This window comes from Bos grunniens, chromosome X, assembly GCF_055505025.1.
Source record: "Bos grunniens cultivar Pamir isolate PY7600 chromosome X, Bosgru_T2T1.0, whole genome shotgun sequence".
Taxonomy (NCBI): Eukaryota; Metazoa; Chordata; class Mammalia; order Artiodactyla; family Bovidae; genus Bos; species Bos grunniens.
Window position 1 is genome coordinate 133,568,723 of NC_141194.1, and position 72,089 is coordinate 133,640,811.

At 39.1% G+C, this 72,089-nt stretch overlaps 1 long non-coding RNA gene across 1 annotated transcript; it reads left to right on the forward strand.

Moving 5' to 3' along the window:
- The first annotated feature begins 11,246 nt into the window (after positions 1–11,246).
- LOC147341449 (uncharacterized) lies at positions 11,247–16,539 on the forward strand. Its single transcript, XR_015158768.1, has 2 exons — positions 11,247–13,120; positions 13,826–16,539. It is a non-coding gene; the product is annotated as an uncharacterized LOC147341449 (long non-coding RNA).
- The last annotated feature ends 55,550 nt before the right edge of the window (positions 16,540–72,089 follow it).

Consider the following 72,089-nt stretch of genomic DNA (forward strand, 5'->3'; position numbering starts at 1 on the left):
CTGTCCTTCACCATCTCCCGGAGTTGGCTTAAACTCATGTCTATTGAGTCGGTGATGCCATCCAACCATCTCATCCTCTGTTGTCCCCTTCTCCTCCTGGCCTGAGTCTTTCCCAGCATCAGGATCTTTCCCAGTGAATCAGCTCTTCGCATCAGGTGGCCAAAGTATTGCAGCTTCAGCTTCAGTATCATTCCTTCCACTGAATATTCGGGGCTGATTTCCTTTAAGATTTACTGGTTGCATCTCCTTGCAGTCCAAGGGACTCTCAAGAGTCTTCTCCAACACCACAGTTCAAAAGCACCAATTCTTGGTATATGTTCAATAATGATTATTTAAGAAACAATAAAATAGGTGGAAGAATAGTCAATCAAGTGAGTGAGCCAGCCTCAGGGCTGGGGTTGGCTTGCTAGATAAATGAAGAGGGAGATTGGCCACGTGGAAATAATATAAATTGTAATGGAAATAGGAGAAGCTAAGATGTCTTTTGTGGGTGAGACTTAGTTGTGTTTCTATAAGAGCCTTCTTTTTATGTGGACTGCAGTGAGCTTTATCACTTTAGTGTGCTGTCTTAAGAGATGCAACAGGCTGGATATATGTATATATTATCAGGAGAGAGAGAAATCCAGGAGCTTTGTAATCATTCAGCATTTCTACAGTTATAGTTCAGGGGAAAACTCCTGAGCATATGGTACTTCCAAGAACTTTCAAGATGCTAGAAGAAGACTAGCATGATCATAATTGGATTCTCTGCTACATGCATTTCAAAGTGTCAAATATTTGTTATATAGTCTGTAGGGTATAAACTTTCTATTTACTGAGATATAAAGTTTACTGGGCTAGTTGAGTCATTTTCTCTGCCTCTTGACCTTTTTCTCTTGTGAATATTCCAGAGATGTCCATTGCCAACAGATGTTCTCAGTGGCTTCATGTTTTCCAAATCAAATTACTTTTTTCTGTTTTCTGGCTTAGTCATTATGGAATCATCTTTTTCATCATTATCAGCATTAATGCTGTGCCATAATTATACACATAATTGGATCACTTACCCGCTCACACAGATAATTGCATCAATATGCCTTCAGCTTTGCCAATTACCAAGTAAGATACTTGACAGCCATATGAGCGTATGAGTGAATTACTGGCACTGCTTTAGTCTATATGATGAAGCAACTTCAGAGTTCATGGTCTGCATGTGATTATATGCTATGAGTTGTTCATTAAATAGATATTGCTCTCTTACTTAGAGGGGGCTGTGTCCAGAGCATCCTGAAACTCCTGGTTGTGTTTATGGCAGTATGGTCAATGACTTGTACCTGGAGGTTGTGCTTAGTATCTAGATAGTGAAAACAAGGTGCTAATTATACCAAGGGAATAGATTTTATTTCTACAGGTGAGTGAACTCCTTATTCCTAGTCATGAGGTGTACCCCTATTTCAGTAGACCCTGTCTTTGGCCCCAGATACAGCCCTAACTGTAACCATAACTTGAAGATGCTGACAGTCCATGCAGATTAATATAAACACATCTCTCAAGGATAGAATAGCCTGACAAACATGGAGACATGATGACAGAAATTTTGGAAGCAAGGGGTATGCTAAGACCCAGATGAGCATGGACATTGTCTGATCAGGGATTTCTGATAGATAGCATCTTCTGGGGTCACTTCTGAGATTCAAGAAAGGGACTTTAGTTTGACAACAAGATAAGGCCAAAATTTTCTGTTGATCAGGAGTAAGGTGCAGGGGAAAATAATAGGAACCATTACTTGATGTGGTTTTCAAAGTGGAGCCTTGGTTATGTAATGGTGAGGAGCTGGCTGGCAGTGGCTTACCAGAGCTGATTGTGTGAACTTTTCTTGTGGACTCCTTGTCCAGTGGTCTCCCACTGTTGCACGAAGGGGGACCCCTTCCAGGGCCCAAGAGTGGGCTCTTGTCTAATACTCAGAAATGAATTGTCTGAGGAGACACATGTGTTGACAAAGCAAGAGACTTTATTGGGAAGGGGCACCCAAGTGCAGGGCAGGAGGGTAAGGGAACTCAGGAGAACTGCTCTGCCACATGGCTTTCAGTCTTGGGTTTCATGTGATGGAATTAGTTTCTAGGTTGTCTCTGGCCAATCATTCTGACTCAGAGTCCTTCCTGATGTCACATACAATACTCAGCAAAGATGGATTCTAGCTAGGAGGATTCTGGGAGGTTGTTAGGATGTAAGGCTTCCCTGGTGGCTCAGATGATAAAGAATCTGTTTGCAATACAGGAGACCTTGGTTTGAACTCTGGGTTGGGAAGATTCCCTGGAGAAGGAAATGGCTACCCACTCCAGTATTCTTGCCTGGAGAATTCCATGGATGAAGGAGCCTGGCAGGCTACAGTTCATGGGGTCGTGAAGAATTGAACATGACTGGGTGACTAACGCTTTCACTTGGTAGAACATATGAACTGTTATCTCTTGTTGATCTTTCCCAAATTCTTCTGGTTGGTGATGGCTTGTTAGTTCCAAGTTCCTTACCAGAAACTCCTTTCATAAAATAACTCATGCAAATGGTAACTGTGGTGTCTGGCCAGGGTGGGCAGTTTCAGTCAGTGCTTTTCCCTAACAACATTAGTTGTTTGACATCAGCTATGATGAGAGTATTTGAATCATGAGGATGAGCAAACAATATAAATTAAGGCATAAAAAATGTTTTTTAGAGAGAAAGTTTATCACCACACTAGTAGTAACAGGAGTATGCTAGAAGCTGGTGTCTTTTATTGCATTCTTACTCTGTGCCAGGCATGTGCACTAAGTCTCCCACCATCGCATATTTTTGGGTGAGGAAACTGAGGCACAGAGGAATTTAGTAAGAGTTCAGTCCCTAGACTGGGGCTGTGTGATCAGAATATGACTAGTTCAGTTCACTCACTCAGTCATGACAGACTCTTTGTGACCCCATGGACTACAGCATACCAGGCCTCCCTGCCCATCACCAACTCCTGTAGTTTACTGAAACTCATGTCCATTGAGTCGGTGATGCCATCCAACTATCTCATCCTCTGTCATCCCCTTCTCCTGCCCTCAATCTTTCCCAGCATTAGGGTCTTTTCTTTTTTTTTTAATTTTATTTTATTTTTAAACTTTACAAATTGTATTAGTTTTGCCAAATATCAAAATGAATCCGCCACAGGTATACATGTGTTCCCCATCCTGAACCCTCCTCCCTCCTCCCTCCCCATACCATCCCTCTGGGTCATCCCAGTAGTCAGTTCTTTGCATCAGGTGGCCAAAATATTGGAGTTTCAGCTTCAGTGTCAGTCCTTCCAATGAATATTCAGGACTGATTTCCTTTAGGATGGACTGGTTGGATAGATTGCCTTGCAGTTGAAAGGACTCTCAAAAGTCTCCTCCAACACCACAGTTCAAAAGCGTCAATTCTTCAGTGCTCAGCTTTCTTCACAGTCCAAGTCTTAGATCTATACATGACTACTAGAAAAACCATAGCCTTTACTAGATGGACCTTTGTTGGCAAAGTAATGTCTCTGCTTTTTAATATGCTGTCTGGGTTGGTCATAACCTTTCTTCCAAGGAGCAAGCATCTTTTAATTTCATGGCTGCCATCACCATCTGCAGTGATTTTGGAGCCCCTCCAAATAAAGTCTCTTACTGTTTCCATTGTTTCCCCATCTATTTGCCATGAAGTGATGGGACTGGATGCCATGTTCTTAGTTTTCTGAATGTTGAGCTTCAAGCCAATTTTTTCACTCTCCTCTTTCACTTTCTTCAAGAAGCTCTTTAGTTCTTCATTGCTTTCTGTTATAAGGGTGGTGTCATCTGCATATCTGAGGTTATTGATATTTCTCTTGGCAATCTTGATTCCAGCTTGTGCTTCATCCAGTCCAGCGTTTCTCATGATGTACTCTGCATATAAATTAAATAAGCAGGGTGACAATATACAGCCTTGACATACTCCTTTTCCTATTTGGAACCAGTCTGTTGTTCCATGTCCAGTTCTAACTTTCTTCCTGACCTGAATACAGATTTCTCAAGAGGCAGGTAATGTGGTCTGGTATTCCCATCTCTTTCAGAATTTTCTAGTTTGTTGTGATCCACACAGTCAAAGGCTTTGGCATAGTCAGTAAAGCAGAAGTAGATGATTTTCTGCAACTCACTTGCTTTTTCCATGATCCAATGGATGTTGGCAATTTGATCCTGGTTCAACAGTATGTGAATCATGAACTTCCAGATGTTCAAGCTGGATTTAGAAAAGGCAGAGGAACCAGAGATCAAATATGACTAGTAAAGGTGTATTAATGATGGGATGCTTGAATATGAAACTAGGTTTCATAAAAATAATTTTTATGATAAAAATCCTTAGGAGGTTTGGGTCCCATAGGACTAGAGCAGGCTGGACCTCTTGGTTCTCCCAAAAGGAGCAGAGCAGAGCAGAGCATGTCTTAGGGAACCAGGCTAGTCATGGGTGTAATATTCTAAGTAAAAATATGTCATCTTGACTGCATCCTCTTGTCTGAAAATTTCCCAGGATTCACCATTCTGAGGTAGGAGAGCAGTGCAACGAGCATAGGTCTCCCCTTCCACACTCTACGTTTTTACTCTAAGTAATGATTTTTCTACTTGTAATCCCTTCTTAGCAGTCTGTCTCCACATCACACTCATGACTCTCTAATGGATCCTAGAGTTCTAGAGAATAAAATGTATGTACTTTTCACAAGCTGGGTTTGAGAACACATGTCCTTATTTCTTCTATGGCACATTCCCCATTTTTATAGCCAGAAAGAACCTTCAAGATGGAGCTATCTTGTTTTATTTTCTTATAGCATTTTTTAAAGTCCATTATTGCAGTCCAGACACATTACTGGCAACAAGATTGAATTTAATTTGTTTTACATTTATTTCCCAAGGAGACAAAATAACAAAAAGAAAAAAAAATGTATTAAACTGTGTAAATCCAGACATAAAAATATTTAATAAGTCCTGACCAACTATTGGGAATTGTAAATGAGTTTTGTGGTGTGAAATGTCTGCAGATTAATGTAAGCTTTATTTAAAACAACTTGTTTTTTTTTGAACCCTAATATTTTTCTTTTACTTTACTGTAGCAATTCACAGCAAATCAACTGCAGGAAGATTTAGCAGAGCAGTAATATCCTTTCTATTACGTTAGACACAATGGGTAACCAAGGTCTTCCAAGAAATCATTTTTCTTCTCTGCAATTGGTCCATAATTTCATATAAATCTGAGGATAAATAGAGAAAAATCACAATTTTAGAAAGTGTAGGCTTAGTGCATGTAAATTTGTTTTTAGTTTTGGTTGATTTAGCATTTTACATACCATACAAGTCCCCATCGGAGAAGGCAATGGCACCCCACTCCAGTACTCTGCCTGGAAAATCCCATGGATGGAGGATCCTGGTAGGCTGCAGTGCATGGGGTCGCTAAGAGTCGGACACGACTGAGCAACTTCATTTTCACTTTTCACTTTCATGCATTGGAGAAGGAAATGCCAACCCACTCCAGTGTTCTTGCCTGGAGAATCCCAGGGCCGGGGGAGCCTGGTGGCTGCCGTCTGTGGGGTCACACGGAGTCGGACACGACGGAAGTGACTTAGCAGCAGCAGCAGCAACAAGTCCCCATGCTATACAGAATGAGGATTCAGCTGAGTTCAAGAGAGGTAGTGATATTTAGATAGCTTAATGAATATGACCTGTATTACACAGACACAAAATCCCCTTATATCTGTGATGTTTCAGACCAAAAGTAGAAAACCTTCCAACCCCGATGTACCAAAGTTTGAACTCGTCTGTTGGAACATGTATGTATGTGCATACATGTGTTAGAGGAAGGGGATTTAAGATTGAACACCATAGAATAAAAACCCTTTGTATCAGGAAGTCGTTGCTGTGTAACAAAACACCTTACACATTGGTGGCTTTAAACAGGAGCTGTAGGCTTGTCAGTAAATGGTGGAGCAGTTAGTCTGGTCTCATTTATGCATCTGCAATTATCTGAGTTTTCTGGAGGTTGGATCATTTAGGATGGCTTCAGCTTAGATGACTGGACTCTTTTCCACTTTCCCTTGCATTGGTGTGTTCATAACATGATGAGGGTCTACTAGAGAAAATATAAATGAGTGAAGACTCCTCTTGTGTCACATTTGCTAATATTCTATTTGGAAATGAAGTTACAGCTCCAAACACAAAATGAAGGCATGGGGAAGAACACATGGCCTCAAGTAGGCACATACTACAACGTCCCATAGAGATGTATATGGATTTATTGATGGGTGAGGTATTTGAGCCATTTTTTTTTCAATCCATCTACCGTGTTCTTTAAGTATAAAGAACTAACATCTAGGGGACTAAGTATAAAGAATTAACATCTTTTAATTTTTAAAATTTTATTTGTGCTAATATTTAAAAGCTATATTCATATACTACAAATAGACATAACTGAATCAATAGTGGGCATCAAATGTAAATAATGAAAAAGATATGATGTCTGCAAAATTTCTAAGTAGATCCAAAAAGAATGATTAGAAATTTACTGTTGCTTTGAAACAGAACTTTAATTTGGAAGTATTCTCTTATATTCTTTTTAAAATTAATTTTTATTGGAGTATAGTTGCTTTACAATTTTCTGTTAGCTTCTACTGTACAGCCAAGTGTTATCAGCTATATGCATGCATATATTCCACCCCCTTTTTAAAATTTTCTTCCAAAAAAGGTCACCAGAGGGGATTGAGTAGAGTTTGAAATGGTAAAATCTTTTGAAGCAAAATTGGTGAGGATCCATGGACGTGGTTGATGGTTCATATACCAATGAAAATCAGCTTCCATCTTGTTTTCAATAAACATGAAACAGGTTGCTGATGCTTTGAGAAGTGAAGTGTGTTATGTTCATAATGAATACTACTTGGGTTAAAATAAGAGAACCATAATGTCCAGTACAAGGAAAGAAATTATCCTCTATACTTTGCATTGAGCATGGTGTTGTTTGTCTATAACTTTAAGTAACATTTATATCTCACCTATTATGTGTCACAATTTAGGAAGGACATTAGTGAACTGGAGCATTACCAGAGGGGGACAAAGGGAATAGTGAGGAATCTGAAAGCAATCTAGGAGGGAGTGGTTGAAGAATTTGATGACTTATGGTCTATAAAAGAGAAGACTTAGAGGGGATATAGACAACATATTAAAATATGTAAAGGGTTGTCACATGGAAAAGGTATAACATTGGTCTATATTATTCTGGAAGGCAGAGCAACCTATTGCCTTTGGAATAAATACCAAGCTCTTAACTGTGACCTACAAGGTCCGCCGTGATTTGCTTCTGCCTATTTCTTGCCTCATTGCCTGCATTTCCTTCTTGCTCACTGCTGTCCAGGTACACTGGCGCCTTGCTATTCTTTGTGCACAATAGTTGCACCTCTACCCCAGGGCCTTGTTACTTGCTGTCTCTTATTCCTCCATGTAAAACTCTTCCCCAGAATATTTGCATAGTTCTCTCCTACTAGTTATTAAGGTCTTAGCTCAAATGTCACCAGCTTGGAGAGATCTTCCCTGACCAAGAAATCCCTATGACTTCTACTTTTTGTTATTTATTACAGAACATTTTTGGTCTTATTACTGTACTTGCTTGCTTGGTTGCTATTTATGTCCTTACAAATTGAAAGGAAGCTCCCTGAGATTAAAGATTTTTTCTTTTGGTCTTGTTTCCTGCTCTATCTCCATCATACCTAAATTAGTACCTGGCACATGGTAGGTTCTCAATAATTGTCTATTGAATGAATTAATAAATTAATAATTTCACAGGTGTTTCCTGGGGTATCTTGTGAAGTAATGGGTTTCATCTCTGTAAGTGTTTAAGTAGAGGTCAGTAGAGGTTGGATGACCATCTATTCATAAAGTCCTACATTAGCTAGTAATGTTGCCTTGATGACCTCTAGGAATCCTTTGGATTCAGATATTTTATGATGTCTGATATCTTGTGAGAATGCTGTATTATAATATCTACAACCTAGTATTCATTCAGATTCATTATATTGAGGATTTTAAGATTAATTTATACCATATTTTAAAAGGTATACCATAATGTTTGTGACAAATTTTGTAAGATCAGTGTATCACCACATGAGACACACTGAGATTTATCCACAGTTATGATCTGTTTACTTTTTGCTAACTTTGAGCAGTCAGAGAGTTGAGTTAAAGCCAGTGCAATATGGGGCTATAGGATTCCAAATGAACTCTGTGTTGATGGTCTTCTGTTACACTCTTCTTACTTTCTCCTGAAGGAAAGCCTTCATGAGAACATTAGAATCAGCTTGACCTTGAAGGGCTGGGCAAACTTTGGATTATAGGAAACATTTTAGGCTGGGGGAGGAGCCCGAATTAAGGCATGGCCATGGCAATGAACATAGGATGTATGTCAAAGAAGTGAAACAGCCAGCTTCATATGAACAGGCAATATGTTTTCAAACAAGGTGGGGAGATGGAACAGGATAAGCAAAGTTAGCTTGACTCATAGAGAAGCTTGACTACCAGATTAGGTGTGAATTTTATCTGTAGAGAGTCTTGTGTAAGGGAAGGATGTACATCTTCAAGCCTAGCTAAGAATTCTGCATGACATGAAATCTAACTCCAACTTTTTTTTTTTTTTTGGAAGGGGATGGTGAGACCCAGAGAGAATAAATATCTTGCTCATGTTTACCCAGCCAGTTTACAGCATAGCTGGGAAGAGAACTGAAGCTTTCTGATTACTAGCCCAGTATATTTTTCCATTATATCATGAAAGAGATGAGGTCAGAATGGTACTTGAACTTTTAGGTATTACATACTTATTTAAATGGGCAAGTCATACATTAGACTGAATTCCTTACTAACAGATGTTCGGAAGTAACTCCTGAGGGCTGTGGGGGTAACAAACACCTGGTAATGACTGCTTTGATAAAGAGCTGTACCACAGGGCACTGTGTTCCTCTGCAAACACGAAGACCTTCTATACTGTATCAGCTGTGGGTGGCCCAGCTGGGGAGATGATTAAATTTAGACATTAGATGGGAATGATCAAGTACCAGTCACCACCTGCTCAGTGGTTTACTTTAATTTCCAAATGCTGCACTGGCTAGAATCCCTCTGTTTTAATTGATGGATATTCTATTACTTGGCGGCCCAGTGCACTCCATTTCCAAAGGCCATCACTATCCATCACTGCTTTGGGTTAGACTAGGGCAATTCATAGTTGTTAGAGCCGCCATTTTGATTGGGAAATCCAGACTGGGGACATGGGTGACATGGTAACTGTTCAGGCCGAAGTTTCAGCCTCACGATTGATGTTTTCTTAAGGAAAGGAAACTGGAACTACTGCTGATGCTCCCTGGGGGTTCTATAGAAGCTATTCCTTGTGACATACCCTACTACCCTTCCGTCAGTGAATTGCTCTGAATTTACAAACTTTATTGCTTTAGAAGCTTAGAGTCAGGCAGACTTGGTTGCAAATCCTTGTTCCACCATTTACTAGCTGAGTAACTTTAGACAATTCACCAAAACTCTTGTTTTCTCAGCTATATAATGAAAATAATAGTATTTATCTAATAGAGTTTTCTGGGGGTATCAGATGACATTTCTATGTATGTGGTATTCAAATTACCATTACAACTGTAGTCAGATCAAATTGAAACTAAACAACCTTGTCTTTGTAACTTACATTCTCATAATGGTAATCTTAAGTTTATCCTGTTGTATAAAATAGGACCTTGAGAGAAAGGGATGCTGTGTGGGTTAGTTTAGATACGATATAGTGAATAAATAATCCAAATCTGATTCAAAAGGTTCTGTCTGGGAAAGGGCAGGTGTGGATATAGTATTATATGGGGATCCTAGGTAGTCAAAAAGTAGCATGAGGTCACATGTCATGAAGATCTGTGCCGAAAGGGAGATTAGTGTAGAAAAGACCCAACAAATTCTACAATGAGAAAATGCTTTTAAAGTCTATGATAAGTCTTTTTTTTCAGGCAGGCAGAAAAGAATACTAGGTTGGGATTTATGAACCCTGACACTTAGTCCTGATTCTGTTATTCACTAGCTTTGTGATTTTATGTAAGTCACGTAACATCTGTAGACTTCAATCTCTTCATCTATAAAGTTAGTGTTAAACTAGACCAGGAGTTGGTAAATATGTCTCATAGCTAAATCTGGCCTTTTTGTACAACCTGCAAGATAAGGATTTTTTTTTAAAGATTTATTTTAAAAATAAAAAGCAGAAATATTTGAGAGAGAGCTGAGTGGTCCTTGAAGCCTAAAATATTTACTATCTTGTTCTTCACAAAGTTTGGCAATCTCAACTGGACTCAGTGACCAGTTGGGTCATTTTCAAGGTTGACAGTCTACAATTCTAGTACTTGGCTGATTTGTTGTAGTTTCAATGGACACACTTTTTTTCACTTTCAACTTTTACATTTACACAGCATGTACATAATCCATTGAATAATAGACTGTTAGAAAATAAATGGCATTTAGCAGTCACTTCATCCAGCCCTTCATTTTCAGATAAGAATGTTGAGGGCTACAAAATTTATTTTGTCATCATCTTGTATCTTACTAGTGGCAATGAAGTGAAAGTCGCTTAGTCGTGTCTGACTCTGCGACCTCATGGATCACATAGTCCATGGAATTCTCCAGACCAGCATTCCGGAGTGGGTAGCTGTTCCCTTCTCCAGGGGATCTTTACAACCCAGGGATTGAACCCAGGTCACCTGCATTGCAGGTGGATTCTTTACCATCTGAGCCACCAGGGCAGCCGGTATGAGTGGCAGAACCAAGACCAAAACCTGGATCTTTTCATTTTTATGTAGTCTTTTTTTTGTATTATACTCTCATACTTCAACAGCACTCATTTCAAAGCTCTTAACACTTTCCCATCTTCTGCCTTCTTTACCCACCAGATCGACTCCTTTACTTTGCTTCTTGCTGCTGCTACTAAATATTGGTACCATCTGTACACCATACAAAGACTGCTGCTGCTGCTGCTAAGTCGCTTCAGTTGTGTCTGACTCTGTGTGACCCCATAGACGGCAGCCCACCAAGCTCCTCTGTCCACAGGACTCTCTAGGCAAGAATACTGGAGTGGGTTGCCATTTCCTTCTCCAACAAGGACTGCTATAAGACTACAAAACATGAGAGTAACGTGTAGATAAGAGCAATTAATGAATATTTTAGTGTGTTTGATATTATATAAATTTTACTGTCAGCATTAAGATAATTTGGGGGTAAAGTTTTGAACAAAGTAAGGCTGAAGAAAGCTAATGGACTGTGATGGGTAAACATTGCTTTGATATATATTAATATGCTCAGCTGATATTTATACTGGAAGTAAATAACATGACAGAAAATATACATCACATTTAATTTTACATAGTGACAGGAGATTCAGCTCAACTAGGCTAGATACTTAACTTCTCTGTTATCTGCACACTTCTTCCTGTCCCAGAGAAAACAACTCTGTAAAGTCAGCTAGATGTGGCCCTGGAGGGAGCTACTGAGAATTCGGTTATCAATCTTATTTGAAGTCACTGTTTTGCTATGCAGCCAGTAAATTTCATTCCTCTTTTAGGTCTGTCTGTCTTCTGTATTAGATGTCAAGTAACTAGCTTTTGGGAAAACTACTGTGAGGCATGTGTTCAAATTGCTATGGAAATAAAAATATGGTCTTCACTGGATACTAAGGTCCTTGAAGGCAGAGACAGCATCTTCTTTCTTACTGTATCCCATAGATATACTTTCATTTAGGCTTGGTTTGATGTTGGTTGAGTTACAATCCTTGAAACTGCAGGAGCTTCCCCAAAGGGCCTGCCTCATTCCTTCTAGCTTTATCTGTACTTCTGTGTATTTTAGAAACTCCTGGGATCACTGAAACCCTCACTGATCCCTTCCCATCTCAATTTACTGTCCTTTGCTCACAATTTCATCTTTCTCCACAAGACTTTTTTAAAGTGGAGTCCACTTGGTGTTTTTTATTCTTCTCAATGTTAGGCAGAAAAATATTGAATTGATTTGAATTTAAATAGCTAAATACATAACTGTGTGACATTTGTTATTGAAAACTTTTGTGTAGGTCTTGCTTTCTAGCTTGATTGAAGGTCAGTTATCAGTTTTCAGTGGTCATAAATGCAAATAGAAGTTAATAGCATAGTTTGGATTTCTCCAGGCTGCACCTAAAATATAGTGCTCCATGAGCACTGGATGAGGAGTGAGAGGACCAGGGTCTTAATCTGGTGGCTAGTATGACCTTCGGCAAATGAGTTGATATCTTAGTGCCTCATCTATAAAAGGATGGAGTTAGAAGAGGTAATCACTCTGGTGACTTTCCAGTTAAGTCATTTGATGACTCACCAGTCCTCTTGTAAGAAGCAAGCTAGTGTAATCCAGCAGTCAATTTGAAGGCTAAATCTGACCCCCAAACCTGTTTTTGTACTGTAATCAAAGAGTTTTTTTTTTTCATTTTAAAGAGTTATAGAAACAAAAACAAGAATAGTATGCAACAGAGACTTATGTGGTACACAAAGCCTTATCCAAACCACTTACAGAAAACGTTCGCTGACCTCTTGTATAAGGGATGTGAGCATAGCCACTGTGCCACCTCTATCTTCTTACCATTTCAATCACCTAAGGTATATTTTGACATTTTCTGTGCCCTAATCTCTTCTTCTACAAGATGAACACAATAATTGTGCAAATATGGTTGTTGTGAAGATTAAATGAGTTTATTGAGGGCAGGAGGAGAAGCGGGTGACAGAGGATGAGACAGTTGGATGGCATCATTGATTCAATGGACATGAGTTGAACAAACTCTGGGAGATAGTGAAGGACAGGGAAGCCTGGCGTGCTGTAGTTCATGGGGTCGCAAAGAATTGGACATGACTGAACAACAGCAACAAATATTTTTAAAGAATTAGGAAGTCCTGCCATAGAATTCTTAACAAATGCCAACTTTTGTCATTATTTGTATATTCCCTCACAGCTGGTAATCAGCCAATTGAAAAGACGGAGATTATGGAGGGCAAATAAGAGAACTTTGAACCATGATATTTTAGAATTGAAATGGGACTCCCACACCATCTAATCAGGTCATTTTTTTTTTTCAAATTAGTTATATCTTTTATATATATATATATATTATTTTTGACTTTACAATATTGTATTGGTTTTGCCATATATCAACATGAATCCGCCACAGGTATACACGTGTTCCCCATCCTGAACCCTCCTCCCTCCCTGTCATTTTTATTAGAGGTGCTTTAACAGACTCAGGAAAATCAAGTGATTTATCCACAGTCAGAGAGTTTGTGGCTGGCCGATTCTGTAAAGTTTTCTTTGATAAAAGAGTCACATCATGATTCTTAACCTTAGACCGAGACTCAGGAGCTCATTTATTTTTAGCTTTTTGTTATGAAAGAAATTTAGGCTTATAGAAAAGTTAGACAAATAGTACAAAGAATTTCCATATACCCTGCACTCAGATTTGTATTCCCAAATGTTTGTATTACTCTCTGTTCCTGTAGATAGTTATAGATAAAAATGGTTTTCCCCTGAACTGCTTAAGAGCAAGTTACAAATATGATGTTTCTGTTTTTCCTAAAATCAAGGAACATTATTTATGTGACCATAGAACAGTATCAAAATTAAAAAAAAAAACAGTATTATTTCTTCTGTAATCTTTATTCAAATGTTGCCAAATGTCTGATCAATGTCCTTTTATAGCAAAAGCATTTCTTAATTGGATCTTTGAGAGTACAAATTTAGTTTTTAATAGGAGAACATTTCCCTTGTAGATGTTCGAAGATTCCCTAATAAAATGTATTTCTGAACTTCTCAACATGCCGATTCCATGCATTTTAAGGACAGAGGTGAGTTTCCTTTGAGGTATCTTCTTTTTCTTCTTTTTCTTTGCCCTCATCAGTCCAAAGTGGTCAGCAAGATGCAAGTAATATTTCCTCATAGACTAGCGGAAACCATTAGCGCAAGTGACATGTTACTGGGCTTTAAGTGGTTTTGTGCAGTGTGGTCCAACACTTAGATGAATGGTTATTTGTATTTAAACCTTAGAGTGAAAATGAAGTAAGATTTTGGCACATTTTACCTCCTGCTGAAAACAGACAAGTAAAATCCATAAAATTAAGACTTAGATCAAATCTATTCTATTTACTTAGCAAATGACAGATTGATAGGACCATCTCTTGGAACACTTTCAGAGGTTTATCTGAGGCTGATAGAGGTGAAGATGTGTAAGAGAAAAGATCCCTGTTTTGAATTCTTTCCTTTTATCTTGTTTGGCCAATATCCCAAGAGGAAAGATTTGTATACAACTGTTTATTCAGAAAGATGAGAAAACCATACCCATGTCTCATTATAGCATTGTCTTGGGGTTCCTGTCTGAAGGGCTAGATTGTACTACGACCAGGTTGCTTTGGTATATTTATTTGGTAAAAAACCTTGGCAGAAGGTGGAGGAGTTCTCAGTGCTCCAGTGTACTAACTACTGAGCAGCTGTGCAAGGTACATCTTTATGGTGGGATTCTTGTCTTACAAATGCTGTTCATTTTATAATTGCTTTTTAAGGCTAAAGTAGAGGTAAGATCATTGTTATTCATGCAGCCTTCTATTGTTTGGATTGAAGAGTTATTTCTGTAGCAATTCTTGGCTCCCTCTATATGTGACTACTGAGTACTTTTTTGCTCAGCCCCTGGTATTTTTTTTTTTCTTTAAACATTTTGTTGTAAAGTATAATGGACATGCTGGAGAAGGAAATGGCAACCCACTCCAGTGTTCTTTCATGGAGAATTCCAGGGAAGGAGGAGCCTGGCAGGCTGCAGTCCATGGGATTGCAAAGAGTTGGACACGACTGAGCGATTTTCACTTATAATAGACATGCAGAAGAGGGCACAAAAGATATAGCTTATGAATTTTCACAATGTAAATATTCACATGTAACTCTCAAAATGCTCAGATGAAAAGATAGAAGACTACCATATACTCGAGAAGCCACTCCTTACCCTTTCCAAAGTCCTCATTCCTCACTGGTCCTTATAGATAACCTCTGTCCTCACAGTTACAGGCGTTACTTCCTTAGTTTTCTCTAAATATTTACCACCCAAATGTATATTCCTGAATTCTATAGTGTTCCTTTTTTTGGACCTCTGTATAAATGGAATTATACAATATGTATTTTTTTGATCCTTTTTTTTGCTCAGTGTTATGTTTATGAGATTCATCAATATTCCTGTTTGTTGGTACATTTTGTTCTTTTTGTTGTTTTGCAGTAAAGATGCTACATTGTCCTTCAGTAAGTAGACACTAAGTTTTCAGCTATTATGAATAATGCTTTTTTGTGTGTAAGTACATGTATTTCTGTTGGATATATACTTAAGAGAGAGTTGTGGGGTCGTATAGGGAGACTATATCCTGGTTCGCTTAATTCAGTTCTGGTTAATACCTACTGTCCTGGTATAATTGTTTATAGTACCCCATTTCACTCTCAAAAATATCTTTCTTTGAATAATAGCATAGGATATCATAATCATGGGATTTATTTTAAAGCTTAGATTTAAGACAATTCCAAGTGGGTTTTCAATGCAGTTGTATCAATTTAAATACAATTTAAGGACATTACCTGCAATATGAGATTTTCTGTTGCTCCTCATCTTCATGAATACTTGTTATTTTCAGTCTTTTAAATTTTAGCTCTTCTGGTGGGTGTGTAGCAGTATATCATAATTTTAACTGTTATTTCCTCGATTATCATCAAAATTGAACACTTTTCAAGCATTTATTGGCCATTTGGATTTCTGCTTTCTGTTTGTGCATAAATTGCTCATTTGTGACAATTCCTTGAGTTCTTTCATGTTTCTTTTTATATTGAAAGCTGTATTATAAGGTGATACATTTAGACTTGTATCACTCATGGTTACTACCTGTAATGATCCTCTTTGTGTAAACATGTATTGTATCTGATGTTAATAAAGCTATGTCCACTTCCTATTTGTCATTGTTTCAATATCATATCTTATGAAGATGTGCAGTTTTCTCAACTCTGTTTGTTGAAGTGACTGTCCTTTCACTATTGTGTATTTTTCATACCTTTGTCAAAGATCGGGTGGCTTAAATATTCATTCATTTATTTCTGGTCTCCCAGTTCTGGTCCATTTATCTCTATGTCTTTTTTCATGTGAGGATCATATTGTTTTGATTACTATAGCTTTGTAATGTATTTTGAAATCTGGAACTCCTATGCCCCAAGCTTTCTTCTTCTTTTTCAAGATTGATTTGGCTATTTTGGATCTTTTGTGATTGTATATAAATTTTAGGGTGCTTTTTGTATTTCTGTAAAAAATGTCATTTGTATGTTGATAGTGAACATATTGAATCTGAGTAGAGTGGACATTGCAATCTGTGAATGTGGAATATCATTCTATTTGTGTCTTATCTAATGCTTTCATCAATGATTTGTGCAGTTCAAATATAAGTATTTCACCACTTTGTTAAGTTTATTCCTAGGCATTTTATTCTTTTTGGGATGTCCTTGACTTATTAAAGTCTAGAGTAATTGGCAATATTCCCTTCCTCTAAGAGAACTGAACAATCTCAGAATACGTAAATGCCACTTTCCCCTGTTCCTGACATAGGCTGTTCTTGACATGCCTAAGTGGCTCAGGTGGTAAAGAATCCACCTGTAATGTGGGAGACCTGGGCTTGATCTCTGGGTTGGGAAGATGTCCTGGAGGAGGGCATGACAACCCATTCTAGTACTCTTGCCTGGAAAATCCCATGGATGGAGGAGCCTGGTAGGCTACAGTCCATGGGGTCACAAAGAGTTGGACATGACTGAACAACTTCACTATGTGTGTGTGTGTGTGTGTGTGTGTGTGTAGGCTTCCCTGGTGGCTCAGATGGTAGAGGTTCTGCCTGTAGTGCAGGAGACCCAGGTTTGAACCCTGGGTTGGAAAGATCCCCTGGAGAAGGGAATGGCAACCCACTCCAATATTCTTTCTTGGAGAATTCCATGGAGAGAGGAGCCTGGTGGGCTGAAGTCAGTGGGGTCACAAAGAGTCAGACACAGCTGAGTGATTGACACGTTCTCTTTCATATACACACACGCACATAAACTTAATTATTTTTTATATAGTAAATTGTGTAGATACACTCAAATACTATTTCCCCCATTTCCCCACTTTATTGAGATATAATTGACATATAATTTTTGGCAAGTTTAAGGTATGAAATGCAACTTGACATGTAAATATTGCCAAAAGATTCCCACAATAAGGTTAGTTTACACCTCTATCATTTCATGTGATTTAATTACTTTTTTAAAAAATTTTGTTTTATTTTTAAACTTTACATAATTGTATTAGTTTTGCCAAATATCAAAATGAATCCATCACAGGTATACATGTGCTCCCCATCCTGAACCCTCCTCCCTCCCCATACCATCCCTCTGGGTCGTCCCAGTGCACTAGCCCCAAGCATCCAGTATCGTGCATTGAACCTGGACTGGCATCTCGTTTCATACATGATATTTTACATGTTTCAATGCCATTCTCCCAAATCTTCCCACCCTCTCCCTCTCCCACAGATTCCATAAGACTGTTCCATACATCAGCGTCACTTTTGCTGTCTCGTACACAGGGTTATTGTTATCATCTTTCTAAATTCCATATATATGCGTTAGTATACTGTATTGGTGTTTTTCCTTCTGGCTTACTTCACTCTGTATAATAGGCTCCAGTTTCATCCATCTCATTAGAACTGATTCAAATGTATTCTTTTTAATGGCTGAGTAATACTCCATTGTGTATATGTACCACAGCTTTCTTATCCATTCATCTGCTGATGGACATCTAGGTTGCTTCCATGTCCTGGCTATTATAAACAGTGCTGCGATGAACATTGGGGTACACGTGTCTCTTTCCCTTCTGGTTTCCTCAGTGTGTATGCCCAGCAGTGGGATTGCTGGACTCAAGAAACAAGAAAAAAGTCAAATAAATAACCTAACTCTACACCTAAAGCAACTAGAAAAGGAAGAAATGAAGAACCCCAGGGTTAGTAGAAGGAAAGAAATCTTAAAAATTAGAGCAGAAATAAATGCAAAAGAAACAAAAGAGACCATAGCAAAAATCAACAAAACCAAAAGCTGGTTCTTTGAAAGGATAAATAAAATTGACAAACCATTAGCCAGACTCATCAAGAAACAAAGGGAGAAAAATCAAATCAATAAAATTAGAAATGAAAATGGAGAGATCACAACAGACAACACAGAAATACAAAGGATCATAAGAGACTACTATCAAAAATTATATGCCAATAAAATGGACAACGTGGAAGAAATGGACAAATTCTTAGAAAAGTACAACTTTCCAAAACTCGACCAGGAAGAAATAGAAAATCTTAACAGACCCATCACAAGCACGGAAATTGAAACTGTAATAAAAAATCTTCCAGCAAATAATTACTTTTTTATATATAAGGATGGGAACATTTAAGATCTACTGTATTAACAACTTACAATTGTACAATAGGGTATTGTTAACTGTAGCCACCATGCTGTACATTAGATCTCCCAAATATATTCATTCTGTAACCAGGCCTTTGTACCCTTTGACCAGCATCTTCTCATTTCCCCTACACCCTAGGCTTGGTCAGGACCAATCTAAACTTTGTTTCTGTGAGTTTGGCCTTTTTAGATTCCACCTGTAAGTGAGAATATACAGTATTTGTCTTTATCTGTCTGAATTACTTCACAGAGTATAATGTCCTCAGGGTTCATCTTTGTTGTTACAAATGGCAGGGTTTTCTTATTTTGTATAGCTGAATAATATTCATACAGATGAATTCACATATACCTGTATGAGTGCATTTTTTTATCCATACACTGAATGCATTGATATAACCTGAGACTAGTGTATGGATAAAGAAAATGTCAATCTCTCAGTAGAAACTTAGAGTGTTTCTATATCCTGACTATTGTGAATAATGCTGCAATGAATATGGGTATGCAGATATCTCTGTGAGATAGTGATTTCATTTCCTCTGGATATATACTGAGAAACAGGATCGATGAATAATATGATATTTCTATTTTTAATTTTTTGAGGAACATCCGTACATTTACATTCCTAACAACAGTATACCAGGTTTCCATTTCCTCTATGTCCTAGCCAACAGTTGTTATCTTTTGTGTTTTTCATTAACAATTTGTTAAAAATGCAGTATCTGCAAAATGCAATGTAGTGAAGCACACTAAAATGTGATATGCCTGTATTTCTTGTTGACTTTTAATCTGGATGATCTGTCCAGTATTGAACATGGGGTGTTGAAGTCTCATATTTTTCTTGTATTTTTGTCTGTTTCAGTCTTCATGTCTGTTACAATTTACTTAATTTTAGGTGCTCCAATTTTGTATTCATATATATTTGTAATTGTTACATTCTCTTGATTTATTGATTCCTTTGTCATAATATAATGTCCTAGTTTTTCTCTACTTACAGTTTTTTACTTAAATTTTATTTTGTGTCATAAAAGAACTGTCGTCCTTGTTCTCTTGCAGTTTCCATTTACATGGATGATCTTCTCTATCCGTTCACTTGGATCCTTTGTGTGTCTTTAAAGTTGAAGTGAGTGTCTTACAGGCAGCATATAGTTGGGTCTTGTTTCTTTAAAGTCATCCAGCCATCCAGTGCCTTGTGACTGGAGAATTTATCAATAATCCATTTACATTTAAAGTAATTATTGATACCTAAAGACTTACCAATGCTATTTTATTAATAGTTTTCTGGTTATTTTGTAGTTTTGTTGTTCCTTTTTTCCTCTCTTGCTTTCTTCCTTTGTGAATTGGTGATTTACCACAGTGTTGCCCTTTGATTCTGTTTTTACTTTTTTGTATATGCTGTAGGTTTTTGTGTTGCAGTTACCATTAGGCTTACATAATGCATTTATATATATATATATATAAAATATATGTTTATATATATATAATATATATAAATATACACAACAACCCGTTTTAAAATGATAGCTTCACTTGTATTCAAAAGCTCTAAACTTTTACCTCCCCCCAACATTTTATGTTTTTGATGTCACAGTTTACATCTTTTTATATTGTATATCCATTGTCACATTATTTTACTTATGTGTGTTAGTCATTCAATTGTGTCCGACTCTTTGCAACCCCACAGACTATAGCCTGCCGGGCTTCTCTGTCTGTGGAACTCTCCAGGCAAGAATACTGGAGTGGATTGCCATTCTCTTCTCCAGAGGAACTTCCCAACCCAGGGATTGAACCCTGGTCTCCTGCATCACAGGCAGATTCTTTACCTTTAAATTCTTTTGTCCTTTTACTTTTACACTAAAGTGATTAACACACCACCGTATTACAATATTGGTGTGTTCTAAATTTGATTGTATACTTTACCAGTATGTTGTACAGTTTTGTATTATTTCATGTTACTAATTAGCATCCTTTTATTTCAACTTGGAGAACTCTCCAGCATTTCTTGTGAGGCAGGCATAGTGCTGATAAACTTCCTCAACTTTTGTTTGTCTGGGAAATTCTTTATCTTGTCTTTTTTGTCTAAAGGAAAACTTTGTCAGGCAAGGTGTTCTTGGTCAGCAGTTTGAATATATCATTGAACTATTTCCTGGCATCCAAGGTTTCTGTTTAGCAATCTACCAGTAGTCTTATGGAGACTTTCTTCACTCTTTTCATACTTTGTTCTCCTCTGTATAACTTCAGATGTCCTATCTTGTACTTCATAAATTCTTTCTTCTGCTTGATCCATCTTTTTGGCCTTTATTTCTGGGATTCAACTTTTACATATGTTAACTTTTCTTGCTGTATCCTTCATATCTCTTACTTTTCGTATCTATTTTCTATTCTTTCCTTCAAGTTGTCTCATCTTGGGTAGAGTTTTTTAAAATTACATATTAGTTTATTTTGTGATGTTAAGCTTATCATTTGCATTCCTCAGTTTGGTTAGTGGACTTTTTAGAAGTTTTGATTCTTTTTCAACCTTTCATTTATTTAAAAGTAATTTACTTTTGGTAAATAAAAGTTCCATGTTTTCTGTGTACAATGTGATGATTTGATATATGTATGCATTGTGAAATGATTATTAGAATCAAATTAATGAACAAATCCATCACCTCCCAGTTGTCTTTTTGTGTATGTGTGATGATTATACTTGGAATCTACTCTCTTAGAAAATTTCATAATGGAAGCTAGAGTGGTGGGTCACAGAAGCTGGTGGGTTGAGGGAAATGGAAGATGTTGATTAAAGAAGACAGACACTCATTTATAAGATGAATAATTTCTGGAAACCTAATGTATAGCATGTTGACTATAGTTAGCAATAATGTCTTCTTTTTATAATGTCAAATTCATTGCTAAAATTTTCAAATTGAGTGCTGTTTACGTGAAACTATTAAGCACAATGTGTTATACCTTTTAATCTTAACTTTCTATGAATTTTGTGGATCTCTTCTGTTTGTTCTGTTTCTCTCTTATGTTGTATTTCTGTTTTGTGTCTGATTATCTTTATTTTCTTTTTCTTTTTTGGTTGTGCAACATAACTATTGGTATCTTAGTTCCCCTAATAGGGATTGAACCCAGGACTTGGCAGTGAAAGTGTCAAGTCCTAACCACTGGACTTCCAGGGAATTCCCTTGTGTCTGATTGTCTTTGATGGCTTGCTGGATGTTGTCTTTCTTTCAGTAAATATTTTTCAAATATTTTAGAATAGTTTTTAGATTTACAACAAAACTGCAAAGAGTTTATTATCTCTTATTCTTAACATCTTAAGTTAATGCATCTTTTTTCAATAAATAAACCAATATCAATATACTATTAATAACTAATTTACACACTTTATTACAATTTCCTTCATTTTTTGCCTAATTTCTTTTTTTTCCTGTTCTAGAACCCTACCCAGGGTAGCATATTGTATTTAGTTGTCACTTATCCTAAGATGTCTCTTTGCTATGACAGTTTCTCAGACTTTCCTTGAGTTTATGATCTTGACAATCTTGTGAAATGGCTGTCAGTTAGCGTTGATCTGTGTTATAGTATCATGTGATTTAGATTTAGATTTACCACAAAACTGTCATACTAATTTTGAGATAAAAATGATTGTCTAAACAGCCGTTATTTGAGTGAAAGCAAGTCCACCCAGGTATGAGTGCAGTTTCTCTGAGTGGGTCCGATACTGAATAGAGGATGATGATTCTCAATTGCTAGCTTTGTGGAGGTGATTAGTTTATTGTATATTTTACTAATTGATAGAAAGTTTCCTTAGGTCTTCAGTAAATGTATATCATTAGCTAGGCGGTCAGTGGCCAAAATTCATCTCATATGACCAAAGTCAGATCTTGATATTTGGAAAACAACACACAAAATTTTCAGAGAACTGGAAGAAAAAGCACAAAACATATGGTAGTTAAGTAACAGTAGTTTTTTGTTAAACACCTGTGGATATCACCACAATTGTTCTTTATTTTCAGGAGCAATTGTTCTTTATTTTCAGAACAAAATATTTTTTATTTTGTTTTTTATTTTGGAAGCAATATATAGTCAAATATAAGTACATTCAGTAATAATAATGTTATGGCTACAGTTGATACTATTGATAACTGGAAAATATTCAATATTTTTTGAAAGCCGATATATTGTTTTAAAAGTGTAGATGATAAGAATGCTCTTTTGGCTGAAGCTTACATTAGCTATTTCCTGAACTAGGACATTTTCCTATATTATTTGGGATGATTGTTTTCAAAACATTCACATGACATTAGGCTCTTTATAACTTCAGCCCCTTTTAAAGGAGTTAACACGAGGAAAACAGGTCCCCTGTTTTCCAAATTATTTATATTTAAATTTTCCAAATTATCTATATTTAAAAAGGAACAAACAGCACACAGTCATGTGAGTGTGAGAATGGAGGCTTTCTGAGGTCACTGAAATAAATGAAGGCAACATTTTGTGAAAGGGAAAGGTTAATCCCATATAAATGAGAATGAGAGATGGCATAGAAAATGAGCAGCTAACAGCAAAAAGGAGAAACTGCAAAACTGAATGACGGTGAATTGATAGTAGGCATTTCACATGTCAGAAAGGAGGCACAGAAATGGTGAGGCGATTATAGGCCAGCTCAGAAAAGGAGTTTCTCATAAAAGAGGATAATGGCATATGAAATTGGCTAGGGGAATTGAAAAGGAAGAAAGTGGCAATATGGCATCGACAAAGCACCAAGTTAAAATGTAAGAAAACAAGAAATGGCAAACAGAGGAGCAAACTACCACCTGACTGTGATGAGATCAGCCAGGGTCCCCCAAGATTGTACTGCTGCATCTCTGCTCAACATGACCCACAGAAGGCATGGTGACTTTACCATGACACAGTCAGTGTCCTTTGGTATCTCTGATTCATTTTTATTACATAACCTGTAACTAAAAACTTCTCTCTTCTACGTATAAGGGTCTAATTTGTTAAAGATAACCAATGCTAGGTACATAACTGCTCCTCTAAACATATGGTAGAATTTTATATTTACTGCAGTCAAAGAAATACAGATTTTTTTTTTAAAGAATGCAGTTTACAAAGTTCTTGAACATAAGAGAGAATTCAAAGATGCTGTGTGTCAATATAGCATCACCTGAATTGTCTTCTTAAGCTTCAAGCTGCTGGAAGTTTGGGATTACGGCAGGTGCATCATTAAAAAAAAAAAAAAAAGGTATTTGGTCATGTTGGTGGTTACCATCTAGATGGTTCAGTTCAGTTCAGTCGCTCAGTCGTGTCCGACTCTTTGCAACCCCATGAATCACAGCACACCAGGCCTCCCTGTCCATCACCAACTCCCGGAGTTCACTCAGACTCACGTCCATTGAGTCGGTGATGCCATCCAGCCATCTAATCCTCTGTCGTTCCCTTCTCCTCCTGCCCCCAATCCCTTCCAGCATCAGAGTCTTTTCCAATGAGTCAACTCTTCGCATGAGGTGGCCAAAGTACTGGAGTTTCAGCTTTAGCATCATTCCTTCCAAAGAAATCCCAGGGCTGATCTCCTTCAAAATGGACTGGTTGGATCTCCTTGCAGTCCAAGGGACTCTCAAGAGTCTTCTCCAACACCACAGTTCAAAAGTATCAATTCTTCAGCATTCAGCTTTCTTCACAGTCCAACTCTCACATCCATATATAACCACTGGAAAAAACCATAGCCTTGACTAGATGAATAAAGCCTTATTTTTGGGACTTCTCTGATGGTCCAGTGGCTTAGACTCAGTGCTCCCCATGCAGGGGGCCTGGGTTTGATCCTTGGTCAGGGAACTAGATCCCACATGCTGCAACTAAAGATCACAGATCCCTCATGCTGCACAGCCAAATTAAATAAATAAATATTAAAAAATAAAACCTTATTTCCCCACGCTGTGATTATATATGTCTTGTTTCTTTTTTTTTTCCTTTTTTAAAAATTTTATTTTATTTTTAAACTTTACATAATTGTATTAGTTTTGCCAAATATCAAAATGAATCCACCACAGGTATACATGTGTTGTTTCTTAAGCCATCAGTTTCTCCTCTCATTTTGTGTCCTCATCAATTAAGAGTTAGTCAGCAATGTTAATGGGACTCTTAAAAAAGCATAATTGTATTAACCAGCTTCATTTTTTAGCGCTTTCTATTTGGGCAACCACTTTCCTATCCCTTATCTCATTTGATCTTTAGCATAATCCAGAGAAGTATGTTCGAGGGAGATTCTTTTTCCTTTGTTTAAATGTAAACTCAGAAAAAAAGGTTCAGTGACTTCTGCCAAGTTGTACAACTGGTGAGTGGCAGCATTTGGACTGTATCCCGTGTTTCCTGACAGCTAGTCCTGTGTTCTTCCTGCTGTACTACGCTTTCATTTTTAAAGTTCTTGCTACTTTGATTCTTAATTTATTACATTTCTTTCCTTTCATCCCTTTTCTCTTTTCCCTATTGCTAAGACAAAAAGCAAAGTCGTAGGAGCAAGTTTTCTTTTTAGAGAGCATGGGAATCCCTTGTGAGGTGAGGTTGTTTTAAGTTAAAAACTAAATTTATGGCTAGACAGGATGGCTATATTAAACTACTCAGATACATTCATACCCATATTTATGGATGTCTGGTCTCTTGGACTCTCCTTCTTCCTCCGTCCTTTCTGTGGTGTGTGTATGAAGAAGAGACACACAGAGAGAATGAGAAAGTTTGACTTCTTACTGAAGGTTATTAGGAGATCTTAGGTTCTATCTCTGAGAAGTAGCATAAAAATTACTAAGTATCATACAGTAACTACCTAGTATGTGTCAAATGTTGTATCAGGTCTTTATATCTAAAGAACAGTGTGATATCCTAGTTGCAAGGGCCACTATTCATCCTAGTTTTATTCTGACCCATAGGTAACTTCTTTGAAAAATAGGTTATACTTCTTTTATTCATAATCCCTGTATGAAGTACATTTTATGCAACTTGGAAATCAGAGATTTTTTCTTTCATTGTATCTACTTGCCTTGTCTGTTGTTTGAAACCATTAATACCCAAGAGGCCGGGCCTTGGTAGGTCAGTCCCATTTCAGGAAGCCAGAGGACGTTTTCCTTTCCAATTGCAGAGGAAAACATATTATGTAGTTGCTAAAGATATGGAACTTGGTTCCTTCATTTCTTTTCTTGAGTAATTACTGCCTGGCTCAGTGGCACATACAGGTGACAAAACTCTAGAAAGTCAGGCCAGAATGAAGATCCTGAGTATCTGAGAGATCTAGTTATAGCAGAGATTAGCAGTGAAAGGGAGGTAGGAAGGTAGGGAAGACATATTTTGATTCCATATAACTTTTTACTTATTCATTTTATTTTTGACTGTGCTGGGTCTTTGTTGGGCTTCCCTGGTGGCTCAGATGATAAAGCGTCTGCTTGCAATGTGGGAGACCTGGGTTCGATCCCTGGGTCAGGAAGATCCCCTGGAGAAGGATCTTTGTTGCTGTGTGGGCTTTTCTCCAGTTGTGGAGAGTGGGGGCTACTCTCTAGTTGTGGTGTAAGGGTTTCTCATCGCAGTGTATTCTCTTGATGTGGAGCACAGGCTCTAGGGTGCACAGGCTTCAGCAGCTGCAGCATGTGGGCTCAGTAGTTGTAGCTCGTGTGCTCTAGAGCACAGGCTTAATAGTTGTGGTGTATGGCTTAGTTGCTCCATGGCATGTGGGATCTTTCCAGATTAGAGATCCAACCCCAATCTGCATTGGCAGGTGGATTCTTCACCACTGATCTACCAGGGTGGCACCCATATAACATTTTAGAGTGTTAGCCTTAAATACTAAAACTAGACAGCCTTAACTAGGGAAGGTATGAAGATAATTTCCCAGTGTAAGAGAGCTACAGTTCTATTTGTAGTCACAAGAAGTATATGCTTAGAATCTAAAAAGTTGAGACAATGTTAACGTGATGGCCCTACTTTGTATGATGTGAGCATAAGTGAATAATTAGTTTGCTTTAACTAGAAATACTGCACCTGGTAGTTTGGTCATTTACCTGAATCCCTTGCAGTACTAACTCTTTTTACAGTGTGGCTGCCAGAACTCTCAACATTCCTGCAACTCAGTCTTTGGAATTGCCTTGTGACATTGTGACTCAATCTTTTAAATTTCTGCCCTTGTAACACAGATTTCTTCTTTGAGGTTATATTTAATTATTTTAAACAAAGCAGATGAAATGCCACTTACAATCAAAAAAGGCCTTCTGTGTATGCTTAAAAAATTGTGCTAATGTCTCCTACTAAACATATTTTTCACACAGCATTTTGAATGGCATTATTGGGATGAACTATATAGCCTCCCAATATGGCCATTTTATTTTATTTTTTTAATTTAAATTTATTTATTTTAATTGGAGGCTAATTACTTTACAATATTGTGTTGGTTTTGCCAATATGGCTATTTTAAAAGGTCTAGTATTCCAGTTTGCTGAAAATTAGTTTAGCCTCCTTCCACATCCTTACATTGTAAATTGTCTTTATAATCCTGTTTGGCGTTAGCCCATTTCTCATTTCTTTCTTTCATATAATAAGTATGCATTTTCAGCTACGGATTCATTTAAGCCCAGCTTAACTGAAAGAATAATCAAATTAATATATTTAATTTGCATTTAAGTTAGTTCTTAGGCCAGGGAAGTACTTTCCAACCACTAGGGTAGAATTCCTATGTTTTCCAGTGTGTTCCAGGTGAATATCCATTTTGTTAAAGGCTGTATCAACTGGGAGAGTGATGAAGATGTAGAAGGACGTCCTTCAGAGTAGAAGGACACTGGGCTCCTCACACCTCATCCCCCCACCATACATCAAAACCACAACTTGCACTGAAATCGACCTGGAAACTAGCAGAATAGTTCTTCTACAAGTAAAGAAAGATCCACTCAAAGTTTGGTAGGAAGAGAGGAGAAGCTATCTGATTGGAACCCTCACCTCTACTCTGTGCCGCAGAAGAGGAGGGGAATATTAGCAGCTTCAGGATCCTCCCTGGGGGAGTGAGGGCTTTGAGCCCCTTATCAGGCACCCCAGCAGCAGGGTTCGACACCAGAACGATGAGGCCCCTTACCTGGTTTGAAGACCCGTGGGACTTAAAGGGCTGTAAGAAACCAACACTCCTCTCTCACATGCACAAACTTGTTTAGGCCCAGTCACAGTGCAAAGCTAGCAGATTGAAAACTGCCTGGGTCTCTGGCCAGCTTGCCAGTACTGTCTCAGCGTGTCCCCCAGCCCGCACCCAGCTGCCATTTCAGCCCTCTGGCTTCAGCTCTGCTCCCCACTGAGCCAGAATCTGTCATTGCCAACTTGAAAGCACACACTTGGAGGGAACAGATATAGCTCAGACCCTGGCCCTGCCTCTGACCTGGGCAGTGGCAACCATTGCCCGCCTGAGCTTCTGTGTACACACTGTGGAGGGAGCTAGGCTAGATCCAAGGTGCAGACCTTCACCACCAGAGCGTGCATCCCTGAGCATGCTTGGAAATTAGAGAAATTTGCCTAACAGAGACCTCCATCTCTGAGTGAAGTCCCTGTGCAATTTGAGAGGTGACAGGGCCAGCTCAAACATGTGGCCCCAATCCCTTGGGCCCTAACCTGGCCTATAGCCCAGCCATGCACACTGGATAAAAGTGGAACCTGCACAGAAGTGCAACCCTAAGCCTTCAGGCCCCAGCCAGGTAACAAACCAAGGAGGAGACTTGCATCACATCAGAGAGAAACCCAACTCTCCCAGAGGGAACCACAGAAGACCACAAGTTTGCCAAATCAAACTTGAGGGAAAAAAGAAGAAACCTGGAGAGAGAACCTTCTAAGATTTCATGTTGATGTTGTTTAGTCACTAAGTTGTGTCCAACTCTTTTGTGACCACATGGACTATAGCCCACCAGATTGTTCTGTCCGTGGGATTTCTCAGACAAGAATACTGGAGTGGGTTGCCATTTACTTCTCCAAGGGAACTTCTCAATTCAAGTATGGAACCCGCATGTCCTGCATTAGCACTTTACCACTGAGCTACCAAGTAAGCCCTCTAAGATTTCACACTATGGTAATTAAACATTGTGGGACCTGTACTAAAATAGACACATACATCAGTGGAACAAAAGAGAGCCTAGAAGTAAACCAGTGCACCTATGGCCAATTGATCTATGACAAAGAGGCAAGAATATACAATTTGGAAAGGGTAGTCTTTTCAAAAACTGGATGGCTGCATGGAAATCAGATTAGAACATTCATTCACACCATATACAAGACTAAAGTGAAAATGGTTTAAAGACCTAAATTCAAAACAAAACAAAACATAAAACTCCTAGAAGACAACAATAAAGTGAAAATGGTTTAAAGACCTAAATTAAAAAACAAAACAAAACATAAAACACCTAGAAGACAACAATAAAGGCAGAACACAGTTTGACATAAATCATAGCAATATATTTTTGATGTCTCCCAAGGTAAATAAATTGGAGAAGGCAATGGCAACCCACTCCAGTGTTCTTTCCTGGAGAATCCCAGGAATGGGGGATCCTGGTGGGCTGCCGTCTATGGGGTCGCACAGAGTCAGACATGACTGAAGAGACTTAGCAGCAGTAGCAGCAAGGTAAATAAATAAAAGCCAACAAGCCAAAGGAGACCTAAATAAAGTTAAAAGCTTTTGCACAGCAAAGGAAGCCATCAACAAAATGAAAAGACAACCTGCAGAATGGGAGAAAATATTTTCAATGATATGATCAACAAAGGATTAATATCCAAAATATATAAATAACTCATATAATTTAACATCAAGTGAATAATTAATCCAATCAAGAAACACACACCAGATCTGAATAGATATTTTTTGAGGGATACGTAGAGGTAACTAAAAGGCAAATGAAAAAGTGTTCAATGTTTCTGATATTAGAGAAATGAGAACAATAATGAGATATCACCTCACACCTGTCAGAATGGTTATCATTACAATATCTACAAATAACAAGTGTTCAAGAGGATGTGAAAGAAAAGGGAACCTTGTACATTGTTGGCAGGAGTGTAAATTAGTGCTGCCACTATGGAAAATATGAAGGTTCCTCATAAAGCTAAAATTACCACATAGTCTACCAATTCCACTCCTTCCATATATATCTGGAAAGAACAAAAACACTAAAACACAAAGTCAACAAGAAACATGCACCCCGATGTCCATAGCAGCACTGTCTGCAATAGCCAGGACATGGAAACAACCCATGTGCTCATCAATAAATGGATGGTTAAAGAAGGTGCGGAACATTAATCATGAAAAAACGAATGGAATTCTGCCATTTGCAGCAGTGTGGATGGACCTAGAGAATATTGTGCTTAGTGAAATAATTTCGGCAGAGAAAGACAAATAGTCTATATTCTCACTTAAATGTGGAATCAACAAAATGAAATGAATGAGTAAAATGAAATGGGAACAGATACAGAGATACAGAGAAGAAAGTAGTGGTTACCAGTAGGGAGAGGAATGTGGAGGGGTAAGATACAGGGAGGGAATTAAGGGTTACAACCTACTGGGTATAAAATAATATAGAAGGAAATAATGTATAATATGGTAAATATAGCCAATATTCTATAATAACATTGAATGGAGTATAATATAAAAACATCAAATTGCCATGCTGTACATCTGACACCTATATAACATTGAAAATCAACTATACTTCAACTTAAAGGAAATAACAATGCATCTGTCTAAATATGTAATTAAAATCCTCTTAAATATTTATACTTAATATACATCTGTTTGAGAGGTGTCTACCATACACTAAATAAGCATGTATGGTTATAAGAAACAATCAGGGAAGTTCCAATCTACTGTGTAACACAGAGACTGCTACTCAGTATTATGGAACAATCTAAATGGGAAAAGAATTTGAAAAAGACTAGATACATGTGTATATATATCACTGAATCACTTTGCTGTATATCTGAAACTATCATAACATTGTTAATCAAACTCTAATATATAATAAAAAATTAAAATCAAATGGACACGCTGAAGTCTTAGTCTATATGTTGGTAATAATTCAGTTCAAACACTGCAAATTTCCAAGAAGGTTATGACAGTTTTATAGTTTTTCCTTTTCTATTCTTAATCATATGTTTACAGAAATTTTTAAACAATAAAAACATTAAACAGGAAACATCAAGAACAACCATGTTAGAATTTAGCATATCAATAAAGAAAATGACAAATAATAATGTGTATGCCTTTGGTCCATTTTTACTGGATACATAATTTGCCATCATTTGATCAAATTCCTGTTCAGTATACTAAGTTACTTGAAAAGCAGATTAATATATTAATCTTACTAAAGGAAATAATGCATTAATTATATCTACTTTTGCTCTTTCAATCAAAATAAAGACTACATGCATAGTAAATTATATGGAAGAAAAAGGCTGGTGAATAAAATACCAAAACCTTGTTGCTTAGATTGTCATCTATTTAAAAAGCAACAAAATTATAAAAATAAACCACTTCTTTCTTTAAATATAATATACAAGAGCTCAAAAATCAGCTGTTTCCTCCTTTTGATGCTAAAACATTAAGCAAAATTTCCACTTTCTATAACCATTTGGTTTAGAAACCAAAAGCAATGTGTCATTTAGAAATTTACAAGTTGACATTATGGTAATATTGCACAAAGTAAATTAACTATCATTCCTTAGCAAATTGTGTTGTTATTGTTTTTCAGTGGTGTCTGATTCTTTGTGACCCCAAAGACTGCAGTACACCAGGCTTCCCTGTCCTCCACTATCTCCTGAAATTTGCTCAAATTCATGTCCATTGAATTGGTGATGCCAACCAACCATCTCATCCTCTGTCACACCCTTCTCCTCCTGTCCTCAATCTTTGCCAGCATCAGGCCCTTTTCCAATGAGGTGGCTCTTAACATCAGGTGGCCAAAGTATGGGGGGTTTCAGCTTCAGCATCAGCCCTTCCAAGGAATATTCAGGGTTGATGTCCTTTAGGATTGACTGGTTTGATCTCCTTGCAGTCCAAGGGACTCTCAAGAGTCTTCTCCAGCACCACAATTTGAAAGCATTAATTCTTCGGCCCTTGGCCTTCTTTTTGGTCCAACTCTTATCTCCATAACATGGCTACTGGGAAAACCATAACTTTGACTATACAGACCGTTGCCTGCAAAGTAATGCCTCTGCTTTTTAATATGCTGTCTAGGTTGGTCATAACTTTCCTTCCAAGGAGTAAGCGTCTTTTAGTTTCATGGCTGCAGTCACCATCTGCAGTGACTTTGGAGCCCAAGAAAATAAAGTGTCTCACTGTTTCCACTGTTTCCCCATCTATTTGCCATGAAGTGATGGGACCGATGCCATGATCTTCATTTTCTGAATGTTGAGTTTTAAGCCAGCTTTTTCACTCTCCTCTTTCACTTTCATCAAGAGCCTGTTTAGTTCCTCTTCACTTTCTGCCATTAGGGTGGTGTCATCTGCATAACTTAGATTGTTGATATTTCTCCCAGCAATCTTGATTCTAGCTTGTAACTCATCCAGCCTGGCATTTCACATGATGTACTCTGCATTTCTGGGGCTCCAAAATCACTGCAGATGGTGACTGCAGCCATGAAATAAAAAGATGCTGCTTACTCCTTGGAAGAAAAGTTATGACCAACCTAGACAGCATATTAAAAAGCAGAGGCATCACTTAGCCAACAAAGGTCCATCTAGTCAAGGCTATGGTTTTTCCAATAGTCATGTACGGATGTGAGAGTTGGACTATAAAGAAAGCTGAGTGCCAAAGAACTTCTGCTTTTGAACTGTGGTGTTGGAGAAGACTCTTGAGAGTCCCTTGGACTGCAAGGAGATCCAACCAGTCCATCCTAAAGGAGATCAGTCCTGGGTGTTCACTGGAAGGACTGATGTTGAAGCTGAAACTCCAGTACTTTGGCCACCAGATGACAAGAGCTGACTCATTTGAAAAGACCCTGATGCTGGGAAAGATTGAGGGCAGGAGGAGAAGGGGACAACAGAGGATGAGATGGTTGAATGGAATCACAGACTCAATGGACTCTGGGAGTTGGTGATGGACAGGGAGGCCTGGCATGCTGCAGTCCATGGGGTTGCAAAGAGTTGGGCATGACTGAGCAACTGAACTGATCTCTGCATTTAAGTTAAGTAAACAGAGTGAAAATATATAGCCCTGTTGTACTCCTTTCCCAATTTTGAACCAGTCAGTTGTTCCATACATGGTTCTACCTGTTGCTTCTTGAACTGGATACAGGTTTCTCAGGAGACAGATAAGATGGTCTGGTATTCCCATCTCTTTAAGAATTTTCCACATTATGTTGTGATGCACATAGGATTTAGTGTAGTCAATGAAGCAGAAGTAGATGTTTTTCTGGAATTCCCTTGCTTTTTCTACGAGCCAGTGAATATTGGCAATTTGATCTCTGCCTCCTCTGCCTTCTCTAAACCCAGTTTGTACATCTGGAAGTTCTTCATTCAAGTACTGCTAATGCCTAGCTTGGAGGATTTTGAGCACAGTCTTACTCACATGGGAAATGAGCGCAATTGTCTGGTAGTTTGAACTATTTTCTCACTGCCCTTCTTTGGGACTGGGATGAAAACTGACCTTTTTTTGCTGACATATCGAGTGCAGGACGTTAACACCATCAGTTTTGTTGGTAGTAATGCTTCCTAAGGCCCACTTGACTTCACACTCCAGGATGTTTGGCTCTAGGTGAGTGACCACCCCATCGTGGTTATCCCTGTCATTCAGATCAGATCAGTCGCTCAGTCATGTCCGACTCTTTGCGACCCCATGAATCGCAGCACGCCAGGCCTCCCTGTTCATCACCAACTCCTGGAGTTCACTCAGACTCATGTCCATCGAGTCAGTGATGCCATCCAGCCAGCTCATCCTCTGTCGTCCCCTTCTCCTCCTGCCCCCAATCCCTCCCAGCATCAGAGTCTTTTCCAATGAGTCAACTCTTTGCATGAGGTGGCCAAAGTACTGGAGTTTCAGCTTTAGCATCATTCCTTCCAAAGAAATCCCAGGGCTGATCTCCTTCAGAATGGACTGGTTGGGTCTCCTTGCACTCCAAGGGACTCTCAAGAGTCTTCTCCAACACCACAGTTCAAAAGCATCAATTCTTGGGTGCTCAGCCTTCTTCACAGTCCAACTCTCACATCCATACATGACCACAGGAAAAACCATAGCCTTGACTAGACAAACCTTTGTTGGCAAAGTAATGTCTCTGCTTTTGAATATGCTGTCTAGGTTGGTCATAACTTTCCTTCCAAGGAGTAAGCGTCTTTTAATTTCATGGCTGCAGTCACCATCTGTAGTGATTTTGGAGCCCAGAAAAATAAAGTCTGACACTATTTCCACTGTTTCCCCATCTATTTCCCTGTCATTAAGACCTTTTTAATATAGTTCTTCTGTGTATTCTTCCCACCTTTTCTTAATCTCTTCTGCCTTTGTTATGTCCTTGTTGCCTGTCCTTTATCGTGCCCATCCTGCATGAAATGTTCCTTTGGCATCTCCAATTTTCTTGAATAGATTTCTAGTCTTTTCCATTCTGCAGTTTTTCTCTGTGCATTGTTTATTGAAGAAGACCTAGTAAATTCTAACTAAAATTAAATATTATGTTAGAAATAAAGTTCATGGTAACTTACAGATCAATATTTTGATATTTTTGAACCTAAAATATTTTCCTTAACATTTCTCAGAAATTACAACAAATATTTAAAAGTACTTCCTGAATGATTTATTAGGTTCAAAAGTGTGGAAAATAGTTTTCTACAAGAAATCATGTAAGAAATTAGTCTGACGTTTAATTTTTTTGGTGGATGGAATCCTTTTTGTAAATAAAATAATATGTTATAAGATCCATCAGCCTACTTTTCTGAATTAGAAATTTAATATCAAGGAATCAACATCTGGATTATTTCCCTGCTTCCAAGGGGAGATGGTGTGGAGACCGGCTAACTTGCTGGAAAAAACACACAGATAAGACCTTTTAACTCTGATATTGGGAGATAATAGGATTGATGTCTGCAGAATCATTAAATAGTTTGAAAGGGCAATGAAGCAATGTTTTGAGACTTCCAGAATATTAGACCTCAGTGGGCCCTTCTTGAGTCTTGAAAGGTCATTTTAGGATGAATTGAAGGCAATCTTTTTCACACAGCAGGGGACAGACTTATGGAACTCATTACCAAGACAGGTAAGTCAGGAAACAATCACACAATGACAGATCAACAGGTCAGTGATAGATTTAGAATAAATAACTGAAGAAAACAGTGTTTCTCACCACTACTTTGTATTAATTCAGAAAGTACTTTGTTGAATTGCATTGTGTGCATTAGGCCACTTACATTTATTGTAATTACTGATCAATTTAAATAAAACTTTGCATTTTAAGGTTTCTATTTGTCTCACTTTTTCTATGCTTCTTTCTCCTAATTTTTTGGCCTTCTTTTGGATTGACTGAGTTATTTTTTTTAAGCAAATCCATTTTGTTCCTTCCAATCATTTGGAAATTATACATTCTACTTCTGTATTATTTGCCTTTAAAGTTTATCATGCATGTATATAAAATCCTAAGCATCTTTATACCCCACCAAACAATGTAAATATCTTAGAATACTTGAATTCCAATCACCCCCTCTAAACTTATGTACTGTTGTTACCATTTCTGTTATTTTTAAAATCTCCATAGTTAGTAATTATTACTTTTACTGTCTCTGCTTATTTAGATTTGCTCCATTTGTTTACCAATTTCTTTATTCACCATTCTTTATTGTAACTTAGTCATATAACTGAGATAATCTGCCTTCTTCCTGGAAAAATGGTAAGCACAATTTTTGTTTGACATTCTCTTGTCATTCTTAAAACATAGTTTTGATACCTACACAATTCTAGATTGGTTTCTTTACCTGAGCACTTTAAAGATATTGTTCCACCATCTTCTGTAGTTCATTATTGCTTTGGAAAATTCTATTCTGTGTCTATATGACTTTGTAAGTTACCCATCTTTTCTGTATTCCTTCATTTATGATCTTTTCTCTGTCTTTGGTGTTTTATAGTTTTATCACAATGTGTCTAAGTTTGTTTGGTATGGAGCATACTTCCCAAAACAGGATATGTGTCTTTCCTTAATGTTATCATCTTCTCTTCCATTATCTCTGTGAGTATTGCTTCCACCATTTTCTTAATTCTCTCTTTTGAGAATGTTAAATATAGAGAAAGTCTTCCAATTATATCCTCTATATCTAAGGGTTCTTGTCCTGTTTTCCAAGTTTTGTCTCTCTGTATTTTATTTTGAATATTTATTTCTGGTTCATTTTCTAGTTTACTTATTTTCTTCAGCTGAATCTAATTCATCCACTGAGTTGTAATTTCAGTCACGTTTTTATTTCTAGATGTTATATTTTTGTATCTTTCCAAATCTGCCTGTTTTATGAGATTTTGATATATTAAGTCTTTGAGTGAATAAGTGTTTTCTTGTTTTTGCTAATTCTAAGCATGATTTTTCACTGGCCGAATTTATTTTGTGTAAAATTTGAGGGTCCTGCTTAAGGATACTTTCTATTTGAGAAGAGGAGGTTTTATTTTTCCAGGTTTCAAGAGTTGTTACCAACATGAAATCTTTCTTATTTTCTTAATTCATGGTATCCTGAAGCTTAACTGAGGAAAATTCTTTTGTTACTAGTCCTAGGAGAGAGCATGTATTAATAACTTGAGCTATAGTAGAATGAGGCAGTTTCTCTCCTTGGTTACCATTGCCAAGAGGCACATTTTTAAAAGGTAACTCCTCAGAAAAGGGAAACAAAAGCAAAAGTAAATAAATGGGACTACATCATACTAGAAAGATTATTCTCAGCAAAGGAAATCATCAACAAAAGAGACAACCTACCAAATCAGAGAAACTATTTGCAAATCATATGTTTGATAATGGATTAATATCAAAAGTATATAAATAACTCATTTAAGTCAATAAATTAGCAAAACAATCTAGTTTTAAAAAATGATCAGAGCAGCTGAATATTTTCCAAGGAAGACATGAAGATGACTAACAGGCACATGAAAAGATGTCTAACTCACTAATTATCAGGGAAATGCAAACCGAAGCCATAGTGAGATATCACCTCTTGCCTGTTATAATGGCTGTTCTAAAAAAGACAGCAAATAATGAGTATTGTTGTGGATGTGGGAAAAAAGGGAGCATTTGTACACTTTTGGTGGGAATGTAAATTGGTGCAGCCACCGTGGAAAACAGTATGGATGTCCCTCAAAAAATTAAGAGTAGAGTTACCATGTGATCCAACAATTCTACTTCTGGGTATTAGTCAGTCAGTTGAGTCACTCAGTCGTGTCCGACTCTGTGACCCCATGAATCGCAGCACACCAGGCCTCCCTGTCCATCACCAACTCCCGGAGTTCACTCAGACTCACGTCCATTGAGTCAGTGATGCCATCCAGCCAGCTCATCCTCTGTCGTCCCCTTCTCCTCCTGCCCCCAATCCCTCCCAGCATCAGAGTCTTTTCCAATGAGTCAACTCTTCGCATGAGGTGGCCAAAGTACTGGAGTTTCAGCTTTAGCATCATTCCTTCCAAAGAAATCCGAGGGCTGATCTCCTTCAGAATGGACTGGTTGGATCTCCTTGCAGTCCAAGGGACTCAAGAGTCTTCTCCAACACCACAGTTCAAAAGTATCAATTCTTCGGCGTTCAGCTTTCTTCACAGTCCAACTCTCACATCCATAAATGACTACTGGAAAAACCATAGCCTTGACTAGACAGACCTTTGTTGGCAAAGTAATATTTCTGCTTTTCTATAATGCTATTTAGGTTGGTCATAACTTTTCTTCCAAGGAGTAAGCGTTTTTTAATTTCATGGCTGCAGTCACCATCTGCAGTGATTTTGGAGCCCCCCAAAATAAAGTCTGACACTGTTTCCACTATTTCTCCATCTATTTCCCATGAAGTGATGGGACCAGATGCCATGATCTTCGTTTTCTGAATGTTGAGTTTTAAGCCAACTTTTTCACTCTCCACTTTCACTTTCCTCAAGAGGCTTTTTAGTTCCTCTTCACTTTCTGCCATAAGGGTGGTGTCATCCAAATATCTGAGGTTATTGATATTTCTCCTGGCAATCTTGATTCCAGCTTGTGCTTCTTCCAGCACAGCGTTTCTCATGATGTACTCTGCAAAAATTTAAGTAAGCAGGGTGACAATATACAGCCTTGACGTACTCCTTTTCCTATTTGGAACCAGTCTGTTGTTCCATGTCCAGTTCTAACTGTTGCTTTCTGACCTGCATACAAATTTCTCAAGAGGCAGGTCAGGTGGTCTGGTATTCCCATCTCTTTCAGAATTTTCCACAGTTTATTGTGATCCACCCAGTCAAAGGCTTTAGCATAGTCAGTAAAGCAGAAATAGGTGTTTTTCTGGAACTCTCTTGGTTTTTCCATGATCCAGCGGATGTTGGCAGTTTGGTCTCTGGTTCCTCTGCCTTTTCTAAAACCAGCTTGAACATCTGTAAGTTCACGGTTCATATATTGCTGAAGCCTGGCTTGGAGAATTTTGAACATTACTTTACTAGCGTGTGAGATGAGTGCAATTGTGCAGTAGTTTGAGTATTCTTTGGCATTGCCTTTCTTTGGGATTGGAATGAAAACTGACCTTTTCCAGTCCTGTGGCCACTGCTGAGTTTTCCAAATTTGCTGGCATATTGAGTGCAACACTTTCACAGCATCATGTTTCAGGATTTGAAATAGCTCAACTGGAATTCCATCACCTCCAATAGCTTTGTTCTCAGTGATGCTTTCTAGGGCCCACTTGACTTCTCATTCCAGGATATCTGGCTCTAGGTGAGTGATCACACCATTCTGATTATCTGGGTCATGAAGATCTTTTTTGTACAGTTCTTCTGTGTATTCTTGCCACCTCTTCTTAATACCTTCTGCTTCTGTTAGGTCCATACCATTTCTGTCCTTTATTGAGCCCATCTTTGCATGAAATGTTCCCTTGGTATCTCTAATCTTCTTGAAGAGATCTCTAGTCTTTCCCATTCTGTTGTTTTCCTCTATTTCTTTGCATTGATTGCTGAGGAAGGCTTTCTTATCTCTTCTTTCTATTCTTTGGAGCTCTGCATTCAGGTGTTTATATCTTTCCTTTTCTCCTTTGCTTTTTGCTTCTCTTCTTTTCACAGCTATTTGTAAGGCCTCCCCAGACAGCCATTTTGCTTTTTTGCATTTCTTTTTCATGGGGATGATCTTGATCCCTGTCTCCTGTACAATGTCATGAACCTCAGTCCATAGTTCATCAGGCAGTCTATCTATCAGATCTAGTCCCTTAAATCTATTTCTCACTTCCACTGTATAATCATAAATGATTTGATTTAGGTCATACCTGAATGGTCTAGTGGTTTTCCCTACTTTCTTCAATTTAAGTCTGAATTTGGCAATAAGGGGTTCATTTTCCGAGCCACAGTCAGCTCCTCATCTTGTTTTTGTTGACTGTATAGAGCTTCTCCATCTTTGGCTGCAAAGAATATAATCAGTCTGATTTCGGTGTTGACCATCTGGTGATGTCCATGTGTAGAGTCTTCTCTTCTGTTGTTGGAAGAGGGTGTTTGCTATGACCAGTGCATTATCTTCGCAAAACTCTATTAGTCTTTGCCCTGCTTCATTGCCTATTCCAAGGCCAAATTTGCCTGTTACTCCAGGTGTTTCTTGACTTCCTACTTTTGCATTCCAGTCCCCTATAATGAAAAGGACATCTTTTTTGGGTGTTAGTTCTAAAAGGTCTTGTAGGTCTTCATAGAACTGTTCAAATTCCCCTTCTTCAGTGTTACTGTTTGGGGCATAGACTTGGATTACTGTGATATTGAATGGTTTGCCTTGGAAACGAACAGAGTTCATTCTCTCGTTTTTGAGATTGCTTCCAAGTACTGCATTTCAAACTCTTTTGTTGACCATGATGGCTACTCCATTTCTTCTGAGGGATTCCTGCCCACAGTAGTAGATACAATGGTCATCTGAGTTAAATTCACCCATTCCGGTCCATTTGAGTTCGCTGATTCCTAGAATATCGGCGTTCACTCTTGCCATCTCTTGTTTGACCACTTCCAATTTGCCTTGATTCATGGATCTGACATTCCAGGTTTCTATGCAGTATTGCTCTTTACAGCATCGGACCTTGCTTCTATCACCAGTCACATCCACAGCTGGGTGTTATTTTTGCTTTGGCTCCATCCCTTCATTCTTTCTGGAGTTATTTCTCCACTGATCTCCAGTAGCATATTGGGCACCTACTGACCTGGGAAGTTCCTCTTTCAGTATCCTATCATTTTTCCTTTTCTTACTGTTCATGGGGTTCTCATGGCAAGAATACTGAAGTGGTTTGCCATTCCCTTCTCCAGTGGACCACATTCTATCAGACCTCTCCACCATGACCCGCCCGTCTTGGGTGGCCCCACGGGCACGGCTTAGTTTCATTGAGTTAGACAAGGCTGTGGTCCTAGTGTGATTAGATTGACTAGTTTTCTGTGAGTATGGTTTCAGTGTGTCTGCCCTCTGATGCCCTCTTGCAACACCTACCGTCTTACTTGGGTTTCTCTTACCTTGGACGTGGGGTTTCTCTTCATGGCTGCTCCAGCAAAGTGCAGCTGCTGCTCCTTACCTTGGACGAGGCGTATCTCCTCACCACCACCCCTTCTGACCTTGAAGAATATAAACACAGAAATTCAAAAAGATGTATGCACCCCTATGTTCATCACAGTAATATTTACAATAGAAGTGATGCAGAAACAACCTAAATATTCATAAATGGACGAATAGACAAAATGTTTTTTTTTGTGTGTGTGTGTGTATGAAATCTTACTTGTCCATAAATGTATAAGAATCTTGTCATTAGCAACATGGATGTACTTTGATATTAGTATGCTAATTAAAGTAAGTCAGATGGGGAAAGACAAATACTGTATGATTTTACTTTGTAGAATATAAAATTTAAAAAAATTAAAAATCAAAGTAAACAAAAGAAAACACATAAAGAGAATACAATCGTATTTACCAGAGGGGAAGTGTCTGGTAGGTGAAATGGATAAAGGAAGTCAACTATATAGTGATGGATGTAAATTAAATTTTTGCTGTTGAGAGTGCTGTAGTGTATACAGAAGTAGAAATATGAAGTTTATATGATATTTAATATTACAAACCAATTTTAACTCAAAACAAATTTTTGAAAATATTATGTTTGAGATGACCAGAAATTTTCTTCTGAAATGACCCTCAGAGCTCCGTACTAGACCTGGGGTGGAGGTATCCAGGGTGGAAATTTTTTTCTTTAGTATTTCCTCTTGGAATGCTTACTGTTATGTGTCTATATCCTCCTCATTGGTCTTCCCTTGTGGCTCAGATGGTAAAGAATCTGCCTGCAGCACAGGAGATCTGGGTACAATCCCTGGGTTTTGAAGATCCCCCGGAGAAAGGAATGGCTACCCCCTCCAGATTCCTGCCTGGAAATACAGGAGTATGGCATACTACAGTCCATGGGATTGCAAAGAGTCAGACATGACTGAGTGACTAAGCATGAAAACACCATCTTCCTAATTGGTCTAGGTTAATAAGGAATATTGTCTTCATTTGAAAATACTTTTCAGAGTAGGCACTTCTTTGCAGTAGGATAAGTATTGGGAAAAAACTTACTCTTCCTAACTTCAAAATGTGGCTTCTTGTTGTTGTCGTTGTTCAGTTGCCCAATCATGTCAGACTCTTTGTGACCCCATGAACTTCAGCACATCAGGCCTCCTTGTCCCTCACCATCTCCCGAAGTTTGCCCAAGTTCATGTCCATGGCATTGGTGATGCCATCCAGCTATCTCATCTTTGACTCCCTCTTCTTCTTCTGCCCTCAGTCTTTCCCAGCATCAGACTTTTCCAATGAGTCAGCTGTTTGCATTAGTTGACCAAAATACTAGAGCTTCAGTTTCAGCATCAACCAATGAGTATTCAGGGTTGATTCCCCTTTAGATTGACTGGTTTGATCTTGCTGTCCAGGGGACTCTCAGGAGTCTTTCCCAGCACCACAGTTTGAAGGCATCAATTCTTTGGTGTTCTGCCTTCTTTACGGTCTAGCTATCACAACCATATGTGACCACCGGGAACACCACAGCCTTGATTATACAGACCTTTGTTGGCAGAGTAACGTCTCTGCTTTTCAACACATTGTGTAGGTTTGTTATCACTTTCCTGCCAAGAAGCAATTTTCTTGTGATTTCCTGACTGCAGTTGCCATCCACAGTGATTTAGGAGCCCAAGAAGAGGAAATCTGTTACTACTTCCACTATTTCCCCTTCTATTTGCCATCACGTAATGGGGCCAGATGCCATGATCTTAGTTTTTTTAATATTTAGTTTTAAGCCTGCTCTTTGACTCTCCTCCTTCACCCTCATTAAGAGGCTCTTTAGTTCCTGTTCACTTTCTGCCATTAGAATGGTGTCATCTGCATATCTGAGGTTGTATTTTACTTTTTGTCTTAGTTCTGTAAGAAAAGAGACTGAACAAAAGGAAGCTCATATCAGCAGCCATAAACAAGGCCTCAGAAACTCAAACTATGATTGCCATAAACATCTGTGTCAACATTTCACCGACTATGAGAACAAGCCTCGATTCTTTCAGAAAGTATGAGGTATATGGTACCAGGTACTGTGAAGCATATGTATGTAAATATATATGCATATTTGGCATTGAGAAATTGTATCATTACTTATGAGATTTCATGACAGTTCTCTTCATTCCACAAAACCTGTAAAAAAAATCATGTCCTCTGATGCTGAGTGCCTGTTGCTGTCCTGGCACTCTTATTGAACATCAAATAGCTTCTCAGTATACCAGCATCGAACAAGGTCACTCTGTGATCGTGAGAGAGGAAGACAAAACAAGACCTTTTGTAAGCACATGTAACCACTGACAGAAACAAGAACTCTTTCCAAACTACAGAAATGGCCTTGATGTCTCCCTATCCTGGTGAAGAGGAATGACTGCTACTTCACCGGTTTCATTTTTAGCCCCATTGCATTCCTTGTGCCTCCTGCATAAAAATTATTGCATTCCAGTCATAAAATCACTGCTTTTTCCTCAGAGAACTTAATCCAGATTGTGATCCTGAGTATTGAAACCCTCTCCAGAGTAACGCAACTCTGGCCCCATTTTTATAGCATGTTCCTTTCACTGAAACAACCCCATTGCCCCCTATGGCGTGCTGTCCCTTCTTGCAATGTACCGATATATTTAGATTTGTTCAATGACAGTTGTGTTTCTGGTAGTCTCTGGCTTGGAAGTATTGACTTCTAGGTGACATAGTATTGCATTTCTCCGTAATTCACGTAAGTTTTGTAAGTTTTATTACAAGGTCTTAGTAGGTTTTCAGAGCAGTGATTTCAAAAGGCACAGATCTGACATTCCCTTCCCTTGTGTTTACAAATGATGTACAGAGGTGTGAGACCATGGCAGCACTCTTCTGCAAAAAGAAAAATCCTAAAAATTTGGACATGGACTATTTTGGGGAGACTTAATGATACTCTACTGGTGACACTGTGAAGTAATATAAATTATCCAGTCATTTTACCATTAGCATTACATAAATATTCATACTGGTTATTGACTTTCATCTGTATGCATCCTTAGCACATCTCCAGATAACTGGGGCACCAGCGTAGAATCACCCAGCTTCCTGTAAAGTAGAAGAGAAGTTAAGTACAGATTTCCTTTTTGAGTTTTGAGTAGCATTATCTCATAGGTCAGCTGAAACCAGTTGCAAGTAAATTTGGAGTGTAAGAGAATATGGTTTGTGAGCCTTTTAGAGGAAGAAGGAAGGTTGGTGTGTAGAGATGGTATAGGGGACTGGGGAAGTCTGGGTTTATTTCCCACCATCTGCATTTGTCCTGGATTTGTGAAAATGTTCAGAATGATGAATGAGCTGTAAATAGAAGATTTCTCTGACTCTGAGCCATACACAGACATAAATGGATTAGACCGAACAGCTGGAAGTAAAATCTTGGGCATTATGCAGGCACAGAGGACCGCTATGGACTGGAACCAGCATCCCACCCTATTGATTAGCTGTTCTGTGGACCATAAGAAAAGTATCATGGTTAATTGCTAGAAAGAGGCATGCACCCAGAAAAGGCAAGTTAAGGAGTCAGTCCTCTAGTTTTTTTGCTCAAAGGCAACATAATTTATGTTTCATTATAGCATTTTCACTGCAGGATCTATAGGGTTCAACCAAATATACACTCCCTGCCCCCACCCCCACCCCACCCCCCACCCTGCCCCACCACCTCACACACACTTTTCATGGGCAAAGGAACATTTGATTACATTTTCTTGCTTTCTAGTTCTGGTTCAGTGACTTTTCTAGCCAGGCCTTTTCTAATTTCCAAGCATTCTGAAGAAAAAGCCCAGATTTTTATAGTGCAGTGCAGCATGGGTAATACTGAAGGGTGTTTTTGAATATCAGCCTACCAATTTTCTCTACCAGGTCAACTTGGGCTCCTTTATTTTTTACACATTTATACTTACATAGAAGTCCCGCAAGGAGCAATACCAGAAACCATATAGTTATGGAGGGGAGAGTAAGTCTTCAGTGGTGTTACTTATGCCCAAAATAATGTGACAAGTACTTGATAAGGGACTTTATGGAGTTTCTGTATTTATAGGTTGCAGCATATAGGCTAGATAATTCTTTGGTTTATATCGTATAATGTTATAGAAAGGGCTAGTGAGCTTTTTAGTTTTGCATTCTATCACAGCCATCCTGTTTGAAAAGTTAATACATCTTTGAAGGCTTTAGTATAATAAAAAAAAAAAAATGAGGTCTGTTGGCTATTTTTCTATAATACTTTCACCCAAGAATGAAGTGTATGTGTTTGTACTTGGGTCATAGATTCCGCATGTCCTTGGCACTGGAGGAAATGGGTGTGTCTTGCTGATGGGAAATGTGATGTGAAGGTCACCTATTTCCAGATACTGTGCTTCCCTGGTGGCTCAGACGGTAAAGAGTCTGCCTGCAGTGTGGGATACCCGGGTTTGATACCATGGCAACCCACTCCAGTATTCTTGCCTGGAGAATCCCCATGGACAGAGGAGCTTGGCAGGCTACAGTCCATAGGGTTGCAAAGAGTCAGACACAACTGAGCAACTAAACGCAGTGCAGCAGTGTTTGTCTACACCCAGCATCCTGCTATATTCTGGAATATACTTTTCCTTTTGCTATATTCCTGAGGTTCTTAACTTGGCAGTCAAAAGCACCTTCCATTTTATTGGGTTCTGTGTGCAGTCATTGATATCTTTGACCATGTTTTGTTTTGTTTTTGTATTAGGGCACAGAAGAGCTTGTTTGCATGTAGAGTATAACTCTTCTGAGCACAGTCATCCCATCTGCCTGGCAATCTCTTTCATAGCTCTGTCCTTATTGGTGCCCAACTGTCACAATTGTACCATGAATATGAGTTTAAGCACAAAAATCTATTGTTCATTCGGACTTACTGTGTGTTTATTGAGCACCTAGTATGTGCCAGACAGCTGGGCACTGACAGACAATGACACATTATTGGATATATTTTCTCACTTTTTGATTAAGCTGTTAGTGTTACCATAACACGTTTTCTTTTTTCCAGAGGTCCATAGTGTATGCACCCATTAGGGCTTTTTTGGTTTTAGGTTTTGTGAAAGAAAATATGAGCCTTGGTTAAAAAAAAAAAAAGAAAAGAAAAAAAGCAAGCGTATGCACCCTTTAGCCCCAGAGGGATGGGACAGTTTGCACAAGTAACATCCTCCGGGACAGAGCTCTTGAGAAATTGTATTTTTGGAGTCGGACATGACTGAAGCGACTTAGCAGCAGCAGCAGCTCTCTCCTTCGGAAAAGCCCTTGAAAGAACTACGCCACTAAAAACATAATACTCCTGGACCAGTGGTTATCTAGCTCTTTGATAAAAGGTAAATTTAGTTGTTGAACTGCCTGCCTTAGAGGTTTACCTCTCACTGCCTGATCAAATCTGTAGTGGGTGGAATATTGTGTCCCTTAAAAAGATACTTCTGAGTCCTTTGCTCCTGTACCTCTGAGGTGACTTTATTTGAAGATAAGATCTCTGTGGCTGTAATAAAGGAGTTTGGAATGAGATCATCCTGAATTTAGGGTGAACCTTAAGTCTAATGACTGGTGTTCTTAGAAGAGAGAAAATTTGAGATATGGAGGAAAAGGCCATGTGAAGGTGGAGGTTGGGAGTAACCTGATGTAGCTACATGCCGAGGACCACAAAGGATTATTGGCAGCAACCAGGAGAGAGGCAAGGAAGAGATACTTTCAGCGCCTCTGGAAGGAACCAATGCTGCTCACACCTTGATTCATGAATTATGAGAGAATACATTTCTGTCATTTTAAAACCATCAATTTGTGGTAATGCATTATGTCAGCCCTAGGAAACGAATACAAACTCCCATTCTTTATTCTATGCAAACGTTCCCCTAGGATGTATTGGCTATAAATAGAGATGGTTTATGGCCCTTGGTCAATTGATCCTTATTATTTTTCTCCAGTGCTGAAGAAATCTGATGCCAATTTCTCATACTCTAAAGTCTACTGGCAACCTGATCATTATACAATTTTGATGGGATACAAATATCTTACAGCGATGCTTTCTGTGTCTCCTAGCTGCTCTTTCTTAAATCTTAGAAACCCAGAGCACCATGCATTCTAGGTATGATATCACCCATCTCAACTGTCATGTGTTTTCAGGTATTTTACTTGTAGTTTTACCAGGAACTCTTTCTTTTTAAAAGATGTTTGTGAAATCCTTCCTTGTAGCTGACTCACTGGTCTTTGAATTGGTAAGTCAAGATCTAAATCTTCTTTCTCATAAAAGCTATGATTTTTTTGTTGTTTTAAGAAGTTGCTTCTCTCTGGGTCCTTGGATGACCTATCCTTTTCCACAGCACAGATTAGAGAGAGAAAAACTGTTTATGAGTGCATGTTTTCTCTTTGTCATGGCCTTTCTTATTTATGTTTCCCGGAGAAGTCTGGCTTCATTCTCAACAGGTCTCAGATGTCTGTCTTTTTTCTCACCTTAGCTTGGTATGCTCTCAGTTCAACAGAGCAGAAGAATCATGCCTAGGGGATGGACATTTGGGTCCAGATTTCTGTTCACATTGCAGAGATGCGGTATGAAGTGAAAGGTTTCCTCCTACTATTCTTCCCTCTGTTCCCTTATATCCCAGACCTGACCTCCAGGTCTGAGAACAGAGGCACATGTGGTTATGGATAATTGTCAGCTTGTACTTTCCCAGCCTCTTCCATCTAAGTTAAGTCTTATCCTGTCATGCTGCTCTTCTAATGGGCTTGGCCTCCTATCCTTCTCACCTCCAGCATCCAGAGCCTCCTCGGCAGGTCTTAGGATCTTCACACACAGTGGCAGGAATGCATGAGACCCCGTCTCTGACATTACCATAGAGGAACTGTGTTAGGGGATTTGGAAAGAGAAGTTTATACCCAACAAGCCAAGGCCCATCAGCAACAGTGATGTAACAGGTTTAAATAATCTTTTCAATCTGTGATTTGAAACTTAAATATTGAAAGGTATATTTGACTTCCCTGGTGGCTCAGACAGTAAAGAATCCACCTGCAATGCAGGAGACCTGTGTTGAATCCCCGGATTGGGAAGATCCCCTGGAGAAGAGAATGGCACCCACTCCAGTATTCTTGCCTGGGAAATTCCATGGACAGAGGACCCCGGCAGGCTACAGTCAGTGGGGTCGCAAAGAGTCGGACATGACTGACTAGCACTTTGGGGTTCCCAGGTGGCACTAGTGGTAAAGAACCTGCCTGCCAATGCAGGAGACATAAGAGACTCAGGTTTGATCCCTGGGTTGGGAAGATCCCCTGGAGAAGGAAATGGCAACCCACACCAGTATTTCTGCCTAGAGAATCCCATGGACAGAGAAGCCTGATGGGCTACAGTCCATAGGGTTGCAAAGAGTTGGACATGACTGAAGCGACTTACCATGCACACATATTTTGATCAGAATATGAAAGACCCTAAAAGCCAGGCAGAGGCATTTAGAAATAATATGACAGGATAAATATATCTCTTGCCACTATATATCCTGCTCAGTTCTTTCCAATAAGATTAGAAGTAAACACACATAAGAGGACAGTATGTTACAGAAGAAAGAGATAGACCTGCTTCTTCCTTCTGCCTTAACCCCTTGACTGGCAATTGTTATCTTGCACTTCTGTGTCCTTTCCATCTATAGCCTGAACCACCAGTGTACATATTTATTTACTTTAAAAAAAAAATCCCACTTCCCTAATTAAGATGCAAGTCTGCATTGCAATCAGTATTTTTGTCTATTTTGTTCACTCTGCTGTCCTTAGAGTCTAAAATGGTTCTGGGTAATAGTAGATGTCTAATACATACTTGGTTTTGAATAAATTGACTATACTATTCATAGAAACCAGGAAGGTAATTGCTTTAGAGTATTGTGCCATCACAAAATGGAATAATCTGAAGGTATTCACAACAGTGATGGTGGATAGAGTGGGTGAAGTCACTAAGGTGGTTGTTGAAGTAATTCTGTCCTGTTATGAGCCAAACAGAAGCTGGTCCATACAGTACCGGGATTGTTGTTGTTTGGTCGCTAAGTTGTTCCCAACTCTTTTATGATGCCCTGGACTGTAGCCTGCCAAGCTCCTCTGTCCATGGGATTTCCTAGGCCAGAATACTGGAGTGGGTTGCCATTTCCTTCTTCAGGGGATCTATCCAAACCAGGTATCAAACCCACATTTTCTATATTGGCAGGTAGGTTTTTTTTTTTTTTTTTTTTTTTTTTTTACCACTGAGCCACCAAGGAAGCCCCTTAGTAACAGGAATACATGTAGCGAAAAAGGAGTATACAGAATCTTTGGTGTGATATCCCACCCAAGTTTTCTGCAGAATTATTCCTACTTTCAGTGTCCTTTCTGCCCCGAGAGATACAAGAAAAGGTGGGCAGAATTAGCTCAGATTGGTTTCCACAACTGCCTATGAGCAGTAAGTATCCTGAGCAAGGTGTTCTTTGGTGGGTCTTTTCAGGACTATGAGAATCTAATGCTGTGCTTTCACCATCTCCACCTTGCAAGGAATGCATGCTTCCCTGAAGTAAAAGAGATTCTAAGAGCAGTTCTGACTGAGACAGATAAACATGAAGCACAGTCAGAAGACTGGGCGTTACTGTTTGTACAGCTGACACTTGGGGGCAGTAGTTCAGAGACAGGCCTCCTTCTTCTGTTGCTAGCTGATGAGAGGTGTTCAACCATGAAGCTGGACCATTGTGAACAGGCTAAAGGTAATGGTTGGGGACTTTACCAGAAGGCTGATGAGAAACAAATCGGTCCATTTCCAGCTGTGAGCCATGATGCTGTTGAATTTCATTGTTCCCATTTCAAACTCTTACTTTGGAGCTGATGTTCTTGAGAAACAACTTTCCTGGAATTGCAATTATCTACCTTTACTTCTCAGGAGCAAATTCTCTCCTTTTGAAAGACTCTTTTCCACATACCTCCTGAGCTGCTGATAATTATTATTAATGGGATCTCGATCATTCTCCCCGGCTGACCTACAGAGCAAAAGAATAAAAGTCTTGAGGAAGTGGAATTAATAAGTCCATTGCAATGGATCATAGAGATAAGCCAGTAATTGCAAGGTCAGATGGGCACACACAGATAGATTGTTAGCTGGTTATCCTATAATGAAAGAGCAGACCTTTTACATAAGTTTGTGAATAATGTTTCTCATAAAGACAGGAGATTGATTATCCCAGAAAAGCTTCTCCCTGAACCTGAGACCATCAGCAATCACAATAATGAAATATTAATAGCAAATTTGAGAATCTATCAGGAGTAAATTTCATAGCCCTCTCTAATGAGCTTCTTGTTTCTAATTTTGGAGGGGAGCTAAATGACATATTACTGAAGGCAGTAACAAAAGAATGTGTTTTGCACTGGGGGCCAAATCAAGATTTCATCGTGAAGAATAGATGTGAAGAGGTGGAGGGTGCAAGAGAACAATAGGGAGTTCAGATGATTCTCCTATTATCATGTTTACTGCTATTTCCCTGTGTAATTTTATTTATTTCCCATATAGAAATGATTGCATTAGTTAATCTAATTTTAGGGAAAAATAGTCTTTGGATGTCTTTTTTTCTTTTCCTGTAAGCAAGTGTATAATTACACCTTTATATTATAAGAGCTTGAAAAATCATGTTGTTTGGTTCCCTAGCAACCATAGGAACTGTGGATATTTCAACAGTGATCAAAACTAGAATTCTTAACATAGAAGTACATTAAGATGCTTATGAGTAAAAATAGTGCATATAGTAATTTTGAAAGATGACCGGTAAAAAATGATCCCATCAATAGAGCTTTATTTTTCTAATGGATAGAAGACTAAGTGGGTAGCACCCAGCACAAATCCAATTTTCAGCTACTATATTTAGTATCCACACTCAGCTTTTCTTCTTTGTGGTTTTCATTACTCACATGGAGATCTCTGAACATACCCATACTTCATAATTACTTTTTTTCAGGTATAAAACCTGATGGCATGTTACTCTAACACAAATCAGAAGAATAGATTTTAGGAGTAGTGTATATGTTGCTGCCTTTAAATATGTTGATACTCAAGATACTTCATCCTTTTCCCCTCTACAGTAAGCCTAAGGTCACATTGGATGCTCTGTTTGTCAGTCCCATTTGTGATCAAACACAGTCATCATGAGGCAGCTGGGACAATTCCCTGGTGGTCCGGTGGTTAGGACTCTGTGCTGTCACTGCCAAGGGCCCAGGTTCAATCCCTGGTGGGGTAACTAAGATCCTGCCAGCTGTGTGGCGCAGCAGCATCCCTCCCATGCCACCCCTCCAAATAAAAGGGAGTTGGGAATGTTTTAAAATTAGATTGTGTTGATGGTTGCAAAACTCTGTGAATATACTAGAAACCGCTGAACTGTATAGTTTTAAAGGGAAAATAGCATGTGAACTATATCTTGATAATGCTATTATATTTTTTTGTTTGTTTTGTTTCTGTAGAGCAGTTGGGTCCCACAGCCCATGTACTCCTTGTTCCTCTCCCTCTTGCTCAGCATGGCCTCCAGAAGTACCAGCATCTTCTGACTGGCCTCAGAGGCACTCTCAGACCCCACATGAAACCTAAGATTGCCACAAAGAGATACAATACATTCACTGATAAACAGTGTACAACTTCTCTCAAAGTTAAGCCTCACTGGAAGAAGCCTCATAGGCATGGGTGGTAAGATGAGTATGAGTTTTACATGCAATGGTCAGATCTTGATGTCCAGCACTGGTTGTAGAATTGACATGGATACTGAATATAGGCTGCCCAGAATCTTCTGGAAGTCTGTTTACACAAAGTCAAGAAACTGAGACTGCTGATGATAGCACGACATCAGCAAGTCTTCCTGTGGAGAGATTGCACAAAGTGGTTCTTCCAAAAAAATCAAAGTCATTGTGCAAGAAGCAGTGTATCTGGTCATTAGGTTCCCTACAGCCAATGTCAGACAGTGGATTGAAGAAAATGAATAGCATCTCTCATGGCATAATTTAATTACATTATATAGGGGTACTGTGTGTATGCATGCTAAATCACTCAGTTGTGTCCGACTCTTTGTGATCCATGGATAGTCCACCAAGCTCCCCTGTCCGTGGAATTCTCCAGGCAAGAATACTAGAGTGGGTTGCCATTTCCTTCCCTGGGTGATCTTCCCACCTCAGGGATAGAACCCACGTCTCTTGCATCTTCTACATTGGCAGGCAAATTCTTTACCACTGTGTGCCACCTGGTACATTATATAGGTACACTATAAATTCCCAAATAAGGCAGATGTTCAGTGTAAGATCAGGATTATAATTTGTGACTATAAAACTGAGTAAGACTGATTTATGCAGTGATTAAATTCAGAAATTGGTAGACCCCTGGTTTTTGTCCTATACATTATAGTTCCCATATTTATGAGTGTTCTTTCATGTTTACACCCAACAGACTCACTACTATTACTTTAAAAATATCCTTTTTAAAAAATCCCTTTCTTTGACTGGATTGACCCTAATTGCTGATGTAATTATCTGAATGAGGTTAACTGAATGAAATTAACCAAATCTCACAGTTACCAACTCATGGTTATTCAATGGAATATTTTGTAAATGCCTAATTAGGGCAGCGTGGGATGGTACATCCTTTGGAGAAATCAGAGATGATCAAGACAGGATTCCTGCCATAAAAGCAAAGTTTCTTGATGATTTTAACATAAAGCAGAAGCAAATAAATACAAAGTAAAGTAGGTAAACTGTAACTTGGGGTTTCAAAGAATCAGAGATAGTTGAGAAATATTTGAAAAAAAAATAGTGTTTCTCGTAATCTTAAAAGATAGGTTCTAATTTGACAGATAGTAATAAGGTAGAGAAAACTTGCCAGATAAAGGGAGCAATGAACACAAAGGTACCCAAGTGGAAAGAAGTAAGAGTGAGACTCACTGAATGCAACTAGATGTTTTAAAATGATTGATTAATTGTCCATAAGCATATGATATATGGAAACATTGTATTTGCAGTATTGAGGATCTAAAGAATATAAATTCTATGCTTGAATCAAGCCATGTCTTCAGAAGGCTATTTATCAAGAGATCTCTGTTTTCTTAGTCCCTCACTGGAGCCACCCTTTCTACCCAATTTATGTTTTAGTGTTCTGGAGTGTGCTGTTTGCAAAGTACGTGATAAGAAACAGCTAATGGAAAGCTGGAGCAGTACTGTTAAGGATATCCTTCTGTATATAACTTGCTGCCTCTTATGAACCCCTTGTGAGGAATTTACTTGGAACGGAATTCTAGAGAAAGTTTTATTTCTCCTGAAAAATTGCTGTGAATCATTTGTTTTGAGAATTAAATCCACCTTCCTTTTTTCTTCGACTGCCAGAAAGTTCATATCTACATTTGAGGATTTTTGTTGTTCAGTTGCCCAGTTGTGTCTGACTCTTTGTGACCCTGTTGACTGCAACATGCTTGGCCTCTCTGCCTCTCACCATCTCCCAGAGTTTGCTCAAGTTCATGTCTATTGAATCGGTGATGCCATCCAGCCATCTCATTCTCTGATGCCCTCTTCTTCTTCTGCCCTCAATCTTTTCCAGCATCAGGGACTTTTCCAATGAGTCAGCTGTTCACATCAGATGACCAAAATACTGGAGTTTTACCTACAGCATCAGTCCTTCCAATGTGTATTGAGGGTTGATTTTCCTTGAGATTGACTGCTTTGATTTCCTTGCTGTCCAAGGGACTCTCAGGAGCCTTCTCCATCAGCACAATTCAAAGGCATCGATTCTTCAGCACGTCACCTTTATAATGGTCCAGCTCTCATGACTGTACATGACCACTGGGAAGACCATAGCCATGACTATACAGACCTCCATTGGCGGAGTAATGTCTTTGCTTTTCAACACACTGTCTGGTTTGTCATTGCTTTCCTGCCAAGAAGCAATTTTCTTCTGATTTCATGACAGCAGTCACCATCCACAGTGATTTTAGAACCCAAGAAGAGGAAATATGTCACTACTTCCACTTTTCCTCCTCGATTTGCCATGAAGTGATTGGGCCAGATGCCATGATCTCAGTATTTTTAATATTTAGTTTTCAGCCGGCTCTTTGACACTCCTCCTCCATCCTCATCAAGAGGCTCTTTAGTTCCTTTTTACTTTCTGCCGATAGAGTGGTATCATCTGCATATTTGAAGTTGTTGATGTTTCTCCCACCTATCTTGATTCCAGCTTGTGACTCATCCAGCCTGGCATTTCTCATGATGTGCTCAGCATATAGATTAAACAGACAGGGCAAAAGCAGACAGCCCTGTCGTATTCCTTTCTCAGTCTTGAATCAATCAGTTGTTACATACAGGGTTCTAACTATTGCTTCTTGATCTGCATACAGGTTTCTCAGGAGACAGGTAAGATGGTCTGGTATTCCCATCTCTTTAAAAGCTTTCCACAGTTTATTATGATCCACATAGTCAAAGGCTTTGGCATAGTTGATGAAACAGAGGTAGACGTTTAACTGAAATTCCCTAGCTTTCTCTATGATGCAGCAAATGTAGGCAATTTGATCTCTGGCTCCTCTGCCTTTTCTAAACCCAGCTTGGACATCAGCAGTTTCTTGGATTGCATAATGCTGAAACCGAGCATGCAAGATTTTGAGCATGACCCTACTAGCATGGGAGATGAGTACAATTGTCCAATGGTTTGACCACCTTTAGTACTTACCCTTCTTGGGAATTGGGATGAGGATTGACTTTTTCCAGTTCTGTGCCACTGCTGGGTCTTCCAGATTTGCTGACATATTGAATACAACACCTCGATTGCATCATCCTTTAGGATTTTGAATAGTTCTACTAGTGGGTCTTCTAGTTATACTTCCCTAGTGGCTCAGTTAGTAAAGAATGCAATGCAGGAGACTGTGGTTTGATCCCTGGGTCAGGAAGACTCCCTGGAGAAGGAAATGGCAACCCAATCCAGTATTCTTGCCTAGAGAATCCCATGGACAGAGGAGCCTGGTGGGCTACAGTCTATGGAGTCGCAAAGAGTTGGACATGACTTCAGTTCAGTTCAGTCACTCAGTCATGTCCAACTCTTTGCAACCCCATGAACTGCAGCACGCCAGGCCTGCCTGTCCATCACCAACTCCCGGAGTTCACTCAGACTCACATCCATCGAGTCAGTGATGCCATCCAGCCATCTCATCCTCTGTCCTCCCCTTCTCTTCCTGGCCCCAATCCCTCCCAGCATCAGAGTCTTTTCCAATGAGTCAACTCTTCACATGAGGTGGCCAAAGTACTGGAGTTTCAGCTTTAGCATCATTCCTTCCAAAGAAATCTCAGGGCTGATCTCCTTCAGAATGACCTGGTTGGATCTCCTTGCAGTCCAAGGGACTCTCAAGAGCCTTCTCCACACCACAGTTCAAAAGCATCAATTCTTCGGAGCTCAACTTTCTTCACAGTCCAACTCTCACATCCATACATGACTACTGGAAAAACCATAGCCTTGACTAGCTGGACCTTTGTTGGCAAAGCAATGTCTCTGCTTTTGAATATGCTATCAAGGTTGGTCATAGAGGCTTAGCTTAAGTAAATAACCAAACTCTCAAGGAGTAAGTGTCTTTCCTTCCAAGGAGTAAGCGTCTTTTAATTTCATGGCTGCAGTCACCATCTGCAGTGATTTTGGAGCCCAAAAAAATAAAGTCTTATACTTTTTCCACTGTTTCCCCATCTGTTTCCCATGAAGTGATGGGACCTGATGCCATGATCTTCGTTTTCTGAATGTTGACCTTTGAGCCAACTTTTTAACTTTCCTCTTTCACTTTCATCAAGAGGCTTTTTAGTTCCTCTTCACTTTCTGTCATAAGGGTGGTGTCATCTGCATATCTGAGGTTATTGATATTTCTCCCGGCAATCTTGATTCCAGCTTGTGCTTCTTCCAGCCCAGCGTTTCTCATGATGTACTCTGCATAGAAGTTAAATAAGAAGGGTGACAATATACAGCCTTGACGTACTCCTTTTCTTATTTGGAACCAGTCTGTTGTTCCATGTCCAGTTCTAACTGTTGCTTCCTGACCTGCATATAGGTTTCTCAAAAGGCAGGTCAGGTGGTCTGGTATTCCCATCTCTTTCAGAATTTTCCACAGTTGATTGTGATCCACACAGTCAAAGGCTTTGGCATAGTCAATAAAGAAGAAATAGATGTTTTTCTGGAACTCTCTTGCTTTTTCAATGATCCAGTGGATGTTGGCAATTTGATCTCTGGTTCCTCTGCCTTTTTTAAAACCAGCATGAACATCAGGAAGTTCATGGTTCATGTATTGCTGAAGCCTGGCTTGGAGAATTTTGAGCATTACTTTCCTAGTGTGTGAGATGAGTGCAATTGTGTGGTAGTTTGCGCATTCTTTGGCATTGCCTTTCTTTGGGATTGGAATGAAAACCGACCTTTTCCAGTCCTGTGGCCACTGCTGAGTTTTCCAAATTTGCTGGCATATTGAGTGCAACACTTTCACAGCATCATGTTTCAGGATTTGAAATAGCTCAACTGGAATTCCATCACCTCCACTAGCTTTGTTCGTAGTGATGCTTTCTAAGGCCCACTTGACTTCACATTCCAGGATGTCTGGCTCTAGGTGAGTGATCACACCATCGTGATTATCTGGGTTGTGAAGATCTTTTTTGTACAGTTCTTCTGTATATTCTTGCCACCTCTTCTTAATATTTTCTGCTTCTGTTAGATCCATACCATTTCTGTCCTTTATTGAGCCCATCTTTGCATTAAATGTTCCCTTGGTATCTCTAATTTTCTTGAAGAGATCTCTTGTCTTTCCCATTCTGTTGTTTTTCTCTATTTTTTTTTTTTTTTTTTTTTTTGCATTGATCGCTGAGGAAGGCTTTCTTATCTCTCCTTGCTATTCTTTGGAACTCTGCATTCAGATGCTTATATCTTTCCTTTTCTCCTTTGCTTTTTGCTTCTTTTCTTTTCACAGCTATTTGTAAGGCCTCCCCAGACAGCCATTTTGCTTTTTTGCATTTCTTTTCCATGGGAGTGGTCTTGATCCCTGTCTCCTGTACAATGTCATGAACCTCCGTCCATAGTTCTTCAGGCACTCTATCTATCAGATCTAGTCCCTTAAATCTATTTCTCACTTTCACTGTATAATCATAAATGATTTGATTTAGGTCATACCTGAATGGTCTACTGGTTTTCCCTACTTTCTTCAATTTCAGTCTGAATTTGGCAATAAGGAGTTCATGATCTGAGCCACAGTCAGCTCCTGGTCTTGTTTTTTTCTGACTATATAGAACTTCTCATCTTTGGCTACAAATAATATAATCACTCTGATTTCTGTGTTGACCATCTGGTGTTGTCCATGTGTAGAGTCTTCTCTTGTGTTGTTGGAAAAGGGTGTTTGCTGATCAGTGCGTTCTCTTGACAAAACTCTATTAGTCTTTGCCCTGCTTCATTCCGTATTCCAAGGCCAAATTTGCCTTTTACTCCAGGTGTTTCTTGACTTCCTACTTTTGCATTCCAGTCCCCTATAATGAAAAGGACATCTTTTTGGGGTGTTAGTTCTAAATGACTTAGCACATAGAATTAATTCAACACATGTTTACTGAATAGCTATTTTATGCCAAGTGCTAAATATACAATCGTGAATGAAACAGGCAGAAACCCTGCCCGCAAGAGCTTACAGTCAAGTGGGAGTGTCAGATAATAAATGGGTAAATCAATATATAAATAAGTATAGTTTGTATTTGTTCTGGTCCTGATTCCCCTTTTATATTTATCATTAACTTTCTAACGTGTTCTTTTTTTTTTTTTTTCTGATTGAAAAGTGTCTATATTCCCAAGTTATATGTTTAGCAAACAGCATACAATTCGCATTCTGTAATACATGCTTAATTATGTTCAACTAAATCTTTGCCATCTTAACATTGACAGATAAGTTCTTTTTTTTAAAATTTTATTATATTTTTAAACTTTACATAATTGTATTAGTTTTGCCAAATATCAAAATGAATCCATCACAGGTATACATGTGCTCCCCATCCTGAACCCTCCTCCCTCCTCCCTCCTCCCTCCCCATACCATCCCTCTGGGTCGTCCCAGTGCACTAGCCCCAAGCATCCAGTATCGTGCATTGAACCTGGACTGGCATCTCGTTTCATACATGATATTTTACATGTTTCAATGCCATTCTCCTAAATCTTCCCACCCTCTCCCTCTCCCACAGAGTCCATAGACTGTTCCATACATCAGCGTCACTTTTGCTGTCTCATACACAGGGTTATTGTTATCATCTTTCTAAATTCCATATATATGCGTTAGTATACTGTATTGGTGTTTTTCCTTCTGGCTTACTTCACTCTATGTAATAGGCTCCAGTTTCATCCACCTCATTAGAACTGATTCAAATGTATTCTTTTTAATGGCTGAGTAATACTCCATTGTGTATATGTACCACAGCTTTCTTTTCCATTCATCTGCTGATGGACATCTAGGTTGCTTCCATGTCCTGGCTATTATAAACAGTGCTGCGATGAACATTGGGGTACACGTGTCTCTTTCCTTTCTGGTTTCCTCAGTGTGTATGCCCAGCAGTGGGATTGCTGAATCATAAGGCAGTTCTATTTCCAGTTTTTTAAGGAATCTCCACACTGTTCTCCATAGTGGCTGTACTAGTTTGCATTCCCACCAACAGTGTAAGAGGGTTCCCTTTCCTCCACATCCTCTCCAACATTTATTATTTGTAGACTTTTGGATCACAGCCATTCTGACTGGTGTGAAATGGTACCTCATAGTGGTCTTGATTTGCATTTCTCTGATAATGAGTGATGTTGAGCATCTTTTCATGTGTTTGTTAGCCATCTGTATGTCTTCTTTGGAGAAATGTCTGTTTAGTTCTTTGGCCCATTTTTTGATTGGGTCATTTATTTTTCTGGAATTGAGCTGTAGGAGTTGCTTGTATATTTTTGAGATTAGTTGTTTGTAGGTTGCTTCATTTGCTATTATTTTCTCCCATTCTGAAGGCTGTCTTTTCACCTTGCTGATAAATTACTTTGTGGATTTAGGTAGAGCATAAAGAATTGCATTTGTAAATGTCATATTAAAATGTTGCATTGGGAAAATATATTTTAAGTGAATTTTCAAGTGTATGGACTCAATTTGAGGGGATTTTTTTTCTAGAACTAGCATGGTATGTGCATAGCTATATTAGCTGATAAAATGGAACTTCCAAATTTAAAAACTTTTGTTTTTAAAGCAGTGGAGACTGGAGAGAAGCAATTTCTTCATGTATGCTTTCAACTCTTGAGGCAATCCCTGGAAAAGAACCACATACAAAAGAATTTCACACTATAAGTCTAGTGCCATTATAACATTTTCCACATAAGTGATTTCTATGCTTCTGCCCATGGTGCACTCATTACAATCAACTCCTGGATTAAAGGATTCACTCAGTCCTCTTCAGTCATTAAAATACGCATGACAAAATTGTTCTTCAAAATAGATATACAATCCAGTGTACAAATCACATTTTTAAGGCTCTCTTCTGTTATAAAATAAAACGAGTGCAGTTATGGCCAGTGATTCCCATTGAAAAGAAGTATGTTTTTGTGAGGCCACAGTGGGTAAACTGAAACAGATTAGACCTGGCTTGTGTCTTGTGGAACTTACTGCTTATTAGGGGGAAGAATCCAGAGAAGTACACAACCAGCAAGTAGAGCATGGTAAGTGTTCAGCTAAACTATAGGCAAAAATCTACAGTAGTGGCATAGAGCAAGAAAGTCTCCCTGGATGGATCAGGTAAATTTTATGAACATTTGACATCGACCTTGGAAAATGATTATCGTTTTGGGAACCATAGCATGTGGGAAAGGGCATTATGACTAGGGGGAAGAGCAAGAACAAAGAATGGGATGTAAAAGTTTAAACACTGTTGGGTAGTCCAGTGATTTTAGAATAGAGACTGATAGAAGGATGCCATGGGATATGAAAGATACAGATTTATTAATAATAACACTTTCTTTTTTAAAGACTTTATTTTTTTGGCTGTGCTGGGTCTTTGTTGCTGCATGGGCTTTCTCTAGTTGAATCAAGCGGGGATATGGGCTTCTTATTACAGTGGCTTCTCTTACTGCTGAGCATATGTGCTAGAGCATGCGGCCTTTTGTAGTTGTGGTGCATGGGCTCAGTAGTGGTGCAAAGGCTTAGTTGCCCCACAGCATATGGAATCTTCCCAGACCAGGGATCGAACCCATGCTCCCTGCATTGGCAGGCAGATTCTTAACTGCTAGACCACCAGGGAAGTCCAGGATGCAGATTTTGATGGATCAAAATCATGAAGCACCTTGATGTGGTGCTAGGCAGTTTGGATTTAGAGAAGAAATAATGAACACTCTAAAGAAACAAATAATGGCCATTTAAGAAATATGGATCCTCCTTATAGATATCACGTCAGTTTAATCTTTTGTTAGCTCTTTCTTGGGTTGGTCCTTTGGTGTTAGCTCAGTGGGAGAATAAAATATTAAAGCCACAAAAATAGAGATTTGAATCTTAAATTTGGGGCAACTAAGTACTTGGCAGCAGTGATGAAATAGGGGCCCTAGATTTAGATTACAGGGTATTTAGAAATACATGCTGTATGTTTGGATGACTTTAACTTGCAACCTTAGAGATTTAAAGATAATATACATGTCTATATGAGATCCAGGAAGGGTTGTAAGAAGCTATGATGAAAGTAGAAATGTACAACAGAGAAATAAAGAAGAGAAGACTGTACATTATGTTGGAATGCCTGGTATCTGTTGGGAGCTCCTGATAAAATTTTGTGTGAAGATCTTTAGCCAACGTATCCTTGTGAGGGCTCTGAACAAGTTTTGTCTTGTTTTTACCAGGACCGAGTGAGCCTGATCTTGGCAGTCCTGTATCTGAAGATAGTATGAACCTTGTACAGCTGCCCATAGAATGTGATGGGGGAGGCCCTGAAAGGCTTTTCTAACAAAAGCTATCATCCTTTATGTGTATCCTGGTCAAGAGACTAGTCAGCTAGTCAAGTGCTCCATTTTAGGGGCAGTTCCCAGTGTGGGTGACTTATGTGTTTGTCACAGTAGTTTTCACATCTTTGTGAACAGTACGTCCCTTTTGAACAAAATTACTCCTCATCTCAATATGTCAAATGGACAAAAGTGGTACTTTTCAGTTGAAGCAGGAGGGCACTCAACCCACCTAGTCCTATAAAGCACTCTGTGAAACCAGAGTTCTGAGGAAAACAGATGACTTCCAGATGCCTGAAAAAGCACTCTGGGAAGGAATATGATGTTGAGTGAGAGAAAATGTTTTGGAATGTTGATCCAGTAGGATAGGACCAGCCATGATGGGATAGTCAGTGTGAGCCCAGAGAAAACGGAGGCAAAAGAGAGCTACCAAGACCTGCCAGAATGGATAGGAGAAGAGGTGACAGTTGTCGAGGATCTGTCACTAGTGCTGAAGAAGTCAGGGCCCAAGATGTGGCCTGACATTACACTTTCTCCACATTTCAAAAGTTTCTACTTTGCTATGTTCACTGTTCATCCTATTCCCTGCTTGCCCCCCATTGCCCAATCAATTGAAATTTTTTCTACTTACTTCATTTCTTGCCTTTTTACCCCACACCTGGAAATATCCTCAACTTCTTTGACAGCAGGAAGCCTGACTGCTTCCTGAAAATTCACAGTTTGATACCCTCCCCTCTTTACCTCGGGTTGTATCATTATTATGTCTCCATCTTCAATTACCCTTCCCCATAGGGCTGCCTTATTGTTTCCCTCATTATGTAGACATCTCTGTTTCCAGGCTCTATTGAGAACATATCTTCAGGTGAATTGAAACCGTTTATCTGTCCCTTGGCTCTTGTTATCCTGCATGTATCACCTGCCTTCTTTAAAACCTTATTTTGTGGTGTCTTTTTGATTAGCACTGAGAACTTAGCATTACCTGTGCAGAGGACGTTTGGGAGGAGGGACGGTTATGATTCACTCGTCTGGCAACTGAGGGGACACTTGTTTTCCTTCTTCCATTCAACCAAATGCCTCAGGCTCAGCCTTGATTCAGGGTGACAGGTTCCATTGAGATCCTCTTCCACTTTCACTTTTCGTTGCTCAGCAAGACTGTCACATCTCTGCAGTGGCTGCTGTTTTGCCCTTGAAATTTTCCATACTCTGGATGCAGGGGGCTTGGCCCTGGGTCAGAACCCTCCCCCTGTAGTAATGTATACTATTAAGCAAATGGCACTGAGCAATGTTCTCTCCCCAAGTCAAAATGCTCCCATTTAGGTAAAATTTGAGCCTGCTGCTGGCAGTTAGAAGCCAGAATGGCAAAGGGAAATACAATGTAAAAGCAATATGAGTTTGAATGAAATTATGATAAGTGTCAGATGGCACTATTACCCGCATCCCCACAGGCAGGCATTAGGGAAGCTCTGTAATATAATGCTGGAACAGAATTCCAGTAGTAGAAGGAAGAATGGCATTCCAAACTGGAGTGTGAAATAAACATGTTAAGTCTTTGAGGTCCTTTAGGAGCCACGTATGTGGATCAAGGTGCCACAATTTGTATGTTGGTTAGATGAATGAATAAAACTCTGGTATGTTATGTATTTCTTGAATATTTATATATATACATATACACACACACGTGTGTGTGTGAATGTTTTTTTCTCTTTGAAACTTAGAAAAGAAAGGAGATTAATGTCCCTTTTATTTTCAATAATCAGATAATCAGCTGTTATACACAAATGAATTCCCAGATAACTGAAACCTTACTCATTTGAAATGTGAAACTAATTTTAACATGAGCACTTTGGGGAGATAATTTTCCCACTGAAGAAATTAGATTAATGTGATCCTTCTTTGTTAAATTGAATACATCAAATAAATGTTTCTTGACTGTTTAGTTTACCATTTTCAGTAATTATGGTATTTTTATTGGGAAATACTTTATTAAGAAAGTGGCATTTATATAACCAACATGCCAGCATGTATGATGGTTAGAAATTTGCCACACATGAAAGATGATAGGCAATATGGGTAGAGGGGATAACATGATCAATAACACAGAAGAATGGAAATGTATATCATATTTTGAGAAAAGTGAGCAGTGTAATGTAAACAGAGTACATGGGCATATGTGTGTGTGTGTGTGTGTGTGTGCTAAGTTGCTTCAGTTGTGTCTGACTATTTCTGACCCTATGGACTGTAGCCTGCTGGGCTCCTCTGTCCATGGGGCTCTCCAGGCAATAACTAGGAGATGAAATATCAGAGGAAGAAACTAGAAATTTGTGATTAAATTGTATTAAATTATCTGCAGTGGGGTCAGAGAAGAGGGGTTAGTTAAATTTGAGACTATTTAGGAAATAGTCCAGAAATTCATTAAAGCAGTTCTGTTGGGGCTGTGTTATGAATATTTGGCAACATTTATCTTTACACAGAAATTATTTAGAAAAAAAAGTGCCTGTTGAAGTCATTCTATTGAGAGGTTATTTTGAAAATACTAGGAATAAATTGGCTATGTACTGTGTGATTTCATTCAGCTCGTGTGTATATATCTAGCCTGTATAATCAGCCACTCTTATTGTTTATCATGTGTATCAAACAGTAGGCGACATAACATTTTTAAAACTATTGTTTTTTTTTTTCATGAAAATGCATTTTATTTTAAATATGCCAGTGTGTACATGTCAGTGTCAAATTCCCAATCTATCCCCCCACCACCCGTCCCCCCTGGTAATCAAAATTTCATTCTCTAAGGCTGTGGGTCTGTTTCTGTTTTGTAAATAATTTCATTTATTGTTTAAATTACCAGTTAATTCATCTGTCACCCCATCCCTGTTTGTTTTACTCTGTAAGTTTGTGGTCCTCTTTTTTCCTTATCAAACCTCATATCTTTCCAGATGTGAGTGTTTCCAGAAACACAGTTTCCTATTTGACTTGTACATGCTGCTAAGTCACTTCAGTCGTGTCCGACTCTGTGCGACCCCATAGACGGCAGCCCACCAGGCTCCCCCATCCCTGGGATTCTCCAGGCAAGAACACTGGAGTGGGTTGCCATTTCCTTCTCCAATGCATGAAAGTGAAAAGTGAAAGTGAAGTGGCTCAGTCGTGTCTGACTCTTCGCGACCCCGTGGACTGCAGCCTACCAGGTTCCTCCATCCATGGAGTTCTCCAGGCGAGAGTACTGGAGTGGGTTGCCATACATAGTCATATATAAATAAATGAGGCACAAAAGATATTTAATGGCTTGCCTAAGGCAACACAGATAATTAACGGTTGAGCCAGACCAGAAGTAATAGTTTCTGATTTCTACTTCTGTGTTCTTTGCACTTATTTACAGTAACCGTGTTATTGCCAGCATCAAGCACAGTTCTGAACATAGTCGGTGCTCACTCCATGTTTGGCCAATAGAGAACTGAATAAATAGCAGCTAATATTAGCATTGAGTTATGAAAGAATTGATATTAAATTGCTGGTGATGAATGATTCCCATGTCTGCTCAAAATCAATCCTTTATTTTAATGACACACTAAGGATAATTCAAATGAACCATAGTAGTTAACTTCACTGAGGATAAACTAGAGCTCTATTGATTTTGCAGTAGCTTCCAGGGATCGTGGTGGTGGTTAAAAGTCATTCTTTTGATAAAAAGTAATTACATTTGGTTACACAAGGAGGATGATTTGTGGTCTAGAAAGAACAGTAGATCAGAGAAGTTAGGTTCAAATCCCTGCTCTGTCATTTATTAAACATTCTGACCTTAGGGAAAGTATATAACATTCTGAGCCCCAGTTTCTACATTGATAAGGATAATAATATATGCATCAACTGGGTTGCTGTGCAAATCAAATGAGATAATATACATGTGGATATTCTTTGTGAACTATTACGTACTATTCCAATGCTATTTGGGGATTTTGTTATTATTTGATGTTTTAGATAAGATTAAAGGATGTTCAGTAACAGCCACAATGCCACGGCAATCCTATAACTCCAATCAGAAAGGTACTGCTGCAAAGATGACCAGCCTACATTCTATTGTGTTCTGACAAAGAAGAAGTTGGAAATAAATAATGACTCATTGTTACCAGGCTTACAAAAGGGAATGTTTCGGTAAGGCAGACATCCCTTTTTTAAATTCACTGTTAGGGGCATTGCTTGAAATGGCTTTGCAGTGAACTGATTGAATGTGGATTCGTGGGAGGATGACCCAGTTTCCACTTAGGTATCACTTTTTGAAATATGACGGCTTTGTCCAAAAAGCTCTGAAGGAGTTTGGCTGTGATAGCTAAGTTACACGTGTGAAAATCCACAACAGTCCAGACCCAGAGCCAGTAGAAATGTATTTGCCATTTTGAATTTCTCAGTTGTGCTGGATTGCCCAGATCCACCCTATTGAAAACAAACTCACCATCTTCTACCCCAAACTGGTTCCTTTTCTTGGTTTTCTTATGAATATATCTAGCAGTTTGCCGCAGTGCATTTTGATTCTCTTTCTCTTCCCTAGTCATCGCGTCTGGTGCCTGTTATTTGACAGCATCTTCTATATCAATTCCCTCCTTTCAGTGGTCACCACTTCATACCCTCGTTGTCTGTATGCATCAGGGACTACTAAGGGGTCTCTCTGCCTCCATCCTCTGTCACCTCAGTGCAGTTTTCAGGGCTCCCAGTTGTCAACAATGGACACATATCGAGGCCACAGTCTGTTCCAGACCTTATGTTCCACTGACTCCCTGTGTGGACTTGAGTAAGAATCTTTTTATCATGCTTTTTAGAATAAATCTTGCTTTTCTCACCGACTGTTGGCTTTATTCAGAATTTCCCTTACCTTTGGAAGCATCTTCCTTATCCTTATCTCTATCCCACACTCTGTTCTTAAATGGTGCAGCTCCAGAAGCATCTCGTCATCGATGCTTGGAGTCCTATGAAAATGAAAGTGTTAGTCGCTCAGTTGTGTCCAAATCTCTGCAACTCATGGACAGCAGCCCACCTGGCTCCTCTGTCCATGGGATTTTCCAGGCAAGAAAACTGGAGTGGGTTGCCATTCCCTGCTCCAGGGGATCTTTCTGACCCAGGGATCAAACCTGGGTCTCCTGCACTGCAGGCAGATTCTTTACTGACTGAGCTACCAGGGAAGCCCAGGTATTACTCAGGCTCAAATCATAGCTTTACCACTCCAGGATGAGTTGTCTCATGTGTTCTGTGACCTTGCATATGTCATCTATCCTCTTACAGCCTCAGCTTCCTAACCTGGAAAATGGTGACAGCCCTGTGACATAGGTACTGTTATTCCTGTGAGAAGAAAAGAAGCTGTAATGCATGAAAGACTTGCCACATGCCCAGCATAGAGTAGTCACCCCTATAAGGTAGCTGTTTTCACTGTGATTATGTCAAGTAGAAGAAGGAAGTGGCTACCCATTCCAGGATTCTTGCCTGGAGAATCCCTTGGACAGAGGAGCCTGGTGGTCTGCAGTCCAGGGGTTGCAAAAAGTCGGACACGACTGAGTAACTAACACTTTCATGTCAAATAGAGAAGATAGAACTCCCCTCTGAGTTTTGAAAGAACTGGGTACCCTTCTCAGGGGATTATCTTGAGTTGGTTTGTACATATTTTTTTCATGAGTTACTTCCTTAAGGATTTCAGACTCCTTGGGGTTGGGGAATTTATGTGGTATTTCCATGTGAAGTGCCTGCAGTAGGCATTCAGTAAACATTTATTGCAAGTGCTGCTGTGGTCCTAAGAAAATGGCCAGGATCATGCGTAGTCTGCTTCTTCTACCTTTTTTTGGGAGTAGACAAGTATGTGTATGCTCTTCACGAGAAGAGTCTAGGTTTCTTACAGCCCTCCTGTTTATACCCACTGGTTTTCACAGTAGCTAAGGAGGTCATCTTCCCATTGTCAGACCCCAGGCCTCAGTGCCCAATATGTGGCTTGAACTGCTTAGTTCCCAGGGAGGTCATCTACCCTTGTCACACACCAACACCCCCTCCCCTTTCTGTGTTCCCTCCTGTGGCACAGGTCCCAACCTGATTGCTTCTCTTCCCTTCCTATGTGATTTTGTGTGGATGTTTCTTACAGCCTTGGTTGTACAAAAGTCTTTATGCCAGTCTCCAGTTACTTTTTAGGAAGAATTTCTCCATTTGTTGCTGTATTTTTGATGTGTTGATGGAGAGGAGTTGAGCTCTGCACCCTTCTACTCTGCCATCTTGGTCTCCCCTGGAATAAAGAATACTTTAAAGAAGGTGATCATCATTCTTCCTTTCCAGTATGTGTGATAATGACACTGTGTGAAATGAAATGAGTCATATATTCCCAGCCTGGTTGTGAAAGATTGGGGAAAGACCTTAGCTTTTTGTATGTGAGAAAAATATTGTAAAGGCATTTAAAGAACACATCAATAATTCTTACCAAGTTAGCATTGGTTGAGAATCTGCTCCCAGGCCAGTTAATATTACTGTGTTAGGGCTTCCCTGTGGATTAGATGGTAAAGAATCTGCCTGCAATGCAGGAGACCTAGGTTTCATTCCTCAGTCAGGAAGATCCCCTTGGAGGAAGGCACGGCAACCCACTCCAGTTATTCTCACCAGGAGAATTCCATGGACAGAGAAGCCCACCAGGCTACTGTCCATGGGGTTGCAAAGAGTTGGACATGACCAAGCGACTAACACACACACATACTCTTAACTGCACACTTACTTTCCTGTTAATCTGCTTCACATTTCTTAGAAACTTTTCATTCTTATCATGTTTGTCCATGTGAGAGAACTAACTAACACAAGATAGAAAATAGTTGCATATTTAGTTGAATGTTTTAAGCTAATCTGGAGTCCCTATAATTTTTTCCTCTTCAGGACAGTCTGACTTAAACAACTCTCCAGAGAACTATGCAAATCCTGGCCTTGTTCCTGAGTCTTTTCTGAAATGGCGAGAAAGGATGTTAAAAATAAGTGCCCTCCTCCTGTTCCTGCCCCAGCTGTGTATAATGGGGAAAGGGTGGAGACCACCCCATGACATAATTGGAAAGCATTCTTCCTCCAGGCTCGGAGGCAATGTTGATGGTGGTGGTTCTGGGAGGCCAGGAGGGACGAATTACATAAGAAGGTTGGTAGAAAAGTGAGAAAGCGGGTGAATCCCAATGAGCCTCACCACAATGTCTTACACAAGCACATGAGCTGTGCTTCGAGTCCCTTTCTATTTTTCAGGTCCCTTACTTTGTTCAGAGCCCAGATGGCAGGCACTTTGCATATATGTGAGCACATCCCACTCATCTTATTAGAGTGCTGTGATTTCTAATGTGAGGGAAGTAATGGTGTTCAAATAAGCAGGTTTGGGGAATTCAGGTGACAGATCGAATTGAGGAAGTACAGTAATCTGTAGTACCCATAAATGAGAAAGAAGATAACTTAAATCCCATGGCCTGCTTTCACCTGTCTGGAATTTGAGTCAGTTGTCAATGATCATGGCCTCACAAGGGCTTCCCCAGTGGCTCAGGTGGTAAAGAATCTTCCCGCAATGCGGGCGACCCAGGTTTGATCCCTGGGTGGGGAAGATCTCCTGGAGTAAGGGAATGGCTACCCACTCCAGTATTCTTGCCTGGGAAATCCCATGGACAGAGGAGCCTGGTGGGCTACAGTCCATGGGAGTCCCAAAGAGTCGGACACGACTGAGTGACTAATGCTTTCACAACACTCTGCATGCAGTGGATTCTTGATATTGGTTGCTGACTGCCTGGTTAGTTTTGCCAGAAGGCAGTTCTATGATCTGAGCTTCTATTGTAACCAATTACAATGGGTTTGAATCTCTCTCCAGTAGTGGCTGCAATCAATGTGTGAACTGATGGTATCCTCGCCTCCTGAGATAAAATTGATGACAAGCATGCTGTGTTCCTGGGAAAACTGAATGCAGTCCTCTGGTAGGCCACTCAACTATGGTATTTTCCCCTCAGTACTTCTTTACACATGAATTAACCAGGAAAGATTGCACCTAAAAAGAAAGTCATCCACTGATGCACAGTGAAAAGCTTTATATCGCAGAACTGTTTCAAATGCTTTAGTTCTTTCTGTTGTTATTGTTAAGAATGAAATCCTGACAAATGAGAGGGAATGCAGTTGGCTTTGTCCCAAATTTATGTAGAGTATCAAGTTAGGTTTTGAGTATTTGCAGAGCAATAGCTCAGGATTGATGGGTGGAAATCTGATAATCCAGAAACGTGACCCAGCACAATATTGTCCTAATTTGCTTTGTGAGGATTAATTCAACTATTTTCTGCTTTCGTGGCAGTGAATATACAGTGTGGTACAAATAATGCCCTGTAAACAAATTCTGAGCTTCCTTAATCTTTGCAAACATCCTAAGTTGACCTTTTCTTTGAGTCTCAGTGTCCTTTAGTAGGTTCTAGGATAGAGCACAAAAGCATGTATGGAAAGCCACGGAAGAAAGAAGATCCCAAAGAGAATAATTGTTCACTGGACCTAGCGTTCATTCCAGCAGTTGCATTTTTCTGTGATCATTTAAATGCAGTTTTATGGTTTGTTGATACTTTCTCCTAGTTGTCCACAATGACTGCAATAGTAGAAGTGAAATTACACTATAATGAAATATATTAAATATTCCCATGTTTATTCTGACTCTGAGATTTTGTTCCAGCACATGCAGGCAGTAATGAAACCAACAGAAGAAATCTGGCTTGCTAGCTAGCTATGATCTTGAATATCATCTAGGATATTCTCTCTTACTAGCCTCACAACCTCTCTCAGAGCAGTGGTTTGGCACAGGACCACATTGAAAAGCTAAGAAAAGCCAGCCTTGAGTCTTCTCCCCACACACAGACATGGAGAATGTTGCTCACAACTTAAGGGGTTTATAGATCTTTTATAAGTTTAGACTCCAGAGGTCCATGTTAGAGAATCTGTGTCATAGAAAAAGCTGGAGGAGAGTAGTGCCAGTTTAATTATAGTCAACGTGATTTTAAAACATTAACTTTTCCTCTAAGATAGAAGTGATAAACTCTGAGATAACGCAGTAAGAGGAGCAGTCACCATATAAGAATCTTTTCCTCCCCCACCCCTGCCCCATGTTTCTTAGTTTAGCAGCCAGTGTTCTATTTCAGCATTTTAGGACTCTCCTGTTTTATGAGCATCCTGTTAATTAGCTGTGTGGTTTCTATAAAACTGTTCCCATAGCATTGGTGGTAGCTATTTGTGGCTTCCAGAAAACCTGGACTTTTATGAAATACCCTTACAGAAAGAAAGGGCAACATAGTAAGTACCGGATAATCTGTGGTCATGGGGAAAGTAAGATTGACAGTAGGCATTAATAGAAAGGGGTTCAAGATTCCAATCCTAATGTAGCACAAAGGGATTGAATACCTCTAACATAGAAAGGGCATGTTGTGACACCTCATAATTTCAGTCTTTGTCCTGCTAGACCAAGGATTTAGTCCTATGAGAATAACTTTAACACTGGAGGTCCTTTAGGTAACATTTTGTGAAGACCTGGATGCATTATTTTTTCCTTTTTTTTTGGCTTTGATGAAACCCTTTTGGCCACATTGCATAATTGTGAATGGTAATTGTAGATTCCAACGTAAAGATAGAAAAGTAATATGTTTGGAAATAAAGGAAAGAAGGTTACTTTAAGCATTGAAAGTTTAGATAGTTGAAATGGCCCAGAATACTCACAGGTGTGAAAGGAAGGCTCATGCCCAGTTCAGTTCTGTTCATTCGTTTAGTTGTATCCGACTCTTTGTGGCTCTATGGGCTGCAACACGCCAGGTATCCCTGTCCTTCACCACCTCCTGGGTCTTGCTCAAACTCATGCCCATCGAGCCAGTGATGCCCTCTGACCATCTCATCCTCTGTTGTCCTCTTCTCCTCCTGGCTTCAATCTTTCCCAGCATCAGGGTCTTTTCCAGTGAGTCAGTTCTTTGCATCAGGTGGCCAAAGTGTTGGAGCTTCAGCATCAGTCCTTCCAATGAATGTTCAGGACTGGTTTCCTTTAGAATTGACTGGTTGGATCTCTTTGTAGTCCAATGGACTCTCAAGAGTCTTCAACACCACAGTTCAAAAGCATCAATTCTTCGGCGCTCAGCCTTCATTATGCTCCAACTCTTAGATCCGTACATGACTACTGGAAAAACCATAGCTTTGACATGCCCACGATGGGTCAAAAGGCCGACTTGAAACAAAAGCTGAGCTGAATGCATAGCAGAATAAGTTTTAGGCTATTTGCGAGACATCTGATCATGGATGCTGTTCTGGATGCTACTCAGCAACCTTTCATGTCTCTAGATCACCTTCCCTGAAATTCTAGGCCTAATGGATTTCAGTCTTTCCTGCATCAAAGCATATTCTCCCACCAGGAGGCAGTAGAGTGTAAAAGTGAAAAGCCTGGGCTTTGGGATCACGCTGTGTTCAATTTCCAGTTCCATCACTTACTGGGTGATCTTGGGACATTTTATGTAACTACTCTGTATATCAGTTTCTTTTCATAAAATGGGGATACTAGTCGTATCTATGTGGTAGAATTACTGGGAAGATTAAATGAGTTCATGTCTACAAATCACATAAACTCAACATGTAACCCAAGACATATTAGTGATTGTCACTATCACCCTATTTACTCTTTGTTTTTACTTAATATATTCATTGTAATGATTCGCCTAAGAAGTCATGAGGTCAGTGAAGATAGGAGCAGTGACTTATGAATGCTTATTGTCATTGTGACATTTAGCACAATGTCTCAAAAGGAGTAGGCACAGGCATACAGAAAACGGACAAATGAACTTTTGATATATTTTCAGCAACAGTAGTTTTAGATTTAAGCATCATTTATCTAGCACTTTAATTAAGCTCAGTCCCTGTCCCTTGTGTATTAGCAAACTTTTTAAAAATGATGGAACAATCTCACATATGTCAAACATGTCTTGTGTATTGGAGCTCTATATTTTAGTTGGCCGTGTACAGACTTGGGAGCTAACAGCGATATCCGTCACCCCGTACAAGTTCTTTTCACATTTCATGGTTCAAGTTGTGAAGCTGAGGGTGTACACCTTCTGCATTTTTCCTGGTCACTTCAAATTCCATCAATACCTCTCCGTCTGGCAGAAGTCTTTGCTAGTGTGGGCTAAGAAAAAAAAATTCTATTCATCTTCTTTTCCTGTCCAGGCAATTATTGACCTTCTTTCAATCCTTCTCTTTCATGGTATTTAACCTTGTCCTCCACATGGTTCGCTGTCTGATTTCTGATTTTTTAACAGGCACTTAGTACTGCTGCTTCTCAACAACACTTTTGGCACTTCAGTGATTGCCAAGTTAGTTCAGCTTTTTCCTAATTTGGACTTTTTAAAGCCTTCCCTGTAGACGCTAGGGTTTGCCAGAATTGTGGCTCTGCACACAACTTGAGTAAACTTAATGCAACAAACCAACCTTAAAAGCTTGAATTTGATCAAGTCATTGAAACTTTATTCTTTTTCTTTTAAGATTCTCTCCTGATTCCAAATTGTCAATTAGACTCTGTTTTGAGCCAAGTTCTTGGTTCTTTTTTGGGGGGGAAGGGAGTGTTGGGTTGAGTGTGAATAAGAGGATGTTATAAATACTTATACATATGAAATAAATGTTTTTAGATAACTTTAGGCATTTATCCAAACTTCTATTGCCGAGCCTATTTATGTTTTAATCAGTTTTTCTCCTTTTTTTAAATATATATAACTATGCATGTAATATATTCCTCAAAGATATATTTCATTTTCACCTATCATATTACTGGTGTCCCAGGCTTGGCAAATAATTTTTGTACTGAGACTTATAATCAGAGCTCACCAACCTATTTAAATTAGTAACAAATATAGTAACGATAGCCATCTATATATTGTCATTAGGTACTAGACTG